At 44.6% G+C, this 72,089-nt stretch overlaps 1 long non-coding RNA gene across 1 annotated transcript; it reads left to right on the plus strand.

Moving 5' to 3' along the window:
• The first annotated feature begins 10,055 nt into the window (after positions 1-10,055).
• On the plus strand, positions 10,056-26,901 carry LOC144807987 (uncharacterized). Its single transcript, XR_013606552.1, has 3 exons — positions 10,056-10,182; positions 15,084-15,202; positions 26,192-26,901. It is a non-coding gene; the product is annotated as an uncharacterized LOC144807987 (long non-coding RNA).
• Positions 26,902-72,089: the final 45,188 nt, after the last annotated feature.

Consider the following 72,089-nt stretch of genomic DNA (forward strand, 5'->3'; position numbering starts at 1 on the left):
GGAATCAGAATTGATTGCAATTTGGTTGGGAGAATTATTTAAGGATTAAACGGCATGCAGGAAGATTTCAAAACAGAAATTAATTGAGATTTTTATGCAGAGGGCTCATTATCTTCACAGGGAAAGGAATTACAGAAAAAAGATGGACCTCGCATATCATTTGATTCCCACTAGGGAACCAGAGGGAAGATATTCCTATCTAGCACAAACCACTACATGCTGGATAGGAACTACTGAGATTTTGTCTGACTCTCCTCCCCTTGATGTTAGGTTATACGGAGAGAAGATTCAAACACCCAGATTTGATCCTGTGCCCCTGCGACAACCATTCCCCCCAAACTGACCTGCACCTAGTCTTGTTTTGTGGGTTTTATAAGACAGGAAGAGAAGACTTTATCCTTTCGATTTTAAAGCGCCACAATTTTAAACAATACCAGGTGGCACGTTACTTCTTTATATCTCTGCCTGATCTCTTTGTCTGTTTTTCGGTAGCCACCTTTTTGTGGCCTGTATGAAAAGTAGAAAGGTGCGAGATTGGTTTTAACTAATAATTATATGTAGCAATGAGTAATTTGATGTAAACTAACTGGATTCAGTCTATGAGACACATGATGCACTTTGTGTGATAGAATGTCCTGTAAAAATTATTATTTGATGTTCTTTTTTGATAATTCTACTTGCTCTAGGATTTTAACTTGTTATGAACTGGGGCTGGTTGTTGATTACTAATTTAAATTGTGCTTTTATGATCTGTATTTAAGAGATCGAATAAAGATTGTTTTGATTGATTGACTTACACGTGTGTCTCAGAGTCTCACCCCTCTGTGCTCCCTCCACCTGCTGCTTCGAGCTGCTGCTGAAGTGTCCCTGTTGTGGCAGTGAGGAGCTCATGGTTGGTGGCACTGCTGCCTTGAATTCAGAGTTGTGCATGTGCCTTTTAAAGACCACCAGTGGCGCTGCTCTTACCATGACCAGACACAAAGTTACCCCAGACAAAAGGGCAGCAGCCTGTGTGTGGAGGTCTGCGAAGGCACTCTGGTTGTCCTAAAATTTAACCAAATTTAAACTCTAATGGGCGGCAGCAATTCCTGAATACATACAGTTGCAATTAATGTATTTAAATTGTACAAAAAATAAAAAAATATTTAAAATGTCTTGCAGATATTCTAATTTCCTTCCTTGTCCCCCAGGATTTGCCACAGTAACAAATTAGACACCTCGTCATTGAAAGAGGGCTGCCAGAATCAAAGTCTGTGGCTTGAATCTTTGTTGGATGACCTACCATTTCTACGCACACACGTAGACTACTTTCTATGCTCACCGGGACAAGCCGGCGGCTTTATGACACAACAGCATTCTTTGCCCGTGATGGTCTAGATGCGTATATCTGAAAAGGGCAAAAGTGTATCTTCATGCGCATTTGGAGTTAATTATCTCTAACGGCAGAAGTGTTCCACTGTACCAAAATGCTAAAAACCGAGTGATGGCTGGCAGACCAATGCAGCATCCGAATAGCGGTGGTCAAGGGGAAGGAGGTGCAGTTGAGTCAGCAATGATGTCTCCCTACTTACAAAACAAGTCCTTAACAACCTTCCCTGGGGAGAGGCAGGCCTGCACAGCCATGCCGGTGTACAGCAACAGTTCAGTCTATATTCCGCTTTTGTAACTGTGGGATATTTTCAATTATTATCGTGATATTCACATTAAAAAACCAACTCCCTTTGTTATACGTTGTTATGTATTCCGCCCTTTAGGCATATTCAGCCAAGGTCCAAATTGTGGGGCTTTCTTTTCGCCCCACTCCAGTGGCGACAGCCTCTTTATTAACTCCGCATTTGCGTCAATTTCTTTGTCTGTAAATTTATACTCTACTTTTTTTAACCATTCTGTGGTGTTCGACATTTCTTCTCATCAATCTTTAAATTCTTTATGTTAATGTTCGTCACATGCAATGTGGGCTTGGCATGTCAAGCAGTGAGCACGCCACATGATAAAGACTGCGGTTATAAATTGAGTTAAAAATTTGGTTGTATGAAAGGTGTGCAACCCGTTTTCATGTTAAAACGTCATATATTCAGCTAAGGGCCATCAGCTTCGCTAAAACCAAAACTGGCGTTTTGTATAAAGCTGTTTTCTTTGCAGCTCTTTTATTGTATTGTGACTAGTGGAGTGGTGTGGCTCACTGGTTAGAGGCAGCAGTCCCGGAAGCAGAGAACGGCCCGGGACCAGGGTTCAATTTCCGACGCGGCAGGGTCTTGGACCAGGGTCAGCGGACTCGATAATTCTCGCCTCGGTGCTTACTCTAATCAGGGATCACACTCTGCAACTCTGGGCATTAAGCTTGCCTCATCTCTACAACGGCCCACCACAGACGCCGGGGATGCCTGGTTTCACCTTGGAGATACCCAGTAGGGACCATCTCACAGGGAAAGCCAGGACGGGTTCCCCAGCGGTCTCCAGCGCCGGGACGCTTACGGGCAGCAGTGTGCTTTACAAGTCCCACACATTTACTAATTCAATGTTGCCGGACTGGGAAGCAAAATCAGCTCGGAAATGTTGCATTTAAGATTAGGGGCCAGATGTATCATACCAACATTTTGCGATTCTGAAATTGCGAATTTTACCAAATCGCTATTTTGGAATCTCAAAATGCAATGTTTTTAGGAATTGCAAATTAGTTTGCGATTCCTTAACATTACCTAATAGCGATTCTATAAATAGCGAATCGCTATTAGGTAATATGACTCCATTCATTCCTTTAGGCCTAAAGACCCATAGTCTTTAATAATTTTCGATTACCAAATTGGTAATCGCAATTAGCGAATGCAAAGCCAAGGGTGCCTAGGGGCCTAAGCTGCACCCCCCCGAATTACTCCCCCCAAAAGAGAAGTGTGTACTTGTAAAGCACACACATGCCGTCTCATGATACTTTGAACAATGCATTTTTGTAAATTTTTCAGTTTGCTTGCACATGGTTACCATCAACTTGAAGTCGTTGTTAATTAGCGTTTCCTAAATGCACAGTTCGCATTTAGGAAAGGCTTCTTTCATTTGCAAAAGGGATACGCAGATTGCGATTACCTAAATTGCAACTGCAAAGCCTTTCATTCATTAGAAAATGCCTTTTTCAGTTCACAAACCGGCTGATTCTGCTAATGGGCCCGTTTGCGAACGGAAAAAGGCTTGATACATCTGACCCTAGCCGTCTCAATTGTCCATGTTTGCGGAAGACACTGTTTGCAAATCCCAATGGGGTCGCAAATTGCATGCCTCATCAATATTCATGAGGCAAGCGCAATTTGCGACCCCATTAAGCCTGGCTAGCACTCACATGGATGATGACGTGAAATCTGGATAGATGGATATATCCATACCTTTGTCCGATAACTTGCCGAGTTCTCTGGCCTTTCGGAGCGCCGCATCTCTGTCTCTGTAACTTAGTAACTTGGCGACAATCGGTCTCGGTCTGGAGCCAGTAGGGGGTTTTTCATTTTTTCAGGAGATTAGTCACCATTTCCTGTACAAATCTTATTAACTGGAAATGGGATAAAAAGCTGCATTGTTCAGCCCAATTTTAACAGCAGTTAAAGTAAAGTGCAAATATGTACATTTTATAAGGATCAGAGAGATTGCATGGGGTGTGAAATCCCTCTGTTATCAAAGAGGAGTCAGTAAATGTAGTTCCAGCTATTTAGCATCTGTAGTTTTTGTCTTAAACTACAGACGTGTTTCCATTTTATATCCTCTGTTCTTATAAGTTAGAAGGTGTTGAAGAGATAGTGCTACGGGTTCTGACCTCTGAGGCCTTTCTTCAGTCTTGTGCAGAGCAGTTGTGGTCATCAGGTTTGTCTGTGGTCAGGAGAAAAGATTCAACTGCCTCTATGCCTTTGTCATGGGGTATAGATGTATATAGTGCTTTCACATCTATGGTACAGAGGATGGTATCGGGAGTAAGTTTGTCCTGGATGGTTTCTAAGATGTTTAAAAAGTCAGTGGTGTCTCTGATGTATTTACTCATGGATTGTACCAAGGGCTGTAAATGTTTGTCCAGATATCTTCCAATCGGTTCATGTAATGAATTGATGGTAGAAACAATCGGTCTAAACGGAGGTATGGTTGCATGTTTGTGAATCTTAGGTATCATGTAAATGTAGGGTATTGCAGGGTTGGATTTGTTGATGGTAACCTTTTCGATGGCAACATTGAGAATGGTTTGTAAGATGTTCATGAAATCCTTGGTAGGGTCAAACGATAAAGGCATGTAAGTGTTGGGATCTTGGATGTGAACATTAAAATTTTTCTCATAAAAGTCGGAGTCCATGATGACCATTGCCCCACCTTTATCCGCTTGATGAATGGTGATTTCTGTTTTTGCTGCTATTTGTAAAAGGGACTGTTGTTCCTTTTGACTGATGTTTGTATTTTTAATTTTTCTTTGGTTGTATATTTTTTCCAATTATTTTAGAGTAATGGTTTCGAAAGCATCTAGAACTTTGTGGCTGGTGGGAGCCATAAATGTACTTTTATTACATAGTCCCATTAACGTGTTATCTCGTGGGCTTTGTGTTGAATCTACCACGTTATGAAAAAAATGTTTTAGCCTTAGTATACGCATGAATTTGAAATAACAAACTTTTATGTCAAGGTGATTGGAGTAATACGTAGGAACAAACGATGTTCCCTTTTGTAAGGTTCTCATTTGGAAGTTCGATAATTTGTGTCTGGAAATATTGATCACTAGGTTCCCTGACTGCGCGTTCCCTTTGCAACAGGTTTTGTTAACAATGTTTTTCCTCCTGCTTCGTCTTGTGGCCTTGGTTATGCTCAGCACTATGTTTTTAATATCTTACATTCCGGCATCTTCCTTTTTACCATTGTCCCAACAGACGCGTGAGTTTATCGTAGTACCCATTCAATCGTGTCACCTCGTTATCTTCAAACGCTATGTTTTTTCCATTCACCGATCTTTTGATTCAATCCATTAACATTGCAGTACTTCAAATACCGCATGAGCACTCGCCGCTTTTTACATTTTCCTTCACTGTTTCTCATCATATCTTGTGTGTACCTTCCATTACGTCCAGCACCATTGGAACTTTAAATACCACAAATTCACTTGTTTCCTTTTTTCAGGGCATCACCTAACAGTTAATACACGTTGACAGGCACTAACCACGCGATCACTTATAATTATGGATTCTCAAATTCACCAGAGTTTTTCACACGTTATCACTATGGCAGTTAATCATACTATTGGTATGGTATTAGGGCTCACAGTTTTATGATACGTAGTTCTTTGACATTTCTGTCTGTATTTATCTATTTTTATTTTTTGCTAATTTTTTCAATATTTTTTTGAGTGCAAAGTGTATAAATGAAACTGCAATGAGAATATGTCCACATTTATTTACTGATAAATATATAATCACATTTGAATGACCAAAAAGGTTCAGCTATTTGCAGTACAATACAGTCATCTGAAAACATCTGCATTGTGTTACAGCATAAGCAGCTGTATATTGGCACTTATTTAACGTACATTATGAATGTGTTGCTTTTTTAACTCTCCTACCTGTCAAACTGTTCACTTACTTTCCTGGCATTTATGATTGACAGTAGTGAGAACTATCCAAACAACATATTTTCCATATTTTTCTGTATCTAAAAAATAAATACAGACAGGAAAATAGATTGTTTTCTGCCTGCATTTATCAATAGAAATGTGTAAAAAAAAGAAAACTGGGAGCCCTAATTTGTATATGGCAGTTTCTTTCATAAAACTATAGAAGTCGACTGTGGTAACTTTGTATAATTTTGGTTCTTTATTTTTCATGGACTAAGGTGAACACTTATCATTTTGGCCAGTTCTTTTTTCCAACAGGTTTAGCATTTGACCTCTACTTTTTGGTGCAACCTGTTGAGCCACTTGTACAGTAGGCGATGTGGCTGGGCTAGTACTAGATTGCTGTAAAGGTTTTGTTTTTGAGCACTTATTGTTGAGAGTAAGTGAGGCAGAGCGCCGACGCGCTCGGAGACAAGTGGCGGAGGGAGTGTCTGTCCTCTGCGCATGCGCAGTTGGTGCTGGAGACCGTGTCCTCTGAGGTTTATTCAAAACCCTCTATATCCCGCGCTCCGCTGTCGGAGCCAGTGTGTGTCCCCGGCGCATGCGCAGTTATTAACCCCAGGCCCCTTTGGACCCGCACTTCGCTACAGGAGGCAGTGGGTGTCCTCAGCGCTTCCGCACTTAACTCAAGGCCTCTTTAACCCCCGATGCGGGAAGCAGTATCTGTACCCAGCGCATGCGCAGCTGTTGGTACAGCTCCTCAGCGCATGCGCAGCTGTTGTTACAAATTCCTCTGCGCATGCGCGGCTGTAAGTGACGGACCTCCTGCGCATGCGCAGCTGCAGATCACCAGCGCGGCTCTTGTCCCGCCCGCGGTTTGTCTGTTTGTTTCTGAGCCGGAGTCACAGTCTCAGGCCGCAGCGCCGCCTCTCACGGCCAACGCACAGCGAAGGGACGAAATGGCCTCGAGTCAGCGGTCGAACAGAAGTACATAACTATAAGAACGGTAGTGGGGGCGGGTCCAGTGAATGCGAGGGCGGGGCCTGCGGGTGGGGGCGGGGCCAGTGAATGAGTGGGGTCTGTGGATGCGGTGGCGGGGCCTGTGGGTGGGGGCGGGGCCAGTGAATGAGGGGGCGGGGCCTGTGGTGGGGGTGGAGGTCTGTGGGTGTGGGGGCGGGGCCTGAGGGTGTGGCTTGTGCTCAGTGGCTGTGGGGGCGGGGTAAAAACAGCAAACCCGCCCTGCCTGGGGGGCGTTGCCTTATAATGGGAGCGGGCGTCCGTATGGTTCTCGTGCACGCCGCCTGTGTGGCCAGAGTTTGGAGCTCGCTTCCTCCGTACCTTCGCACCGCCACCTCTTTCCGCATCTTCCGAAAGGACCTTAAAACTCTTCTCTTCAAATTCACGGCGACCAACAACTCTGACTGTTTCGTGTTCCTCACTGGAGACTAGTTTGTTCTTAAGCTTCAACTGTGAAATGTGGTTTTCTGGAACACGAGTTGCTCCAACTTTAGTTTGCAGCGTGTAATTTATAGCGGATTTATACTCTGTAAATATGTTACCATAATATCTAATCCTATATACTTTGCTCTATTGTAAAGCGCTCTGACACCTCTGGGTAAAGAAGCGCTATCAAAAAATGCCTAAATAAATCCAATGCCCTGCGACCAGGCTTTTGGCGACTCGTCGTGGCCTTGGGGCTCCCAGTCACACGTCCTCAGGTCTGTAGACTAAAGACTGCTGCAGCTTGCAACTCAGAACTGTTCAACTTCTCAGGCCCCGACGGGCTGCTTTTGGAGGCTTCAGGCATGATTCTGAATGCCGCCGTAGGCGCCGAATCTCAAGTTGCACATTCTTACCATTCTCCCGAGCCACTGCAACCACAGACTTTACCCATCTGCTGACCGCATCTATAAATTATGTTTTTGACACAAGTGTGTTCACATGAGCATCTTTTAATTTGGCTGATCTGGGACGTGACCTGGGGCTTGCTGCAAATATTTTTAGGTCTAACCTACACAGCGCGCATGCGCTGCCTATAAGGGACCTCTTGGAATCGCTCAGGACTTTTTGCTTAAACTCGTGCATGTTTTGCACTTGTCTCTAGTGGCACTCGTGCACATTTTGCGATTCCCTTGCGGCAGGGAGCTGCAGCCCCATCTATTTTCAATTATCTTGCTCACACTTTCGAAACAGATGGCACCTTTTCTCACTCCTGCAAGGGAAATTCTGTGTATGTCTGGTCCCTGTTTGAAACCTTATCTGTGTGCTTTGTCCCACATGACAGCCCTATTTATCTCTTTTGCCTTTGGTTTTAGTTGTGCGTTTCCTTAATTGATAACCGCAGCACATTTCGCTGCTGGCAGTTCACTTGGCAGGATGGCATAATCTGCTTGTCGTGCCTGGATGCTTGAATGGTTTGCATGTGGTTGTGTCGTTTTTACATGTTCATGTGCTTTAGCTAAACTATGTTTCTGCTGATTAAAAAACCAAAAAAAAATCGTTTCTTCCGGGTGACAGGTAACTCGTATTCTGGTATTCTGGAGAGGGTCTGAATCTTTGCAATATCATGACATCACCACAGCCTGATATTCCTGGTAAATTATTTAATCTCTAGGTTCCATTCAACTCTTCCCTCTCCGGCTTGATGTGGTACCTGTGCCTCCAGTCACCTCCCCCCTTTCTTGTTTCCCAGTTATAGCCTTCAAAGTAAGAGAACCTGTTAAAAAAGAGCACCTCTTTCCACTAGAAAAACAAATAACCTCAAATTTATGGACAGTTGACGTTTATCTAATTGTAAGCCTGGCATGCGTTCAGATTGTTACACCACTAATCACTGTCGTTTGAGTTATGTGCTAACAACCTGGCTTGAGATGTTTTCATGTACTTGTTCTTTAAAGTCTGTTTTCAAAGTGCCTATGTGCTTCAAAAAGAGCCACAAGTTGGGGTATTTTTGGCTTTGAAAATGATCAGGTTATAAATCTGCCCTGCTCCAAATTCTTTGCCATAATGTGGTGCGTTCCTTGAACAGACTGGAGAGTATGTTTTGATTTAGAGGACTACGTCATAGGAACAAAGTGACTGTGCCTCTGTCTTGTCCAAAGCTCACTATGGCAGTTGTTACAGGTGGGGGTTTAAGGCACACGTGGGAAGTAATGGGAAATGCCCGGATCAAGGACAGTGTTGCAGTGTTGGGGCATTTTCAAGCAGTATGAGTGTATGCTCTACTGTAAAAGTCGGCACAATTGATGTTAATGAGGAAGAATGTCCCCAGAGGGAATAACTTAGTTTTAGAAATTGATTCCATAGTTCGTTTCACCTTCATGCAACAGGTAATGTGTCCCTTGTGTATCTTTCATGCTGATACGGTGTTGTTAAATGGAATGGCGAATTCAGGACAACCCATCAAGATTTTGTGTGATGTAGCCTTTGATAAAACTAGAGTTGTGAGGAACAGCTGACACACCTTAGGTGAGCAGGATATTGATATATACTGGATTACTTTGTTAGTCCGCTGGAATGATTGGGTAAGAAGATTACCTCAAAAATGTATGTAGCCGTCAATGGAAGGTAAGGGATGGAATGACAGAATCAGACTAAGTTGGCTTCGCTATGAGGCCGGGTCCGGATAATGCAGCGGTGTTGAATGACATGCCTGTGTCTAACGTAGATTTTGATACCAATGACATTAAGAATACTTTACCTCATTCTCCTGATGTTTACCGAGTGGGAGCAGTGAATGGTTTGAGCATTGTATCACACTTAAAGCTCAGGCAGTACCTCTCATTCATAGAGTGCGCTTTGTTTTTCTCAAGGTACGGAGTGAGCTTGCTGCCCTTTTACATGATTTATGATGTCACCAATTCTTCTGAATTGTTTTGCCAGTTTTATTGTCCAGAAGAGGTCAGGGGGCAAGCATCTTTTAAAGTTCACAGACCACAGCCCTTTGCTTTGAACCCTTAATGGTGCCAGTCAGGCCCCTGTAAGGCTGCCAATGTTGTTTTTAAAATTACAACTTTGACATCAAATTAGTAAACAGAGACTGAAACTACAGGGCTGGCTGCTTATCTAGAAAGCCATTTTTGGGTAGTTTGGGTGACGAGGATTTGGATTTTCATGAATGTTTGTGGCAGCAGTGTTAGACGTTGTCCATGATGCTGGTTGTGCTGAGCCAGGAGGGTTGCCAGTTAACAAGGACTTCACAGATGGTCTCCCCTGGGACTGGTGCTTAAGTGCTGAGGTGTTTGGGTGTGCTCAAGTGGCGGCAGAGCTAGCGGCAGAGCTAACTGTGTCTCTGGGTATGGTTATGAGACCCGATTCTTTTGTTCTGCTTGGTAAGCCAAGACCGTACTTGTTGAATATTCATCCAATGTGAGTGGTGAGATCCGCATTGCTGGTCTGCCTGAAGTTGTGATGCTGCTGACAGTAGCGCGCCTGCTAAAAGTGATGGCGTGGCTGGTGGAACTATAAAGCCAAATAAGAGAACGTTATCTTCCGACACCACAGTCTTCGTGACTGAGACCAGTAACACTGAAGACTCTGAGACTCACAGCAGTAATTTCTCCTTTCAGAGCATTATTGCTGCGGATGGAGTGGAGCCAAGAAGTAAGCACATTACTAAGGTACCAACAAAGTTTCATATTTTTCATTTATATTAACTGTTTCTCTTTTGCAGCATTTGGAAATGCATTTTCTAGTTTTGATGCTTTTTTTTTTCTTGTAGGTTGTTACCTTTGGTTTAAAGGGTATGATGTTGTAGTGTGTGACCTTAATGCTGCAGTTTGCATTTCAATACCATCATTTGCTTATCCTGGAAAATCTCCAGGGTGTTGGAGGTTTGCTATTCCAGAGTTCTTTCTTCAGCTTCTGGGCAGTTGTTGCTCTGTGGCGATCTGTGGTCCTATTTCTCTGCTTTTCTTGTAGCAGCTCCTATCAGAGCTTCATACTCCCGCCAACGATAATAAAATGCCAGGCATCACCCAGCACAGCCTATGATGGGCTACGTCTATCTGCTCGGCGCAGTTAGAGCGCGTATAAAGTTCTCCGGACCCATCAGGCTGTGAATGTAACCTAAGGGCTTAAGATGAAATGAAGAGCTTACCTCCTTCCTGAGTGGCTCCAGACTGCTGTGTGCAGACCCGATCGCTGGCAGCACCCTGGAGTATGTATGTATAAATCAGATTATGTTGGAAGTAACCTGCAATATAGTGACAGGCAGCACCCTGCCATAGAGTAGGATTTCTCATAGTATTTTATTTCCTGACTCATTAATGGAGATAGTCTTTTAACTGGCAGAAGAATAACACTGACCGTACATTTTCCTGGCACTGTCTTTAAAATGACGTACACATTAGGAATGTCATTTCGTTCTGCTGGAATAATAACATAATAAAGTTATATATATATTTTTTTGTCCTCATTTGCCTCATTTGGGAAACATCAACCACCTTTACGTGTCTGCGTAAGCATGAGCCCAGAAACCTAGGTTCATAACTCTCTCTCCAAGACACAGATACCTTATTGGCGGAAGAAGTTACCAACAATTTGAGGGCTAGCTAAGTGACTCCATCAAGGTGTTTTACCACCTATTGGACCGCAATATTAACCGAAGGGAACCAATCCGAAAGGTCCGTGGAGCAGAACAGGCATAATCATAGGACCCGGGGGGAAAAAACAGGAAAAAAAATAATAGAAACCCCAGAAATCCTAACTCCACTGTACCAACAATTCCCAAAAAGCTACCTTTTATTTACTACATGATCTGGCCATATCCACTAAGGGTGGGCGTAGTTCGCGAAGTAGCGCTACGCGAAGCTACGTGAAGTGCACTTCGCACTACGCGAACTTCACGTAGCACTACGCGAGCTGCGTAGTAGCATGTTCGCACTGTGCAAGATGCGTTTTCAATGATTGCACAGTGCGGACAAGCATCCGGCACTGTGCAAGCATTGAAAACGGCATCTTGCACAGTGCGAGCTGTAGTTTTCTGCTGCTCGAGTAGATTATTACTCGAGCGGCAGCTTTCTCAACGCGAACAGGTAGTTTCTCATTGAGAGCGGTTGCGAGCATGCGCAACCACTCACAATGAGAAACCTGACCTCCTCGCGTTGAGAATCTCGCCAGGATGTCATTTTGCATGCTCGCGGTCGCGAACATGACGTTCAGGACCGCGAACAAGCAAAAAATGACCGCTGCACTACGCTACGCTGCACTACGCATGTTCGCACTGTGCTACGTGCAGCTCGCGTAGTGCGAAGTTGCGAAAACTTCGCAAACTCCGCGAGCGTAGTGTAGTGCTTCGCCCAGGGTTAATATCCACCCTGGAGACTTCATAAAGGGACGTCAGCCAGCCAGAGTGTGTTGGAGCGGCTGAGTCAACCCAAAACTTACAAATTTGTCTCCTTGCCAAAAGGATTGCATAAAAAAGGAAGGATCTTGTATAGCCACGGATATTGTCATCGATTCCAAAAATAATTAATGGGAGGGTGATATTCAAGGAAATTTTGAGGATAGAATCGAAAGAGGCCTTCACTTCCTCCCAGAAAACATTGGGTCTCTACTTGAAGGGATGTTATTTCATCCTCCTCTAATAATATTGTCCGATCGAAGGACCAGGAAGAATGTCCAGGCTGCTGGCCGGAATTTAGGCTGAAAAGAATAGCCGAATGATTGGAGAGATGGGAAGGGAGATATACTATGTCCTCCAACCGGTCCTTGAGACTATAGCTGAACAGTGCATAGTCTATTCTAGACAAATGCTTATATTTTAAGTTCCGGAAAGATGCCCCCAGTTTTTCCCCTGCCCTTTCCCTCCAAATATCTGCGACCCCCAACTGTGCCATAATTGTCACCAGGGCTTGCCTGGATTTTGAAAGGACGCAGGCTCTTGAGTTAGGAGATTTGTCGAGTTTAGGATTTAGAACAACGTTAAAATCCCCAACCCAAATTACAGGGTCTTGAAAAGCTAATAGATGACCATGGATGATTTCTAGATATGTAGGGTCGTCCTGGTTTGGACCATAGTATCCTACCAATGAATACATCCAACCTCCTAACAGGGCCCTCAATAAAAGCCATCTCCCGCTGTGGTCCTCCTTATATTCCACAATTTGGGCCTTTGCTTGTTTTTTAAAAATAAACAGACCCCCTCTAATGTCAGCAGACTGGTCTGTGCACACAAAGGTGTCTATCCATTTCTGTTTCTTTAAAATCGCTGTGGTCTCAGCTTTAAGGAGATCTGTTTCCTGTATGACAATGACTTGTGCTGGGAGTCTCTCAGATATTGGAGTATTTTTTCCCTTCTACCCCTCATGCGCAAGCCATTGACATTCCAGGATAAATATTGAATCATCGTCATCTTACTTTCACCCCCCCCCCCACATAATTCCATCCTTTTCTGTGCCAAACGCCTAGAGCCCTCGCGATGTCCCCAATGTGGCATTAAAGAAAACTGTACTGGCGCTGGCATATGAGGAAATTTTGTGCTTCTACCCCCGCCACCCCGCTTGGCTTCCCCTCCCCCCACCCCCTGGAAAACACATCCCTACTTACACTGGCCTGATGTATGGCCAGTTTTACGTCCTCTAACCGCCCCCTCTCCTCTACCCCCGAATTGTGACTGTGTCAGTGCTTGGAAGTCATGTGTGTCTAAATAGTAGTCTTTCTTTAGAGTGTATATATTAAAAACGTTTTTTCCCCCCTGTTTTTCCTTTTCTTCCCTCTTTCTTCTTCTTTTTTTTCCCCATTATGATATTAGACCACCCCCTTTTTTGTTATTTTTTATTTTTTTTAGATTCTTCGTTTGTTTTCAATTTACCCATAAACGGGTCTAGTGAAGATTTTATAGTTTAGGTTAGATCTAGTACCATGAGGACATCGTGGGAGAGCTTTAATCTACCTACTGGGTAAAGTGCAGTCTCAAACCCTGGTTATCTTCCTTTTCAACTTCCTGTCCCCCCCTCCCCCGTGAAAAGTCCTTTATGCACTCCATCTCGTCAGCCTCAAGTGGGGTCCTAAGATTGTGCATCTTATTATTGAACATAACCCGTAAGAAAGCAGGGAATCTCATTTGTACCGTGGCCCCCAAGGCCCTGAACTTCTCCATCCTCTGGCCTATTTCCCATTGCCTGTCTAGCGTGGTCTTAGAGAGGTCCAAACGAATCTCAAACAGGGGGTCCCTAGGCTTTTTAGTGTTTTAGCTTTCAAGGCCAAGTTTAGAATTTTCTTCTTTTAGCGAGTACGTGAGAAAGTTAACAAGTATCTTCCTTGGTTTTACCCTCCCAGGATTTAAACGGAAAGGGTCCCTGTGGATCCTTTGGATATCTTTCTCCAAGATGTCTGAAGACTCCTCAAGGTTTAAGGCTCCTTTTAATAATACAACCACAAAGGTCTTGATGTCATTCCCTTCTTCCCCTCCAGAACCTTCAGGAGCCTAAGATTATTGCTCCTTGAATAAAGTTATCTTGTACTCTGCTATGATGTTGCACCACAGATCTTTGGCTGCAATGCCTTCCATGTTTCATTCAAACGTGCTTTCTACAGGCCACATACATGATTTGGTGCTGTAGAGAAATAATGCTCCTGTTTACTGTGGCAGCCTCAGAAATAATGAAAAACGTCATGATTTCTCTTTCAGCACTTCGTGTAATGCCTTTCACTTTTTGACTCATACATTTGGCAGAAACATAACTTAGTACCATTAAAATAGTTGTGATGGGGAACATTCATGTGGGGTTAGGACTGGCTCGACCAGAGTGCTTGCTGACTCGGAGGAGTATGGAGTTGACCACCTTGCCTGGTCCGGTGGGGAACCAAGCCAGCGATGCTTTGCTGCAGGCTCATTTGCCCTGATAGCTGGTCGACAGTTTGAGGAGGAGGAGGTGAAGAGCTGGCTAAGTGTGCTATAAGGCTGGCATTTCAGTACATCCCTGAGAAGTGAGCTTTGAGTCGATGTGGTGTTCCTTTTATACCACGTGCAATTCATCCTCTCCAAAGCCTCAAGAATTCCTGGGTGTGAAGGGCGGCTGATTCTGATTGGGTGCTTGATATTTTTCCAGAAACTCATGTTCTTGATTGTTCATGTTTGTCAGTAGTCAATTAAACATGCCCAGGGGTTTTATCTCTTGAGTTGGCACAAGCTGCAATAAAAGTTTCTTTCCCATTGCAAAAAAATATGAACGGCTGACGAGCCTCTTTCTGTCAAAGAATGGAAGGGCTGGGGAACTGTCAGTCATCTCACTGTTAAGCAGAGCAGTGTCATGCTTCACCCTCACTCAGGCCTCTGATTTTAACTAACATCGCTTAGAACACTGGGACTTTAGAACCCATCCTTTTAATGAGAAAAACAAAACTACAAGTCCCATAAGCAATAGTGGTGAAAGGTGTCAGTCATGACCTGGGGCAACATCTAATTCAGCGCATCCAGTTCCATTTCTTAAGTATTTGACACAATATTGAATTTATTACCTTTTTTTTTTATGGTCATGAGTCACCAGAATACTAAAATCATGTCTTTTATTTTCAGGGTCAATTAAGTAATGGTCACCAGCTTGGAAGCTCTGTTAATCTTCAGTATTTGTCATTGATCTCCATGTGTGGCTGGTTTGGGTCTTCTCCCTGCATTGATCCTCATAACTCACACAGGTAAGGAGCTTGTAGCAGCAACATGATAACCCCATACTCGTCTGTAAGAAGTGCGCTCGGAGGCAGGTATCCGATCATTTTTGTGAAACAAGCAAGCACCAATATTTACTATGTACATTTGTTAAAATTAAACACAATCAAATCACAGTATACTGTTCCGGAGGTTTAGTCCCAGAGACATTATATGTAACTGAACGCAGACACCCTAGGAAGCATGTGCTTTTAAGGCAAGTTACGTTCACTCACCTGAAGGTGACATGCTTCATCATTGGGCTATACTCCTCACCAGGCCGGTACTACAATGCCTGGCGGTCACCACCAGAGGGCACTTTGTCGGAGATCTTTTATTAAGTACGCCGGATGAGCATAGTAGGACAGAGGATGTTGTATTGTGACCGTCCTGAATCCTTCAGAAGCGGTCGCTCCCCACGCTCCCTGGCTCCAGCTGGTATCGTAGCGCTTCAACGCAATTGCTTGTGCTCTGCTTGGCCATTTGCTCCCATTACTCAGTGTGCTCCGTTTTGAATATTTAAAATTGCAGCTTTGCCTTATTTTAGCGTAACGCTATTTTATATAGCCCACATCGCGCATATTGCATTGTGTGCATATTGGTCATCGTAGCGCTTGCAGGTAGCATTGTTTAATCATTTATTCTGTGCCTGATTGTGCCTGCGCCTCTGCCCAACCCAATCTCATCCTGTTTGCTTTCGTTTTTGCTGCCTTCTTGTTGTTGTGCCGTCCCAGCCCGCGTCTCCACCCCGCTCCCGCCTCCCAGCTGACCCTCCCTCCCACAGAATAGTTAAGGACTGTCTCGCAGACCACAGCGCTGTGACCGTCCTGACTCCTTCAGAAGCGGTCGCTCCCCACGCTCTCTGGCTCCAGCTGGTATCGTAGCGCTTCAACGCAATTGCTTGTGCTCTGCTTGGCCATTTGCTCCCATTACTCAGTGTGCTCCGTTTTGAATATTTAAAATTGCAGCTTTGCCTGATTTTAGCGTAACGCTATTTTATATAGCCCACATCGCGCATATTGCATTGTGTGCATATTGGTCATCGTAGCGCTTGCAGGTCGCATTGTTTAATCATTTATTCTGTGCCTGATTGTGCCTGCGCCTCTGCCCACCCCAATCTCGTCCTGTATGCTTTCGTTTTTGCTGCCATCTTGTTGTGCCGTCCCAGCCCGCGTCTCCACCCCGCTCCCGCCTCCCAGCTGACCCTCCCTCCCACAGAATAGTTAAGGACTGTCTCGCAGACCACAGCGCTGTGACCGTCCTGACTCCTTCAGAAGCGGTCGCTCCCCACGCTCCCTGGCTCCAGCTGGCATCGTAGCGCTTCAACGCAATTGCTTGTGCTCTGCTTGGCCATTTGCTCCCATTACTCAGTGTGCTCCGTTTTGAATATTTAAAATTGCAGCTTTGCCTGATTTTAGCGTAACGCTATTTTATATAGCCCACATCGCGCATATTGCATTGTGTGCATATTGGTCATTGTAGCGCTTGCAGGTCGCATTGTTTAATCATTTATTCTGTGCCTGATTGTGCCTGCGCCTCTGCCCACCCCAATCTCGTCCTGTTTGCTTTCGTTTTTGCTGCCATCTTGTTGTTGTGCCGTCCCAGCCCGCCTCTCCACCCCGCTCCCGCCTCCCAGCTGACCCTCCCTCGCTCCGGCCCCCTCCACTATCTACATATGTCAGAACAGCTGACGCGCAGCGTTCACGCGCAGCGGTCGCGCCCCATGCGCGCCGAAGGCGTGCCAAAGGTAAGCCCGTCTACGCCCGTCCTCGCCTGGATCGCGCCCAGCGCCAGACCCCCGCAAAACCCTCTCCACCCGCATAACGTACGACGCCGCAACCCTCTTAGCCCTTAACCCCGGCCGACCACCAAACTGCTACCAAGCCGCCCCAGGACACACCCATGGACCCTTCACCTGCCACTCCTGCCAGCTCGACTGCATCAAGACCCACACCAAACCCACAAACTCCAAAAAGATCTCCGACACTAATCACCTGAAGTGCATCCTGCTCAACACCCGCTCGGTCCACAGTCACGCCACTGAACTCTGGAACCTACTCGACACCACATCGCCGGACGTCGCCTTTCTTACAGAAACCTGGATGAACGCCTCATCAACGCCCGACATCGCCATAGCCATCCCTGACGGCTATAAAATTATCCGTGAGGGCCGCATCAACCAAACAGGAGGAGGCATCGCCATTGTTCATAAGAACACCATCCGCATCACGACCAATTCCGGCGATCACCTCGCAGCCGCCGAACACCTCCACTTCCAGATCCACACCGACCCCAAGACCACACTCAGAGGCACCCTCATCTACAGGCCACCAGGACCCCGCACACAATTCAGCGAAGACATCACTGACTTCATCAGCCCACACGCCCTCCCCTCCGAGGACTACATTCTTCTGGGAGACCTCAACTTCCACCTTGAAAAGAACAACGACAGCAACACCACCACCCTTCTGGACAACCTCGCCAATCTCGGACTCAAACAACTTGTTGACACCCCCACCCACTATGCCGGGCACACGCTCGACCCAATCTTCACCTCCAGCAAGCACATCTCCTTCAATCACACCACAGCTCTCCATTGGACTGACCACAGCTGCGTTCACTTCAACTACAAAAAGACTACGACCCACAACCAATTCCCCGCAGAAACTGGAACAAAATTACCACCGACCAGCTCTTCACATCGCTTCACCAAAACCCTCCTGCAAAATCATCGGACCCAAACCTTGCAGCCACCAACCTCACACAATGGATCACCCACAGCGCTGACGAATTAGCACCCTTGAAAAAACATCAAATCAAGCAAGGCAGCAAAAAAGCCCCCTGGTTCAACGATGACCTTGAGAAATCCAAGAAGATCTGTCGCACCCTCAAGAAAGCCTGGAGAAAAAACCCAACCACTGACAACCTGGCCACCTTCAAGAACGCCATCCGCAAACACCACCAACTGATCCGATCCACCAAGAAATCAGCATTCAAGGATCGACTCGACAACAACGCCCACAACAGCAAGGAACTATTCAACATCGTCAAAGAATTTACCAACCCCACCGCCGGCACCAACGACATCACTCCCTCCCAAGACCTCTGCGACTCCTTAGCCTCATTCTTCCACAACAAAATCGCCGACATACATAACAGCTTTGAAAACCAGTCCGGAGACCAGTCCACCCCACCCACCTCCGAACTAAACCCCCCCCCCCAACAACCTTTGCGCCTGGAACCCAATCACCACTGAAGACACCATCCGCCTGATGAACTCCATCCACTCAGGATCGCCAACCGACCCATGTCCCCACCACATTTTCAATAAAGCAGACTCCATTATCGCACCCCATCTCCGAGACGTCATCAACTGCTCCCTCAACTCCGCTACCTTCCCTGAAAGCTGGAAACATGCCGAACTCAGCGCCCTCCTGAAGAAACCCACAGCAGACCCCACTGAACTTAAGAACTATCGCCCCATCTCGCTCCTCCCATTCCCTGCCAAAGTCATTGAGAAAGCCGTCAACAATCAGCTCTCCGCCTCCCTCGAATCCAACAAATCCCTTGACCCTTCACAGTCCGGCTTCCGAGCCAAACACAGCACCGAGACCGCCCTCATCGCAGCAACAGACGACATTCGAACTCTACTGGACAACGGAGAAACAGCTGCCCTCATCCTACTTGACCTCTCCGCAGCCTTCGACACAGTCTGTCATAGCACCCTTATACAACGCCTCAGCAACGCCGGAATACAAGGAAAAGCATTGGACTGGATCATCTCGTTCCTCGCCGGTAGAACCCAGAGAGTCCGCCTTCCCCCTTTTAGATCAGAGGCCACCGAAGTCATCTGCGGCGTACCACAAGGGTCATCACTCAGTCCCACCCTCTTCAACGTATACATGAGTCCCCTTGCATCCATCGCACGCCAACACAACCTCAACATCATATCTTACGCAGACGACACCCAGCTGATCCTCTCCCTCACCAAAGACCCAAACACCGCCAAAACCAACTTACACGAAGGGATGAAAGAAGTAGCCGAATGGATGAAGAACAACCGTTTAAAACTGAACTCGGACAAAACGGAAGTCCTCATCTTAGGATCATCCCCCTCCGCCTGGGACGACTCATGGTGGCCACCGGCCCTAGGAAACGCACCCATACCTACGGACTACGCACGTTACCTGGGCTTCATCCTCGACTCTTCCCTCTCGATGACCAGACAAGTCAACGCCGTCTCATCTTCATGCTTCAACATCCTACGTATGCTCAAAAAAATCTTCCATTGGATCCCCACCGAAACAAGAAAGATGGTCACCCACGCACTGGTCACAAGCCGACTGGACTACGGAAACACCCTTTACGCCGGAACCACAGCCAAACTTCAGAAAAAACTCCAACGCATCCAAAACGCCTCAGCCAGACTCATACTAGACATCCCCCGCCAAGCTCACATTTCCGGTCACCTAAAAGACCTCCACTGGCTCCCCGTCAACAAGAGAATAACGTTCCGTCTCCTCACCCACGCACACAAAGCCCTCTACGACCTTGGACCCGAATGCCTCAACAAGCGCCTGTCCTTTTACACCCCCACCCGCCAACTACGATCATCCAATCAAGCCCTCGCCGCAATTCCACGCATCCATAGATCCACCATGGGGGGAAGATCCTTCTCCTACTTAGCGGCCAAAACCTGGAATTCTCTCCCCACCCACCTCCGCCTTACACAGAACCACCTCTCATTCAGAAAACAACTAAAAACTTGGATATTAGATAAGTAAAGTACCCCCCTCCCTCAAGCGCCTTGAGACCCTCTGGGTGAGTAGTGCGCTATACAAATGATGAACTTGAACTTGAACTTGTCATAAGATGTGAGATTGGTGAAGTCTCAATATAAGATCAACTATCGACCAGTTGCCGCAATATAGTTAATGTGATTTGCCTGCTCCATGTTGAGATTAAAAACAGTGGCAAAAAAATTGAGGAACTCATGGCCCCTATCACTGTGTGAAAGTGTCGATCACCTATGGACCTGTTGGTAAGCTGGGGTCTGTACTTCAGGTCAACTTTTTTCATGCCGTGTGTAGTCATGGAGCAATCTGTTGGCATTTCACCAGGACCAAATATGGGATAATGGGTAATGTGACCTAATCTTCTCCACAGCGTGAGGAGCTCTGTAACTCAAAGCCCTGCACCGTGCGTAGGTGATAAGGTGCCTATTAACATCTTACTACCACAGGTGAGCGCTGCCTAACAGACTGCACTAGATACGGTAACCCTCCTAAAATTCAGGACATACTGACTTATCCAATAGCGAGGACGCCGCATCAGAGGGCAACTGGTTTGAAAAGCACATGCTTCCTAGGGCGATCAGTTAGAGATAATGTCTGTGGGACTGAACCTCCGGAACAGTATACTGTGAGTTGATTTATATGAAGAATGTGTATACTGGACTGTCATTTTCCTCAGCATCTCTTGTGCTATGTAAAATAATACATAACACATCTGGAGGCCAACACATCTATCATACATTTAATGCAAAAATAGCAAAAGGCCAAGCAAACTAACAAGTGACAATTGTCTTTGCAATGGACGAGAGCATCCACCCTAAAGCAAGTTGGAGTATATAATGCTAATGCTACACAATGTATTTTTATACACTTTTCTCCTAATACAAGTCAATGAAACATGAACACGTGATAGAAACAGTTACTGAAACGACACTAATGAGTAGGAGGCAGGATCTTCTCTCGAGAGGAATGTGAGGAGTCCGTGAGGTGCATATAAAAGCTACACAGACAAGCTGCAGAATTCACTGTTTCTGGAAATAACACTTCTGTTTGTCAATATTCAATTTACTACAAGATGCAGGAAAGTGTGCAGATGGACTTCACTAAATAAAATGGTTCTGAGCCCTAATAGAATCATGTAACTTTGTAGGCATCTTAAGGCGAACAGTCACATCAAATTAATATAAGAATATTGTAATTTGGTAATGTAATATATCAATACACGTTGGTGCATTCATGTGTAAACAATTATCGGCATTAAAGAAACCAGTATATCCAGTTATGCTTTCTCAATTCCTTCTTCCTAGAGGCCACCACTGCTGCAAATCCTGCAAATATTCAAATCCAGAGGTTAACTCTACTGCCAACCAGTTCTAGTCAATATTGACATGTATTGTTACCCTGCTTGTAATGAATACCAGAGGCTAGCGTTGTTGCTAGCCAGCTCCTGTCACCAGTGCCCGTCACATATTATCCTCAATAGGATCAATGCCCAAGGCCTGTGCAGCTGCTAACCTGCCCTAGTCAGTAGTGACCTCCCAGACCTGTTATTCTGCATATAATCAGCAAGGCTTCGGCCCTAATAACACTCACCCCACATCCTTATGGTATATTAGCAATGTAATTTATTTACATCATACGGTAGGTACCGCACTATATCACACGATCCCAAAAACAAAGAAATTCAAAATTTGCCTAACCGTTCAGCACGCCACTTTGTCAAAAATGACCAAATCACAGCAAGCACTATAGCCTGCCACATCACATGGCACACTCAGCCACAACATGACAAGATATCACGGCAGGGATTTGGGGCCATTAATCCTCTGTTCGAGGCATGTATGCTGTAGATGCACATGCTTTGCATACTCCTGCCATCTTGTGTTGGGTCCGGATGTTTGCAAGTTGTTTCCTTATTACCCCTAGATTTATATTCCGGCGTAAAAGTTACCTGCACCACTTAACAAATCTCTATTCGTTTCATCCCCTCTTTGCTCTATTTGTTTCCAATTGTGATGGCTTATTTTCCACCTGTTTATTACTTTCCTCCACTTGCAGCATTTCAAAGGACTGAATTTTCCCATTCTCTATCAATTTTATACTATCAGCTTGATTGTTTAGGCATTTATTTTTCATAACTGCTTGTACCTCCGATAGATCTTTATTAAATAGAGGGTAAAAGGGTTTTGTTGGAGACATTTGTTTACCCTCACCTTCACAATATGATATTTGGTCATGATTGTTTCCAGTGTTCAATCTCACTATATCTGATGCATTTGTATTTTTTATACTTTTAGAAGCTTATTTCTTACTTTCCGTTGTTTTTTCCTCTGTCTTTTTGATAGATGAACGTCCGGAGCGGCGTCTGTCATTGTTGATTGTGTCGAGCATAGGTTTATCACTTCTGTTGGACTGATATGTTAAGGCTTCCAGAGTTAATTGCGAGGTTTTGAAGAATTAATCCCAAATTGCTCCCGCGTTCCCACTTCCTGGTACCTGAGTACCTGGGCTATGGTGTTGCCCATTTATGAATGATAGGTCCTTGTACTTCTCTTTTTGTGGTCCTTGAAAATCATGTCCCTTGTCACAAGAATTAATGAATGGTGGACTACTATTCAAAACGTCTTTTTGATACGGAGTACTCCAACGCTGCAGAGTTTCTGGGTTGTTGTTGTATTCGTCCTTATTAATTTGAGATCCGTTATTTTGATTACATTTCGGCTGGTCCTGTTTTTAACTGAATATGATTTTCACCCCACTATTTAGTTCGTTTGGAGCTTCTTGCTCTCGTTGATTTATTTGGCCCAAATTAGATGGTTCCCCTATACCGTTAGCTTTTCTGATATTTACTTGCACTTCTATTGGCATCGGCTGCCTAGTTTGTTGTAAGTGCTGAGTATCTCCCATTGTTAGATTTGTGCATTTTGGGTCCTCTTGTTGTGAATGACCAGTAAGTGGACTAGTTAACATCTCTAGGTCCGTTATTTGACCCCAATGGTTGACTTGGTCCTTAGTTGAATTTGACATTCGTTTGACTTCAGCTTCAGACTCAGGGTGGCCTCGTTCACTTACTCCTTGCTTAGGGGATATAATATTTGTTCTACTCAGTGGTTTAATTGGAGTTTGAAGAACACATGGGTTAGTTAACAATGTTAGCATAGCAACAGTTGGATCTTTCATAAAATCAAACTTGGACAACGACTTTCCCAGTTTCTCAAATGTATAGACCTTAGATGATTTAAAGGACTATATGTCACCTGTCTGTTTTATTTTAAACGTATCTAATATTAGTGTTTGTTGTATTTTTCTTTTCCTTTTGATAGGAGGGAAAGGTGGCCGCTCCTTTCCTGACCTCATAATACACCCTCTAAGGTGAAGAAGTCTTGCTTCTTTCAGAGAATCAAACGGGCCAGTGACCAGAGCAAATGGTGCTTTGATTGGACAAAAACACCTCCAAACACCTCCAAGGGAAAACACCCCCAAAGCACACCTCAGTACAGAATCCGCCGGTGCTGCTGGTTACTTATTTATTTAACTAATTAATTAATCAATTGATTAATATCTGGGCTCCGGGTAGGGCTGTAGTCTAGGCATGCAGAGTAATTCAGGGGTCGAGGGGTACTTCAACAGGGTCAAAGTCTATTGTTACTTTCCCCTTTGCATAATTTCTCAGATTTTGTATTACAGACTTATTACAGACTCCAATGGCTCAGAGACTTACGGACCGATCAACCTTAACTACTCGCCACACGCTACACACCTCTTGCCACTTGTCACTCACCACTCACTGTTCATTGCTTGTTTGTTGCTATTCATCGCTGTCACGAGTACAAGGGGGAATGCTGGCAATCGTTCTGGAGCAAGAGCGGAATCCAGAGCCAGTCCACCTACAGACGGCAAATGTAGGCACTTCCCTCCACTCCTCTGCTCAGCTCTGCTCTGCTCAATGCTTGGTGTATACGTAAAATCAGGCGGCAGTTCCCTGAGTTCTGAGGAATGATTGAAGCGTGCGATGTCGGACCATAGATGCGTCCATTCCTCATCGGAAATAAAACGGTGAATTAAGTCTTCCCACATAGACAAATACCGGGGGCGTGGGGAAAGCACTGTTTTAAGGAGGAAGCTATAGATAAATGAGGTCACCCCTTTCATGTTAGCAGTCTTGGTGAGAAAGGCCTCAAATTTTGTGAGAGGTCGAGTAGCAGCCTCCCGTATCTGAGGTGTGAGGGCCCAGTGCATCATCAAAAGTAAGGGGATCGAAATTGTGGAACAAATGTATTAGAGCTAAGCAGCCTCTACTTCTCCAGGCATCAAAGGGTCCCTCATGTTGGGCCGGGGCGAAAGCTGGATTGGAGTGAATTGGGATGGAAAAGAAGTCCACCTGTCGTCGCCCGAAATTGAGTCCCATACTTTAAAAGTGGTGCGTGTGGGGCAGCTAAGGTCACCCTGGCAGCCGCCTGGAAGAGAAGGGAGGCTCCAGCTATTTCCCTATGGCACTCGCGTCTTTGGAGACTGCTTAGCCTAGAACGTATGGCTGATATTTTCAGGGATAATTATAAGAATTTCAAATTTAAATGGGGCCCCCTTGTCTCCTTCCTCTCCCAGGGCCGCCCGTCTGCGGTGTGTCCCTCCACCATCGAAGCCCGCCATCTCTTCCAGTTTTGATCACAATCCCAGTGTCAACCAACCTCTCGTTAGTATGAACACACCGCCACCACGGGTTGGGTGGGGGGTGGATTTATTTTTGTGTTTTTTTTCTTTGTTCCTTGTTAGATTCATAATTACTTATCCCATGTTAGGATGAATTTGTCCACGCTTTTTGGCTATTCCGCATACAACACCTCGGTGGAGCAACCTGGAGAAATGACCGTTACAGAAGGCCGTTAAGTTTTCTTTAGACCTATCTGCTGGCTTAGCAAAGTTGCATGATCTTCTTTTTTTTCTTTTTTATCTCTCTGTCTCAGCTCCGGGGCACTTAGAAGCTGTATCTTTCGTTTGGCTTATCTAATAAGAGGAGGAGCTGGTTTATATTAATCAATGCACTTTGTCAATCTGTTATAATTCTGTTGAGGCTTTCTGATCCCCTGCGTGGGACCAAGTGATTATGTAATTTTTGCCTGTGGACTGTGGAAAAAAAAAAATGTAATGAACACATTTTTGACATACATCAGGTGGCAGGCCAAGGCTCCTCTGTGCCTTGCAGCAGCCACCACAAGCGACTTAGCACCGCGGTGCCGGCAGCGTCCGTTCCTGCCCCCAAAGCAGATCTGTAGAACTTAAAGCGCCCGTATAACCGGAAGCGGGTGAAGCGGGAACCGGTCACAAAACAAACCCTGGCAGTCGTCCCAGGCTCCGCTCCGCTTGCTCGTCAACTCCTCTTCGGCTCGGCCCCTCGGCTCTAATCGATACGCTCTGCACTCAACGCCGAATCACAGGCCGACAACAACTGTGAACACCAACAGAGGGAAGAATTGTGTGTTTCCCCCAGTTAGTGAAAAAAACCAGCATAAGTCGTGGCTGCTTCTGCTGCACCCAGAGTCTTATGCGTCTTTTTAGTCTAATTTTTCTGTCTGGAAAAAGATTGTGTCCTGGTTTTCTGCACCCAGTAAATCCAGGTGCAGAAAAACCTAACAACTGATAATCAAGTGGAATAAAATGAACACATGAAAGTTCGCCTTAATTTCATTGCCCTTGATTCATACTCTGGACCATAGTTGAGGGATATGTTTAGGCATAGTCCTCGCAGCACACCATAGATTTGCTTGAGGCAGAGGCCAAAACTCAAAAGTCAGGATACCAGATACAAGTAGGTGGTAACTCAGGGCAGGGGAAAACACCTGTTGTCCGTGGGGGAGTCATTCCAGTCCCAGAAATCTGCATTACAAATTAATTAATAGTATATATTTTTATATTAGCTGTTTGGTGCCAGTCCATATGACTTTAATATCTGCTTTTGGGATTCTATGTTGCAACTCCATAGGGTACATGTATCCTTTGTGAGCTTAATAAAATGCTGAAAATTCTACAAATCCTCACTCCTACATCCAAGTACTCTCAGGCTACAATTCTACACTCTGCTCTGTCTGAAAAACAGCTCAACATTTTAAAAATCCTGCATTGATTTGGCTTGTGAATTATTATTTTTGGAAATGTACATGTATTAACTATTTCATTTTAATACTATAGGTGATTGAAATTACGGACGAAGAAAGCAAGATTTAGCACCAGGCAACTGAAGTCTGTGCCATGAGAAGGATTATTTTGAAAAACTGAAGGACATCCAGCATTCTACGTTTAAATAATTTCCAAAAATCTAAGTGTGGCGAGGAAAGTACTCTACCTGTAAGTGAAGTCTCTAATTTTGCATTTCATTAACCCAGAGCAAAGCCATATCTGTGCACACAGCATCAGAAATAATGTAGAAAGACCACTTCAGCATCCTCATCTGAAATATTATCAGAAAGACAAATTGCCTCAGCATGACAGAATAACGTTCATCTAAAGCATCATGTAATTCTAGAGAGGAAGCACACACTGCATAAAAGAAAGTTACAACAAAAGGTTTCTTCTGGATACCATCAAAGAAAAGACGCTCCAAGAAGACTCCGAAGCTGACACGTTAACAACCAAAAGATTGGAAAATCACCTTTGTTCAACAACCATTTTTAACCAGTTACACAAGTTTGAGACTATCTGCCTCTGGATATAACACCTCGACCCACTCTGCTCACTCTGGCGAAAACCTTAAAAATTCACAACTTTATTGTTTTCATGACCATCTCAGATTGTTTCCTTTTTAATGTGTACTGTTCTGTAATTCTATGTAAATCGCCTCAACATTCTGTTGTGCAGGAGTGATATGTAAAACTGTTAAATATAAAAATGGATTAAATGAGCACCGTTGCGCTATAGCTAATGTAAATAAATCCTCGTCTTCAGAACTACACCTTACACCAAACATAGAAAGGGTATAATTAACTGATGTTCTGCGACTGGTGAGCCACAATAGTACTGTGCATGTTCTAATGTTCTCAGTTACTGCCATTACGTCAGTGCAAAAAGGTACTTCTCAGTTTAATCATTAAATGTCAGACTAACACCTTATCACTGCATTGCTAAGAACCTATACAAATAGATTTGAGAAAACCTTCAGTCACAAAATAAGTTGCTGCCGGAGAGGCTATAACCAAAAGACTTTTATCTGCTAGAAACATTTCAACAGGTTTTACAGGGCTGCTTCCAGACATATTTTGCTTAATTCAAATGTTAAGCAGATTACACACAATTTCGTTTAGAGATAAATACTGAACATTATCTAAACAAGCCAGACTCTAAAATCTAGTTCAATCTTACGGTGGCATATAAGCAAGAGAAAACTAAATGTAACTCTAGAAAGACACCTTATAAAAACACAGGCTGTGAGAACAAATTCAGTGTTCAAACCCGCCTCAATCAAAGCAAAATAATCCAAGTTGGGGAAATAAGTTACCTGTACCAAAAAAAATTCAGCCATCAATCTCATCTCACTGAATTTGAGAGAATGGACACTGGGAAAAACCTCTCTCAGTGCTCAGTGTGCCAAAAAAGTTTCATCAGTAAATATTATCTCATTGAGCATATGAGAATCCACACTGGGGAAAAACCTTATCAGTGCTCTGAATGCCAAAAAAGGTTTTGTAACAAACAAAGTCTTTCTCGACATGTATTAACCCACTCTATAGAAAAACCATACCAGTGCTCTGAATGGCAGAAATGTTTCAGTTTAAAAAGTAGGCTCACACATCACATACGAATACACACTGGGGAAAAACCTCATCAGTGCTCTGAATGCCAAAAAAGGTTTAGTGTCAAAGCGAGTCTATATCGACATGCATTAACCCACTCTTTGGAAAAACCTTACCAGTGTGCTGAATGCCAAAAAAGTTTCAGCCGTAAATCTTATCTCACTGAACATATGAGAATCCACTCTGGGGAAAAACCTTACCAGTGCCCTGAATGCCAGAAATGTCTCAGTGACCAAAACAGTCTCACTCGGCATATAAGAACCCACACTGGGGATAAACCTTATCAGTGCACGGATTGCCAGAAATGTTTCATTGAGAAAAGAAGTCTCACTCTTCATATAAGAACCCACACTGGGGAGAAACCTTTTCAGTGCTCTGAATGCCCAAAACATTTCAAACTTCAATCACTTCTAACTGCACATGTGAGATTCCACACTGGGGAAAAACCTTATCAGTGCTCTGAATGCCAGAAATGTTTCAGTTTAAAACGTACTCTCACACGGCATACAAAGATCCACGCTGGGGTAAAGATCCACGCTGGGGTAAAACGTTATCAGTGCTCTGAATGCCAGAAATGTTTCATTGACAAAAACAGTCTCACTCTTCATGTAAGAACCCACACTGGGGAGAAACCTTTTCAGTGCTCTGAATGCCAGAAATGTTTCATTGACAAAAATAGTCTCACTTTTCATGTAAGAACCCACACTGGGGAGAAACCTTTTCAGTGCTCTGAATGCCCAAAACATTTCAAACTTAAATCACTTCTAACTGCACGTGTGAGATTCCACACTGGGGAAAAACCTTATCAGTGCTCTGAATGCCAGAAATGTTTCAGTTTAAAACGTACTCTCACACGGCATACAAAGATCCACACTGGGGAAAAACCTTATCAGTGCTCTGAATGCCAGAAATGTTTCATTGACAAAAGAAGTCTTTCTCAACATGCAATAAGCCACACTGGGGGAAAACCTTATCAGTGCTCTGAATGTCAGAAATGTTTCAGAGACAAACTCAGTCTCACTCAGCATATAAGAACCCACACTGGGGAAAAACCTTATCAGTGCTCTGAATGTCAGAAATGTTTCAGAGGCAAACTCAGTCTCACTCAGCATATAAGAACCCACACTGGGGAAAAACCTTATCAGTGCTCTGAATGTCAGAAATGTTTCAGAGACAAACTCAGTCTCACTCAGCATATAAGAACCCACACTGGGGAAAACCTTATCAGTGCTCTGAATGTCAGAAATGTTTCATATACAAACTCAGTCTCACTCCGCATATAAGAACCCACACTGGGGAAAAACCTTATCAGTGCTCTGAATGCGACAAATGTTTCATTGAAAAAAGCCATCTCACTCAGCATATAAGAACCCACACTGGGGAAAAACCTTATCAGTGCTCTGAATGCCAAAAATGTTTCTGCCAAAAAAAACAGTCTCGATAATCACATAAGAACCCACACTGGGGAAAAACCTTATCGGTGCTCTGAATGCCACAAATGTTTCAGTGAAAAAATCCGTCTCACTCACCATATAAGAACCCACACTGGGGAAAAACCTTATAGGTGCTCTGAATGCCAGATATGTTTCAGTGTAAAAGGCAGACTCACTCAGCATATAAGAACCTACACTGGGGAAAAACCTTAACAGTGCTCCGAATGCCAAATATTTTTCAGCCTTAAATGTAATCTCACTAAACATATGAGAATCCACACTGGGGAAGAAAATTATCAGTTCTCTAAATGTCAGAAAAGATTCAGAGGAAGAGATCATTTCAAGCGCCATAAGAAAACACACCAAAATATTTTAGTGCTCTGAATGCCAGAAAAGCATCAATTTAAAACACAATCTCACTACATGAGCAGACGCACACAAGGAAAAAACATTACCAATGCTGTGAATACCAGAAATTCCGATTTTAATAAGCACAGCCTCACTAACCATAAGCGATTCTCCATACTGATGAAAAACCTTATGAGTGTTCTGAATGCCAGAAAAGCTGCAGAGAAAAACGCTATCTCACCATGAGAAACTCCACACTGGAGATAATCTTTAGGCCAAAAAAGCTTGTATCTGAAAGACAGAATCTGAAAGAAACACGTTAGTGTTAGATTCCTTACCTTAGAATTACCCCCAGGTGTCAGACTGGATCCGGAAAGTTTTTCGTCAGCAGTACCCCTGCACGTCGGTAGGCCTCGTCTGCGGTTCCGTGTCCGTCGTCGGCGTCGTGATCGCCGGAATGATGTCGCTGGAGTACTTAGACGCCACCCTCGCGTATTGACGTCAGTTCTTCTTTTTTCCACGCCAGCTAGCGCAGATCCGGGAAGAGCACGTACCTTTAGTCATTTTTTTACTAACATTTTGGACATTTTTGTCTATCTTTTTCGAGTCAAGTCGACTCCTGGTGCCAGTAGGCAGCCCTTCTGTCCCTAAAATTAATAATTATACAGTCTCCCTTGATAGACATTTTCCGTGGCCCAATCCAATCCACGCGCCTTGCAAACAAAATTTCAGTAGATACCTTAGGGGGAAAAGGCCTGTTGTAATTAAGGCAATGGATACATTTGTTCTTAAGCTCCATATACTCCTCCCTTCTACCCTGGCTCAATGGTGGGACCCCCCGCAAGAACCACACATACGGTGTGGATACCAGGGGAAGATCTATACGCGGTAACCCATTTGTTGATGGAACATGAGAAATATTATTGTTCGCTTGGCGTTGTTCAATTATAGCCCTGCTCCCATCTTCTATCAATGCCCTTCCACTCAACACAATGTGGTTAGTCACTGCAATATCATTAGATGAGATGAAGTAGGATTAGAACAGGGGCACTGATATCAGCTGCATTACTCGTAGGTAGTGGGGTAGAGGGAATTTCAGATTCATTAGTTTGCTTAGATAATCTCTTTTGTTTTTCTGTTATCCCTTTATCCCGGTTCCCACCCCGTGCCTGAGCCGAAGCAAGCGATAATTAGAGACTTGCAAGCCTGTTTTCTATCAAGTTAAGTCTGTCATAAATGGGGAGACATGTCTTTTTAAAAATGTGTTCAAGTTTGGTCCAAAAGTCCAATTCCAACTCAGCGGGAAATACAACACCAGGACTCAATATCGATGTGGGCTCTTCTGTGATGGGCTGGCATGTAGCAGGACTATGCGGAGTTGGTGGTAGGCAGTATATGATGGTCTCAACATAGTGGCCACGAATTCCAACACTGGCCTATTACCCTCGCAATCCCAACCCAGCCCCTGATCACGGACACTAGGGAAGGACCCTCACTCACCCTCCCTGCCTACTCCAGCTTTCCCGCCCTAAAGGAGCCGCAGGTCGCTGATCTTCTCCTACAGATGAAGTCAGGATCTCCTCTATATCCATGTCCCCCGCACATATTACACTCAATCCCAAAAGCGATAACTGGAGTTCTGACCTCCTTATTAAATAAGGCTATCAGCCTGGGCAAATTTCCTTCAACTTGGAAAAAAGCCTGCATCCGCCCGATTCTCAAGAAAGAAACGCTTAATCCCACAGAATCCAAACACTAACGGCCCATATCCTGCCTACCTCTACCAGCTAAAATCCTCGAGAAAGCTATGAATCTAGAATTAATGACTTTTTTAAAGCATAACAACCGTCTAGATTCTACACAACATGGCTTTCGAGCGTGCTATTCAACTGAGTCAGCACTCATTATGGCAACGGAGGACATTAGGAAGACGATGGATGACGGTGGAAGAACGGCCCTTATACTACTCGACTTAACCACGGCGTTCAACACCGTCAACCATTCCGTCTTATTGAGTCGATTGGAAAAACTGGGCATTTCAAATGCCGCTTTGGCCCTACTAGCATCATTTCTAACTGGCAGAATCCAACAAGTACATTGGGATGGACTCATCTGAGGAATTTACTCTCCCTGGAGGTGTCCCGCAAGGGTCGGCATTATCACCAACTCTATTTAATTTGTATGTAACACCTTTGGCCGACCTAATAAAATCCCATGGTTTAAAATTAGTGTCTTACGCCGACGACACGCAAATTATTGTGTCTGTCTCTGAATCTATTGAAGCTACTGCAGGGCGTTTCAGAGACTGCCTTCTCGACGTGAAAAATTGGATGAGTCAAAATTTTCTCAAACTAAATACAGCGAAGACCGAAGTTATAGAATTCGGTCAGAAGCCTTCGATCTGGAGTCACTTATGGTGGCCCCCGGAAGCTGGCTCTTGCCCGACTCCAGCTGAGAAGGTCAGAAACCTCGGGTTTCTGCTGGACAAAAACCTCTCCTGCACGGCACAAGTTAATCAAGTCACCTCAGCATGCTTCCACACTATGAAGGTACTCAAGAAAATCTTACCTTACATTCCCTCCACCTTAAAGAAGACCGTCGTAGCTGCCCTAGTAATGTCTCAGGTCGACTATTGTAATTCTCTCTACCTGGGTACGGGAGAAAAACAAATGACCAAACTGCAGGCTATCCAGAATGCGGCTGCTAGAGCTCTGCTGAACCTGCCAAGGCGCCACCCCACCTCTAAAGCCATACGAGAGTTACACTGGCTCCCAATCAGACGCAGAGTACAGTTCAAAGCCCTCTGCCTGGTCCACAAGTCCATTCATGGCAAAGGTTCAGATGACCTGGCCAAACTCCTCCCACGCTATGTGCCTAACCGAACCCTAAGATCTGCCAATCAAGACCTGATCTGTGTGCCTAGAATTTGGAGAGCGCGCTGGGGCGGAAAATCCTTTTCCAATCAGGCCTCCAAACTTTGGAATACACTACCCTCTGTGCTCCGGTCACAACCTTCTAATTTAAGTTTCAGAAAATCATTGAAAACGTGGCTGTTCTCTCTGCCCTGATCTGTCTCATTCTTGTCTTCTATTCTACAGCGCCAAGACACCGCGGCATTCGAGCGCTTAAAAAAACTTTCAGTCAGTTCAGTCAGTCAGTGGTATTGTACTTCCCCCTACTTTATCAGATTTCTGAATTTTAGCTTTTCTTTTGACACTTAATGTTGGAGGTCCAGGATGCACAGTGTGAAGGTTAGGGGCATTTCTAGTATTTAGCATGGCGGCTTCACATACTGGTTTGCAAGGCAAGCCTCCAGCAATTTGCAATTGTTGGTTGCCCTTTCGCACGTCATTGCCTTCTGGCCTTGTAAGATCAATATTTTGTAGGGGGTTTGGCGAAGATGCCTGGGCCAAACTTCCCATTGATGCCCGTTTGTTGAAAGCAGGGTCAAGTGACAATCTTCTTTCTGTCAGCTCTATTTCGTGGGCCAGAACGGAAGACGCCCTCGCGAGAAACTGGTCCAGGGTACCCACTATTGACCCACCATTAGTTGATTTCCTGCCTCTCCCAGCCTTAGGAGTGGTAATTTCCGATGAGGTTTAAATCAACTACATCTTTGAGTGTGTAAATGATAGCTAGTAATTAGATCATCTACAACAAATGGCAGGGTATAAATCATGCACCGACCTTGTAGTGGAGATATTATTATCATTATTATTATTATTAGCGGGTTTGTAACGCGCTTGAATAAACTCCTGAAGGAGTATCTCCGCTCTCCAGAGACGACAGTAGCCAACCAAAGGGCGATAGTCCAGCACGAAGAATCATATATGACTAAATCATGACCAAGCTAATTCAAACCTGAAATAAAAAAGTTTTCAATTTTTTCCTAAAAACCAAGTAATCCGAACAATGCCTAAGTTGGAGTGGAAGACTATTCCACAGAATTGGGCCCACCACTGACAGAGCCTTGCCACCCTGTGTGGCCCTTTTAATCTTAGGCACCCTCAGAAGCAGCTGATCACTTGACCTAAGGGCACGTGTGGGAACGTAAGGAACAAACTTCTTTGCCAGATAAGAGGGTCCTAGGTCATGCAGTCCCTTGTGTACTATACAGCATGTCTTAAATTTCACTCTTTGGCGAATAGATAGCCAATGAAGTTTTTCTAGCAGAGGTTTTGATGGAGATCTGGGGGGACCGTTGAGGACCAACCTGGCCGCGGTATTCTGTATCACTTGAAGTCGGTCCAATACCTCTTCATTAGCAGATGCCAGGAGGCCATTACAGTAATCAAGTCGGCTGATCACTAAAGCCTGAATCAAAGTCTTTCTGATGGAGTCCGGAAGGAGCGGAATCACCTTACGGATGAGTCTTATCATATGAAAACAGGACCCCACTGTATTTCCATGCTGTTTCAAAGTCAACTCCTGTTCTAAGCAGACCCCAAGGTTCTTAATTACTTGCTTTGGTTCGGGAACTGGCCCCAGATCTAATGGCCACCAATCAGGGGCCCATAATATCTTGGCCTCACCGAAAAGCATAACCTCAGTCTTACCAAGGTTACACTGAAGAAAGTTGTAAGAAATCCACTGGGATACTGCTTTCATCCCCTCGGAGAAAGATTGTTTAACCTCCGGGGTTAAAGATTTAAATGGAAAAAGCAGCTGGTTATCGTCAGCATAGGACACTGGACAAAAACCAAAGGCTCTCATAATGTTTGCCAGGGGGGCCACGTAGATGTTGAAAAGAGTAGGGCTCAAACAAGAGCCCTGTGGCACCCCCTTGGTGATCTTAACCTCATCCGACCGAAACTCACCCTTGGTGACACATTGAGTCTGGTCGGAGAGAAAGCTCTTTAGCCAGGCCAGTGCCATGCCCTCCAGTCCACTCTCAGCCAGTCGTTCGATCAGGATCTTATGGGAAATAGTATCGAACGCTGCCGATAAACCCAGCAGTACCAGGACAGCTGAAATACCTTTGTCCTGGTACATGCGGAGGTCATCAGTTATCGACAGCAAGGCCGTTTCAGTACTATATTTCGGCCTAACACCGGACTGAGAGGGATCTAGGCTGGCTGATTGTTCCAGGAAGTTAGACAAATGCTTATTAACATGCTTTTCGATGATTTTGCCCATGAATGGCAGCAGGGAGATAGGTCTAAGGTTGGACATACCGGTCCATGGAACAGAGGTATTCTTCCAAATAGGTCTTATAAGAGCCTTTTTCCACTCTTGTGGAACACAACCCGTATTAAGCGAGAGGTTCACAAGGTTCTGGATTTCGGGAGCAAGTACCCTGCCCACGACTCCCATTGTTCTCGCAGGTAACTGATCTGAAGGACTCCCACTTTTTATGTTGTCGATCAGCCCCTCTACTTCTAACAGGGTGATATTAGAAAATTAGAGTAATGGGTCAGGATTGACATCCACTCTCGCCTGTATAAAAGTTATGTGATTACTTGTGGATAAGATAGATGCCCTGATTTTTCGGTAGATAATGTCAATCTTATCAGTGAAAAAACCAGAAATGTCGTTGCATAATTGCTGAGACGACATTTCCGTACTTTCACACGCCACTGGTTTTAGGAAGGTGTTTAAAATTTGATATAGCACTTTAGGAGCATTGCCTGCCGCCTCCAGTTGTGAGGTAACATGACTCTTACGTGCAACTCGGATGGCTTTATGGTAGGTGCTTAGTGCCATATAATTGCTGGATTTATCCACCTCCAAGTGCGACTTTCTTCAAGCTTTTTCTAGTTTCCCAGCGGTGCGTTTAAGGACCCGCAGTTCTTCAGAAAACCAGACTTCCTGTTTTTTGGCAGGACGTTTTTTGAAAGTTTTAAGTGGGGCAATCTGTTCCACTGCTGTGTGTATCGCAAGTTCATATTTAAGTAAAGCGGAATCAATATTTTCCGTGGGCGGAAATTTCGGCGCAATATATATCTCCTTAAAAGTTTCGTGAGATATTTTATGCCATTGTCTTCGCTGTTCTGGAATCTGTAAAGAGTGGCTGAGAGGTACATCAATTTTAGGCATTGAAAACTCCAAAATAAAATGATCTATCCAGTTAGTCTGTTTTGGTGCAAAACACTCAATGTCAGGAAAATTGGAAAAGATCAAGTCTAAAGTATGCCCCGCCCGATGGGTAGGCCCACTATTGCACTGCTTTAGCCCTAACAGAGAAACATCATTCAGGAATGACTGGGCATCCATATTATCTTTTAGCTCACTGTGGATATTAAAGTCTCCAAGCAGTAAGAAGTCTTTATCCGTGTTAACATAGGGAGCCAGTGCTTCCACCAAAGAGCTGGAGACTTTTTTCATAGGGCCCGGAGGGCGATAGACTAAAGCTCCCTTCCTGTAATATTTAGCAGACGTACCAATTTTAAAAATCATCATTTCAAAAGCAGAGGTACAACATTGATCTAGAATAGAGACAGGTATGCTGAATTTATGAACAATCGCTATGCTCCCTCCTGCTTTAATAGGCCGATCCAATCTAATAATCTTATACCCTTCTGGGATCCCATAGGTGATAACAGGGACCGAATGGGGTTTGAGCCATGTCTCAGTAAGGAAACAAAGATCAGGTTTGTGCGTAGACATAAGATCCCACACCTCAGTGTAATGTTTGGGCATAGACCTTATGTTACATAACAGGTTTCTCCCTCCCTGAGTTGTTTCGATGACTGTACATGTGGTGTAATTTTGGGAGTAATCCATATTCCTGTAAGAGGGATCGCTTACTGTCTGGAAATGACAGCGCCTACATGAGAACGGCCCCTCGGGAGGGGGTCGCTCTTCTGTCCCACAAGTAATCTGTGGTATTACCCTTAAATGCATCAATGCCTGGGAAGAATAACTCACCGTAACCTTAGAGGGCATACTTCCTCCTGTGGATATTGGCGCCATGGCCCCTGGCCTCATCCGGTCGCGGACGGGCGCAGATGGGCCTCTCTCTGGCTTGTCTCAGGCGCCTCCTGAGGCGCTCCCCTGCGCGCTCCGAGCGACGAGAGGGCTAAATAGCCCCTCCTTGTGTAACACTAGACCGCCACCCGCTTCGTGTTAGCGGAAGTGGAGTCAATGCCTGTCTCTTTCCTGTCAAGCTACACCATCGAGAACAGACTTCCTAGTGTGTGAGTGTAATTTAATACCCCAATAGTCCCAGCAACGTGAGGAATAGCTTATTAAAACGGCGATACTAACTGTGTTTAAAAATATTCAGTGCGCAATATAAAAACCATCTATATACGAATGGACAATATTAAAATATCAATATGCAGGAATTTTCACCGTTTAAATGCTCGGTCCTTTTTTAGAGGTGCTGTGCGAGCTAGCTGGCGTCAAGCGGCTCGGGGAGACACTGCCACTGCCTTCCCTAACTACTGCCTTCCCTATTAGGGGGGAACCCCGTCCCGTCCTCGGTCGTTCATGTACGGGCTCAAACAGGCCCTCCCTTGGCCCGGGCTTCGCCCGGCGCGCACCTGCACGCGTCCCGCGAAGCGGGGGCCTCGAGCCGTAAAGTAGTGCGGTGGGTGGGATTGCGCTTCAGCCCAGGTGAGTGCAGTTAAGGGGATTCTGGTGTCTGTAGTTCCCCAAGCTTCCTTGTAGCAGAGAACACCCAGCAGCAACAAAGTCCGGCTGCAAGCGGCTCCCGCGAAGCGGGGGCCGCGAGCCGTAAAGTAGTGCGGTGAGTGGGATTGCGCTTCAGCCCAGGTGAGTGCAGTTAAGGGTATTCTGGTGTCTGTAGTTCCCCAAGCTTCCTTGTAGCTTAGAACACCCAGCAGCAACAAAGTCCGGCTGCGAGCAAGCATTTGTTGTACACACTCAGTCAGCAAAAGGTTTCATACACTCAAGGACTGAACTCCAGGCTAATTGTTTTATATCCACAGTTATAGTTGTTTTATTTTTAGAACTCTCATGTAATTACTTTGCAAAGGAGCAATAAAGGTTGTGCACACAATGGATACAGTATTAGAAGTAAGCAACACAAACCTAAAACACACTATATCATTGACTTCAATGGGTTTTCCACATATAAGTACAGTTGATTACTTTATAGATTACTTTGGTAGTTCCAGGACTAGATCCTAGATTCAGTTCTGGGGTCTAAGCTGAAACCAGATTAGCAAAAAAGTTACTGTAGTGAATTTTCATGAATATAAAGCTGTTTTAAAAGTTAACACTTAGAAACTTTTCAATGAAAATCTGACTATGTTATTCAATGGGAGAAAATTCAGGTTGCAAGTAAATTACGATTGCGTTACTTTTATAATCCAGCACTGGTCTCCTAGGGCCAGCACTGGGGTCTTGACTTAAAACAGGTAGGTAATTGCGTTTCAGTATTTCGTGTGATTTTTAAAGAATATTTCAAGTTTTCAAAAGTAGACACTTAAAAGAAATTTCATAGAAAAGCAGACAATGGGTTCCTATGGAGATAATACTGATTAATAGTAAACCCGGAAAGGATTAATTTTACGGTTCACTACTGGGCTGAAAGGTACAGTACTGACTTCTCCCCTGGTCACAGTTGAGTACTTTGGAATTCGGACTTTGGCTGATTTTATGTGAATATTTTCAGTTTTCAAAACTTCAAAATTGGTCAATGTTATCCAATGGCAGGTAAGTGAGCTACCGGTTCCCAGGTGATTACGTGGTTGGTGAAGTTAAGGTTCTGGGCATAGACTCAGGGGTCCCCCAGGGTCAGGTAAGTACTGTTAGTTCAATCCCAGCAGCACAGGGGCGGCCGGGTGCAGAGGTAGGTAGGCCCAATGATATCCAATGAGGGAAAGGGAGCCTTCGGTTGGTGGCTGCTGGCTAGCAGGCCACGCGGCTGTGGGAGCTGGGCTCCTGGTCACTTGCTCAGGGCAAGGGGGAAGTAGGCTAGGACAAAGGTGGCACAGCCAGCGGCTCTCGGGCGGCTGGGTACAGGGTGCTTTTGAGCCGTTGGCGCCCAATGTTATTCAATGGGAAAGGTCAAAAAGGAAAAAAGGCTGCAGGCTCGGGGACGGAGACTCTCCAGGGGCGACCAGCCCTTCGAGAGGTAAGTTGGGGTCTTGGAGCCCAGGTAGGTACCCCAAAGGGGGGCACAGGGAGCCGCAGGGTGCCGGGTGCAGGGGTGTCTTTGGGTGTCGGAAAAGCTTACCCTCGTGGTGGCCCCTGGTTCTGAGTCTGCAGGCGTCGTCTGGGTCGTCGAGGAGGGTCTTTTGGCACTGGACTTCGGGTCCCAGTCGTGGGGGGGGCGTTCTCGTGGTCTTGGTTCGGTTGGGCACGGCCTGGGCTCGGCGGGTGCAGAGTGGGCTGGTCCGGAGCTTCCTGGTTGGCACCAGGGCGGTTGTTGCAGCAGACCCTCTGCTGAAGGGAGTCCCAATCTTCAAGAGGGTCAAGGCAGGCAGGTCCTTTGGATGTCCCAAGGTTGCTGTCCACAGGAGTCGACAGGGTTAGGCAGGATCAGGTTCCAGGATCAACAGGCCGGTAGGACTGGGGCCAAGTCAGTTGTTGTTGTCCTGTTGTTAGCAGCTGCACGGCGGGTCTTCTTCTTCTTGATCTTCTTTCTTCTTTGGTTATCGAAATCTGTTCAGGGTGCCCCTACTAAATTTAGGGGCGTTACAGGTAGGACAAAGACAGGGACCAATGCGTCCCTGTCCTGGGGTGAGTACACCCCGTAGCCTGCTCCTCTCCTGGGGGAGGGGGGCAGGAGCCTAGCTGTGATTGTGCAGGGCCCCCCATCTACAAGATGGCCGGAGCCCGGGGTTGTGCTTCACCTCGCCTCCTCCACCTGAGGGGTGGAGTTGGCAAGGCTGGCACCCCCCCCCCTTCCTGACGTAGTTTTTCCCGCCAGTCTTGTTATGTTATGTTATGTTAATCTTTATTTGAGAGCGGACGCACACCAGGTTGGTTTCTTGGCGCTGATCTAGAGGTAATAAACTGGGGTGTTAATAGTATGCCTGCTTGAATAACCACATTTCTGATAGATACATCTGCCAGTGGATTCTCAACTTGTGAATATCCCCTTGCGTCAGCAACATCCGGAAATTCTTTTTGTAGCTTTGCGCCGACGACGTCACCGAGGCAAGGCACCGCGCGAGACTCCGCTGACGTCACCGACACCATAATAGGCCCACGCCGGCATGATGACATCAGTTCCCTTTTTTCTGCGTCGTCGACGCTAACGGTTTCTGGGAATCTCTGTAGGTGTAGTAACTTTGTTACTGTTTTCTCTGTTTTCTTGCTTCTTTGTCTCGCTGAAAGATGTCGACTAAGAAGACCAGGTTCAAGCCATGTGGGGAGTGCGCAAAAAGATGTCGATCACGGACCCGCACGATGACTGTATCTGGTGTCTGAGTTCGGACCACGATGTCGAAAGCTGTTCTTCGTGCAAGAAGATGAACCCAAAGGCACTCCGAGAGAGAGAAGCTAAACTTCTGGTGGCGAAATTGAAAGGTAGAAAGGAAAAGTAGACTTCGAGATCGCATTCGAGAAAGTCGAGGTCGAAGTCAAAGGCGCTGTCGAAGTCCAGGTCGAGATCCCGTACGGCGTCGCCTGCGAGGTCTTCTTCCGATCATGCTTTGAAGTCAAGAAAGATGCATAAGAAGCGGAGGCATGGATCTCGCCATCATTCCGGTAAGGAGTCGGACTCGAGGCCGAAGTCGCCTAAGAGGAGACATGGAGAGGATGTAGTGTCTCTGTTGCCCGAGGTCTTGGATCCAGAAGGTGAGGCTCCGGTTTCGAATCCATCTCAGGCGCCGTCTCCGGCTCGAGAGGATGAGGAGGTTCCATTGGCAGAGGGCTCGATGACTCCGACCCAGCCACCTGTGGAAGAAGAGGCGAATCCGGTACCTCCCGAGGTTCAGGCAGCGGGTTCTTACCCACCCTTCCCAGCTCCTGGACAAGACCCTACTGCCTTTTTAAACGCTATGTATGGAGTCTATTCGAGAGCTTGGTACCCCTCTGGTGCGCCTTCGGGTCCCATGGGTCCTATGGCATATAATTTAATAGTTCCCCATTCCTATGCTCCAGCTCCTTTCATGCCATTTATGCCGGCGTCGAATCCGCCTTGGCCTTTTTCTGCGCCGCCGAGGTCGTCGACGCTGATGCCGTCGTCGCCGGCTCCGATTCGACCTCGAGAGCAGCGCATTGTTCCTCCGGATTCGATCTCAACACCGATACCGGCTCCGTCGGAGTCGTTCACGGATCCGACGGCGAGGCTTGTTCAGGAGAGATCCAGAAGGGATGCTCAGCGCCTTGTTGTGGAGCAAATATATAGGGAAGCTGAGGCTGATATGGAAGAAGGTGAGCTTCAGGAGGACTATTTTGATGATTTAAGAGAAGCAAGTGGGCTAGAGCTTTCTCCGGAATGGGAACTGCCATCTGTGTCTGACGCCTCTTCAAAAGACAATGTGCCATACCATGTGGTTATTAAGAAGGCTGCGGAACTTTTAAATTTAACCTTGCCTACAGTGGAATATAAATCCAATCTCTTGACTGAGGTCCTTCATTCTCCGAGTTCTGTTGTCGAACCGTTGCTCCATTTTAATGATGCGTTAACTCAGCCTATATTGGAGGTTTGGGGCAAGCCTCTTACAGCTCCTGCAGTGCCAAAGGTGTTGCAAGGAGGTATAGAGTTGCACCTGGGGATCCTGAATTTTTATCCTCGCATCCTTTGCCTAAAAGTCTGGTTATTCAGACAGCCTGTTCAAAAAAGACTGTGGGTGCATTTCCTCAGGTGCCTGGGGATAAGGAATCCAAGAAACAGGATCAGACTGCTAAGAAGGTTTTCTCTTCAGCAAGCATGGCATTGAAATCGACCAATGCCACTTGTCTTTTGGGGAGGTATATACATGCCCTGATGGACTCAGTACGCCAGTTGGCTCCTAGAATTCCTGAGGACAGCAGGAAGGATTTTAATGAGGTATTGGCCGATACGCAAGCGGCTGCACGCCAAGTGATTCAGAGTGGGCTTGACACTGCTGATTCAGTTGCTTGTATTATGGGTACTTCTGTTGCCTCTAGAAGGGCTGCCTGGCTGAAGTCATCTGACTTTTCTGCGGATGTTCAGGCTGCGTTGTTGGATTTGCCCTTTGATGGTGTTGGGTTATTTAGTAAAAAGGCTGATGCGGCTTTGGAAAGATTTAAGGACTGTAGGGCTACTACCAGATCTTTAGGGCTGCAGACCAGAGGTTCAACGACTAAAAGGGATAGAGGTTTTGGATGTGCTTCCTTTCGTCCCTACCGTCAAGTTCAACAGCAGCAGCAGCAACAGCAAAATACGCTGTATAAGTCATACAGGGGCAGTCAAAGAGCTCGTCCTCGAGGGCGTCAAGCCTCCTCCTCCCCCCTCTTCCTCTTCTAACCCCCCTCCAACCACAGCAAAGCAGCCCTAGATCTGCCATTCCGGATCATGCGGGTCCTGTGGGGGGTTGGCTTACCAATTTTCTACAAGATTGGGAATCAGTTACATCAGATCTTTGGGTTCTCAATCTTGTAGAAAATTGGTATGCTCTTCCTTTTCAGGAGTTTCCACCGAATTACCCTCCTTGCCAAGGTTTTTGCACGGAGGAACACCTGTTGCTCTTGCCGTAAGTAGTCCTGGCACTGTTAAGAAAGGGTGCGATGGAGGTGGTTTGGAGCAGGAAAGGGGTCAGGGATGCTACTCCCAGTATTTCCTGATTCCCAAGAAGTATGGCAGACTTCGTCCAATCCTGGATCTCAGGATCTTGAACCTTTACGTGAAGCAGGAAAAGTTCAAGATGCTCACCCTTGTGCAGGTTCTACAACGCTAAGGATGCCTGGCCTCCACCTTGGGGGTGCCCAGGAGTGGACACCTCACAGGGAAAGCCAGGATGGGTTCCACAGCGGTATTCGTACAAGCGCCTTGAGACCCTTGCGGGTGAGTAGTGCGCTATACAAGTATCAATTTACAAGGAGACTGGATGGTGTCAATAGATTTGCAGGATGCATATTTTCACATCCCTATCCTGCAGTCTCACAGGAAGTATCTCCGTTTTACGGGAAGTATCTCCGTTTTACGGTGGGATCTCAGCATTACCAGTTTATGGTCCATCCGTTTGGTCTTACTACTGCGCCTCGAGTCTTCACCAAGGTGATGGCTGTGGTGGCAGCACATCTCAGAAGGTCGGGGATTCCGGCATTCCCTTATCTGGATGACTGGCTGATCAAAGCAGAGTCGCCAGAGATAGTGCTCCATCATCTGCAAGAGACAACTCAATTGTTGCACAGATTGGGTTTTTCGATAAATGTACCCAAATCTCACCTGGAGCCCTCCCAGCGCAACCTGTTCATAGGTGCGGTACCGGACACAACTGTTTGTCATGCATTCCCTCCACCTCAAAGGATTCAGGAAATGATTCCTTTATTTTACAATGGAGCGGTTGTTCCAGTCCTGAAGGTCCTTCGTCTGCTCGGTCTGATGGCTTCTTGCATTCTGTTGGTCAACCATGCACGCTGGCACATGAGGGCGCTCCAGTGGTGCCTCCGCAGGCAGTGGTATCAACATCAAGGGGATCTCAGGGAGTCTGTGAGGATCTCCAGAGAAGCTGCAGCGGATCTGTCTTGGTGAGGCGTGGAAGGCAATCTGTCACAAGGAAAGCCTTTTCAACTGCCTCCATCGGTGGCCACAGTAATAGCAGATGCATCCACTCTAGGGTGGGGTGCTCATCTGGGGGATCTGGAGGTCAAAGGTCTTTGGTCTCCGGAGGAAAGGTTGCTTCACATTAACCTTCTAGAGTTGCGGGCAATACATCTAGCACTCAAGGCCTTCCTCCCTTCCCTTTGCGGTCGGTTCAAGTCCTGACGGACAACACCACCGCGATGTGGTATATCAACAAACAGGGAGGTGTGGGGTCGCAGTGTCTCTGCAGAGATACACTGCGTCTCTGGTCCTGGGTTAAGAACCATTAGATTTGTCTGATGGCAAATCACCTGGCCGGAGTACTGAACGTGCGTGCAGACAGTCTCAGTCGGCAGTTCTCGGCCGACCACGAGTGGAGGCTTCACCCAGAGGTGGTTCGTTACATTTTTCGGATGTGGGGGACTCCTCAGGTGGACCTGTTCGCTACTCTCGAGAATGCTCACTGCCCATCATTCTGTAGTCTCCAGTTTCTGATACAGGGAGCCTTGGGGGACGCGTTTCAGTTGAGTTGGGACTCAAAACTACTTTACGCGTTTCCTCCCATACCCTTGATTCCTCGGGTTCTGAGGAAGATTCGCCAAGACCGGGCCCAAGTCATATTGGTCGCCCCGGATTGGCCAAGAAGGGTGTGGTACACAAATCTTCTCCGCCTCTCCTCTTGCTCGCCGCTCTGTCTCCCTCTCAGGGCAGATCTCCTCTCTCAGATGGAGGGGCAGGTTCTACACCCCCCCTCCAGACCTTACACCTTCATGCCTGGAGATTGAATGGGGCAACCTAAATTCCTTTTCTCTCCCACCTAATGTAGTGGATGTCATCTTATCAGCCAGGCGTGACTCCACCAAGTCTATCTACTCTTATAGGTGGTCCAAATTTGTTTCCTGGTGTGGAGAGAGATCTATTGACCCCTTGAGGGCTCGTTTTGTCCAACATACTTCAGTTTGCTCTTTATTTGGCCCAGCAGGGCTTTGCTGTTTCAACTGTAAAAGTTTATTTATCGGCCTTGTCGGCATTCCTTTGTTTGCCGGACCAGCCGTCTTTATTTAAATCACCTATTGTGTTACGTTTTATAAAAGTTCTGACTAACAAATTCCCTCCTACTCCATTTATTGTGCCTCAATGGGAATTGAATCTTGTTTTGACCTATTTGATGGGTTCACCTTTTGAACCATTACACAGGTGTCCCATGAGGCTTCTGTCTTTTAAGACTGTTTTTCTTGTAGCAATCACCTCGGCAAGGAGGGTAAGTGAGCTTCAAGCTCTTAGTTCTAAGCCCCCATTCTTGACTATTCACGCTGAACGAATGGTACTCAGGACCAGGGCTGCTTTTCTGCCTAAGGTGGTAACTCCCTTCCATCTAGGACAGTCCATTACCCTTCCTACCTTCTATCCTCCCCCTCACCCTTCCAAGGAGGAGGAGAGACTACACCGTCTGGACCCTAAGAGGGCGGTGAGCTTTTATCTCGATAGGACTAAAGACTATCGTGTGGATGACCAGCTCTTTGTTGGTTTTGCTGGCTGCAAGAAAGGAAGTTTATTGAATAGAACAAGGGAACCCAAACAGTTTGCTGAGGACCGTGGGTAGTTACTGTTATTAGAGACAAGGGTCCTTAGCTTTCAGAATTTACAAAGAAATAAAATATAGACCATGATAGGCGACTATATGCATCACTGTCCAGCCGGACAGGATATTTATTTTCAATAATGTAAGAATTGTAGTTCATCAAAGTAGTTCAACAGGCACAATCCTGTACCAAAGAAATTCAGAGAACATACAAGAAGTTCAAAAGTTTAGAGCAGGCAAAAGAAATGAGCAAAATTGGCCACTTTTAAGTCAGTGTTAAATTAAAGTAGTGCCAAAAAGGCGCCAGACACAACTGAATTTGACATAATAGTTTGGTTGTGAAGGCACTTTACAAAGTCGACGTTTCGATCCCTTATGCTCAATTGTGTGGGATCATCATCAGGACTGACATATTTTACAGCGTTTGCCTGACAGATTAAAATACAATTGATTTACCGCCTGTAAGAAGGGGAGAGAAAGAGAGGTAGGTAGCTTTAGAAAATTATTCTGAATAGGGTACATTCAATTGGTAACTCAAACCTAAAGAAAAAGAGAAAGATAATATTCCTGATAGTCCGAGTATTTTGGAGGACCATCACAATTAATCGGATTCGACTTATTTGTGCATAATACATTGTGTTTCACTCGTGAGTGGCGGGCAGGAGCCGGTCGGTGTACCTGTGACTTGTGAATACTAATGGGTAAAAAAATCTCTTAACCGGATATGCAATTTTGAACCGTAAATGTCTCACATTCGGCCTCGGAAGTTCAAAGTATTTATAAAAAGCCTTTTTACGTTTAAACTGTGTTCCAGATCATGCACATAAAACCGTGATACTGTCATGCATCGTGAGTCGGCTAGCGCGTGGTGTGTTGTTGGCGGGGGCTTAGGCGGAAGGCCTTACTGGTGGAGCACTTACCCAGATTGGGGTTAGGATGACCCTATTCAATCGGAATGCGTGTTTTGGGCGCCCACCTGGAATAGAAGAGGGACCTGGTCAGTGGAAACCCCGGGCGGGAGAGAGACAGGGGTGCAGGGCGTGATGGAGTTTCGGGATTACCTGCGCGAAGTCCTTGGGTTGTGCGGAAGTCCACACTTCTTTTTGGATAGCGCGGGACAGGTTTTAGGTTAACCGGATACTTTCCTGTAGGAAAGAGAAGGAATGAGTATGCTATTCTGTCATACGGACAGAGGGTTTTAATTATCTAGAGGGATCCTGGATGGGACAAGTCTTACCGTGCGGCGGGGCGCCCTCGTGTTGCATCGATCTGCAAAACCGGAGCTGAAGGAGCAGTGTCCCTCTGTCAGCTAACGTCTCTGTTGAATGACTCGTGCTATATGCGCGAGTGCGGTTGGGTCGTCGAAAGAGAAGATGGGTCGGTGACGGCCGCCATCTTGGTGGGGGACTACGCGGGCAGTAGTATACGCCATGTTGGGGAGGTCAATTCGCGAGTATTGTGACTGTTTGTGCAATATTTACATTTTAGGTGGTGAATTAATGTGATGGTTATTTAGTGAATTTCGTGCGGGCGGCGCTTAGGTGGGTGACTTAAATAAAAACATATTTACATTTGATTATACTAAGGCAGCGAGCAGGTCATTTTTCAAGGCATCGGGTGATTTACATAAAAACCATTTTTCCATTTGGATATTCTGAAACAGCGAGCAGTTTACATGTCCATGTAACCACATGTGGTATGCGCAGGGCAAGTGTCAATGTTATTCAGTTTGGTGCGCTCATAGAAGACTGGTCCAATCTTCCAGGCGATTGAGGCCATTCTGGATGGTGTCGAATTGTATCATAGTTCGCAGTTCCTCCCTGTTCAACAATTGACCAATGTTACCACCTCTTGGGGGGAGTTTTATTACCTTGAGAATGGACCATTTGATGTCATTTTCATTGTGTCCAGAGTTGATGTAGTGGTACACTAGGGGAGCATTTGCCGTCCTGCAGCGAATTCGACTCCTATGCTGGCAGATTCTGGTCTTTGCTTTCTGTGTCGTCTGTCCCACGTAGAGTTTGGGACAGGGGCATTCAATCACATAAATAACATTTGATGTGTTACAATTAGAGAATGATCGTCTTTCATACGTGGTGTTTTGGTGAGTGAACTTCTTACCCTCCACCGTGAATTCGCACACACTGCAACCTCCGCATTTGGCATGACCGATAACAGGGGGTAAGCCCCATGCTGATTCGAGTGTGTTGTCTGGCGTTGTGATTGGTAAGGCTGCCCTTACTAGGTGATCTTTTAAAAAATTTTTTTTGCGAAATGCAAAGAGTGGTTTATCAATTTTGATATTACCAACATTTATGGTGGGCCAATGTTTTAGGATGGATTTCCTAATTTTGTTGGATATCGGAGAAAAGGTGGTCACGCAAGCTATTCTTTCTCCTTTGGTCTTGTCCTTTGGGGACAGCAGGATTTCGCGAGGGCAGTACCAAGCCCGCTTAGAAGCTTGTTTCACTATTCTTTTTGGGTATCCTCTCTCCTTGAGTTTATTCGAGAGTATCGCTGCCTCCCTGAAGTAATCATTTTTACAGGAGCAGTAGCGCCTTATCCTCAGAAACTGAGAATAAGGTAGCGAATCTCGGAGGGTCCTGGGATGATTGCTTTTGTAATTCAGTAGCGTGTTGCGCTCTGTGGGTTTCCTGAAAAGTTTGGTTAGGAGTTCACCTTCAGCATGATATATTGTGAGATCTAGGAAGGCTATTGATGATTTGTCGTGAGTCAAAGTAAAGGTCAAACCACAGCAGTTATTATTCAGCCAATGGAGAAACTGTTGTAGAGTTTCAATGCTCTGGCTCCAAATGAGGAAAATGTCGTCTATATAACGACGCCACAGTTTGATTCCCGGGAGAAAAGGATTAGAGGGCATCAGAATAGAACCTACCTCCAACTGGTCCATAAAGAGTATGGCCAGGTTGGGAGCAAAAATAGCCCCCATAGAGGTGCCCTTGATCTGCTGATAGTAGATGTTGTCGAAGCAGAAAAAATTCCTAGTCAGGCAGAGTTCTAGCAGTTGAAGGATAAACAGAGAGGGGACCCTGTGTGGTCGTGGCCTTGTGTCTAGGATCTTTTGGATAACTAGCAGGGCTGTAGTCTGTGGAATATTTGTATACAAAGATTCCACATCTAATGTGCAGAGTGTTTCATGCATGGGATTGAAGTCTAGATGTTCAACCATGTTGATCATAGACATGGTGTCTCTGATGTAACAAGTCGTGGAAGGCACAAAGTCCTTGATAAAAAAGTCGACATAGGCTCCTAGTGGTTCTAGGACAGAGCCGCAGGCTGAAACAATTGGTCGTCCTGGTGGGCTAGTGAGGCTTTTGTGTATTTTTGGGAGAGTGTATATTACTGGAACCCGTGGAGACTTGGTGTTGAGAAAGTTGTATTCCTTTTTACTCAGGTATCCATCTTTACAGGCTTGGGTAGTTATCCCCATAATGGCCTCTTGTATTTGTCTAGTGGGATTACCCGGGAGCCTTTGGTAGTGCTCAGCGTTATTCAATTGGCGTAAGATTTCGGCCTTGTATGTCTCAATTTCTTGAATAACAATACCGCCTCCCTTGTCTGCACTTTTGATAATTATGCTATTGTTACATTTTAGTGTCTCAATGGCATTTTTTTCTTGAAGCGATATATTGTAGGGAATGAAAAGTTTCTGATTCTGCAATGAAGTTAAGTCATTGAGTACTAGTTTTTCAAACGTCACGATCTCAGGGGGTATCATGGTTGACGTTGGTGAAAAAGTGGAGGGAGGTCTAAAGGGGGTATATGAGTCCTGCATAGGGCTTGGGTGTAGTTGGAAAAATGCTTTTAAGCGAATTGTTCTGAAAAATCTCAGCAATTCTGTTTGCAATTCCATGTAGTCGGGGCGGGTAGTGGGCACAAAGGAGAGGCCTTTTTTGAGAAGGTCTAGTTCTGTATTGAGTAGGGTATGTTTTGAGAGGTTAAATATGTGAATCATCTCTCGGGGCGGGCTTGTTACCATTGATAAAAGTTGTTCCTGGTTTTGCGCTCTCCAGGGGGGTTGTACCATCGTTGCGGTTTCTTTACCCGACCACGTTGTGGGGTGTTGGGCTGGCCTCTGGATAAAAAATTAGATTGACCCCCTCCTCGTTTATTTGTAGTGCTAGACCCTTCACCTGGGTCAGAGCTATCTGAGGACTCAGCTGATGTGTCCGAAAAGCCAACCAGGTTTTGACGACGGTTATATCGTCCCCAAGGTTTGTTTCCACGCGGGTTGGAGTAGGTTTTGTTGGTATAGAAATCTTTTTGAAGATATGGGTAAGTATTTTCAGTATTATAGGCTTTAATATCTTTTTTTACTTTGTTAGCCTTTTTGTTCTGTTCAATTCTATGGAAATCAGCTATAGTTTTTTCTAGCTGTTCCAAGAGTTTATTCACTTCAGTGGTGGGATTGGCATCCTTTAGTTGTTTTTCTAGATCGGCAATTTCAGCCTCAAGGGATACAAGTGTCTCGGTTGCTATATCAATACCCAAACATAACCAATGTCTGGAGCAGGTGGTCCCAATGTAACTAAAATTATTTATATATTTGGGATTGTCTGTAAAGATGCCGGGAATATTACGAACTTGAAGGCCCATTGGGATTACATTTGCCTTGAGGTAGTCAGTTAACATTAAGACCATCAGTTGAAGACGGACTTGTTTTTTTCTGAGTTTTTCTAGTTGTTCCGGTAATGAACTAGTGGCTGCAGTTGGAGTTTCAGAGTTGTCTGAGAGAAGGGAAGGTCTCTCACAAATTCGTTTAATATAATCATCTGTGTATAATGGTGCGTGATCGGACATATCAGGTTTTTAAGAAGGAATTAAAGGGAATATTTTAAAGAAATATTTTAGTACTAGGGTGGCCTACCCTCGGCTGAGGGTGAGTGGATTTCCAGACGAAAACCCTTGCAATCTAGTGATTGCGCTACAGTTTATTGAATAGAACAAGGGAACCCAAACAGTTTGCTGAGGACCGTGGGTAGTTACTGTTATTAGAGACAAGGGTCCTTAGCTTTCAGAATTTACAAAGAAATAAAATATAGACCATGATAGGCGACTATATGCGTCACTGTCCAGCCGGACAGGATATTTATTTTCAATAATGTAAGAATTGTAGTTCATCAAAGTAGTTCAACAGGCACAATCCTGTACCAAAGAAATTCAGAGAACATACAAGAAGTTCAAAAGTTTAGAGCAGGCAAAAGAAATGAGCAAAATTGGCCACTTTTAAGTCAGTGTTAAATTAAAGTAGTGCCAAAAAGGCGCCAGACACAACTGAATTTGACATAATAGTTTGGTTGTGAAGGCACTTTACAAAGTCGACGTTTCGATCCCTTATGCTCAATTGTGTGGGATCATCATCAGGACTGACATATTTTACAGCGTTTGCCTGACAGATTAAAATACAATTGATTTACCGCCTGTAAGAAGGGGAGAGAAAGAGAGGTAGGTAGCTTTAGAAAATTATTCTGAATAGGGTACATTCAATTGGTAACTCAAACCTAAAGAAAAAGAGAAAGATAATATTCCTGATAGTCCGAGTATTTTGGAGGACCATCACAATTAATCGGATTCGACTTATTTGTGCATAATACATTGTGTTTCACTCGTGAGTGGCGGGCAGGAGCCGGTCGGTGTACCTGTGACTTGTGAATACTAATGGGTAAAAAAATCTCTTAACCGGATATGCAATTTTGAAACGTAAATGTCTCACATTCGGCCTCGGAAGTTCAAAGTATTTATAAAAAGCCTTTTTACGTTTAAACTGTGTTCCAGATCATGCACATAAAACCGTGATACTGTCATGCATCGTGAGTCGGCTAGCGCGTGGTGTGTTGTTGGCGGGGGCTTAGGCGGAAGGCCTTACTGGTGGAGCACTTACCCAGATTGGGGTTAGGATGACCCTATTCAATCGGAATGCGTGTTTTGGGCGCCCACCTGGAATAGAAGAGGGACCTGGTCAGTGGAAACCCCGGGCGGGAGAGAGACAGGGGTGCAGGGCGTGATGGAGTTTCGGGATTACCTGCGCGAAGTCCTTGGGTTGTGCGGAAGTCCACACTTCTTTTTGGATAGCGCGGGACAGGTTTTAGGTTAACCGGATACTTTCCTGTAGGAAAGAGAAGGAATGAGTATGCTATTCTGTCATACGGACAGAGGGTTTTAATTATCTAGAGGGATCCTGGATGGGACAAGTCTTACCGTGCGGCGGCAGTTTAAACGTAAAAAGGCTTTTTATAAATACTTTGAACTTCCGAGGCCGAATGTGAGACATTTACGTTTCAAAATTGCATATCCGGTTAAGAGATTTTTTTACCCATTAGTATTCACAAGTCACAGGTACACCGACCGGCTCCTGCCCGCCACTCACGAGTGAAACACAATGTATTATGCACAAATAAGTCGAATCCGATTAATTGTGATGGTCCTCCAAAATACTCGGACTATCAGGAATATTATCTTTCTCTTTTTCTTTAGGTTTGAGTTACCAATTGAATGTACCCTATTCAGAATAATTTTCTAAAGCTACCTACCTCTCTTTCTCTCCCCTTCTTACAGGCGGTAAATCAATTGTATTTTAATCTGTCAGGCAAACGCTGTAAAATATGTCAGTCCTGATGATGATCCTACACAATTGAGCATAAGGGATCGAAACGTCGACTTTGTAAAGTGCCTTCACAACCAAACTATTATGTCAAATTCAGTTGTGTCTGGCGCCTTTTTGGCACTACTTTAATTTAACACTGACTTAAAAGTGGCCAATTTTGCTCATTTCTTTTGCCTGCTCTAAACTTTTGAACTTCTTGTATGTTCTCTGAATTTCTTTGGTACAGGATTGTGCTTGTTGAACTACTTTGATGAACTACAATTCTTACATTATTGAAAATAAATATCCTGTCCGGCTGGACAGTGACGCATATAGTCGCCTATCATGGTCTATATTTTATTTCTTTGTAAATTCTGAAAGCTAAGGACCCTTGTCTCTAATAACTGCAAGAAAGGAAGGGCACGCTATCAAGATGGATTATCCTGTGCATTAAGATATGCTACGCTCTTGCTGGTAAGGAACCTCCAGAAGGCATAAGAGCTCACTCTACTAGAGCAAAGTCATCAACATCTGCTTTGTCTAGAGGTGTACCTGTTGAGGACATTAGTAGGGCGGCAACTTGGACCTCCCTCCACACTTTTACGAAGCATTACTGCTTGGATGCTGAGGTGAGGAGGGACGCCCACTTTCCTCGCTCTGTCCTGCAGGATTTTCTGGTATAAGAGAGTGGACACCCTCCTCCAGGAGTGGGGACTGGTGTGGGACTCTATTCACAAGGTGAGGAATCCACTGGCAGATGTATCTATCAGAAGAACAAGTTACTTACCTTCGGTAACGCTTTTTCTGGTAGATACAGTTTCTGCCTGTGGATTCCTCACTGACCCACCCGCCTCCCCGTTGTCCACTCTTCTATACCTGAGTTACTGTAATGTAAATATTTTTTATTGTCCAAGGAAATGTTTTATTTCAATTGCTTTCCTGCATTGGCTTCACACTGTTTGTGTTATCTTGACATTTGTGTACTGTGTATTCTGTGTATATATCTACTGTCATCGCTCCGTCCGTGTGCCTCGAAAGCACGGAAAAAGGGCGGAACTGATGTCATCACGCCGGCGTGGGCCTATTATGGTGTCGGTGACGTCAGCGGAGTCACGCGCGATGCCGTGCCTGTGACGTCGTCCACGTCGGCGCGAAGCTACAAAAAGAATTTACGTATGTTGCTGACGCAAGGGGATATTCACAAGGTGAGGAATCCACAGGCAGATACTGTATCTACCAGAAAAAGTGTTACCGAAGGTAAGTAACTTGTTCTTTTAGTAGTTTCCGGAATCTCATGAGGTCTGTGCACGCTCTAGCTTCCAGAGTTAAGGAGTTCCACAATTTTGGGCCTAGGGTGGCGAATCTTGACCCTCCAGCGCGTTTTAGCCTGAAGGGGGGTATGGCCAGAAGGTGCAGATGGGCAGATCGCAGGTTGCGAGTGGGAATGTATCTGTTGATCAAATTATCGATGAATTTAGGATTTTTATTATTCAAGGATTTGAAAATGATACATCCCACTTTGAAGGCGCATCTCTGGGTTATAGGGAGCCAGTGTAGCTTCTTTAGCAGTGGGGTGGTGTGTTGGCTCCTATTTGCTTGAAGGACCAGCCTGGCCGCCTGATTTTGAACCATTTGAAGGCGGTTGATGAGGTAGGTCGGGATGCCGAAATAAAGGGAGTTGGCGTAGTCGATGTGGGATATTACCATCGCAAGGACTGCCTGAATCTATGCTTCCTGGCTAAGGAATCTACTATTTTTTCTTATTTTTCTTAGCTGGAAACAGCAAGTAGAGACCACAGCTCCAATTTGTTTGTTCATGGTAAGATCGCTGTTGATTATTACCCCCAGGGTTTTAGCAGAGGTAGAGGGGGTGGGGGATTGTCCCTGATCTTTAGGCCAAAAAAGGGGGCTCTAGGGGTTCGTTAGGCCACCTGTGAGGATGACTTCCGTTTTGTCCGGATTCAAGCTTAAGGTGATTGCTGTTCATCCAGTCACGGATGAACAGCATTGTTGTCTGGAATTCGTGGACAGTAGTGGGGGAGTTATTGATTGGGAAGATTAACTGAAAATCATCCGCGTAGTTAAAGGTTTGAATTTTTCCTTCCTTAAGTGCATGAATGAGTGGGAGAAGGTATAGATTGAATAAGTGGGGTGATAGGGAGGATCCCTGGGGGACATTGCATGTATTTTTAATCTTGGAGGTTGTGAAGTTTCCGAGACGGACCGCTTGGTAGCGGTTGTATAGGAAGGAGCTTATCCATTTGAGGGCTAGTCCTTGGATTCCAGCCAATGACCCGATCGACCAAGGTGTTGTGGTCGACCGTGTCAAACGCGGCGGAGAGATCCAGAAGCACAAGTGCTTGGGGGGATCCTCCATCCGCTTTTGCTCGTAATTGGTCCAAGACTGATAATATAACTGCTTCTGTAGAGTGTGCAGGGCGGAACCCTGCTTGGTGAGTGTCCAGGTAGTCTGACTGCTCCAAAAAGGCCGACAAGTTTTTGGCTACATGAGCTTCAAGTAGTTTGGCCATGTAAGGGATCAAAGAGATGGGACGGTAATTTGTGAGAGACCCGGGGTCTGCTCCTGGTTTTTTCAGGAGAGGGATGACTGACGCCTCTTCTAAAGTGTTGGGAACATAGTCCTGAGATAGTGAGATGTTTAATAAGGCCATGGGTGGATCTGGGCAAGCCGTAAAGGCTTCCTTTAGGATCCTCGGGGGCAGCAATCTTCAGGGGAGCCAGATTTGACCTTCATCATAAGGTCCCTGAAAGCTTCTTGGTCAAAATCAAAGATTTCCACCGGTAAAGAAAGCAGAGGCTCCATCAGTGGAAACATGACGATTAGCCCAACTTTAGGCATAGCACTCAACTCCAAAGTGGTGGATTTCCCTGCCTGCAAAGTACGTAATTTCTGAATATTCATTGCGAGCAAGCCCATGAACACCCCTATATGACAGGTGGCTTTATTTAAAATAATAACTGGTTCTTTAATATAGCACTTGATATCAAAGTTTTCCTTTTTAAGATGGTGATGCTAATGTTAACCAACTTAAAAGTATTCAGTATATCAACCTCGTAAGGATGAAAATCTAAATTGACCTATTCAGCATTTAAACACATGACCTGCAGGTGACACAGATTCATTTTCATGGCTTTAAAGTCCACTTTCCCTCATGTGCTAATTAAACCTACTCCCAGACTGGCCTGTTAAACGTGAAGTGTAACACAAATAGAGGGGCGGACCTGTTCACACTTTACTCTTCTAATAAACAGGCAGAATCAAAGCTTGTGCCTCGCCTATGCTGTCTATATACGTTACTAGGCGTCTGCTCAGGAACTGAAGTGAGGAGTGAATGTTACGACAAATTGTCACTTTGCTCAGGGCAGCAAAATCTTACTGTCACTCCCAGTTCTTGTCAAAACGTTTTTGCACAAAGTATCGGAGAGAAGCTGACTGGGAAAATAAATGTGCACAGTTCACCAGGATTCCGGTCCATTTTGCTGCCAAAAAGGCCTGGATGGCCAGTAAGGAACGTCCGGCGAGTTAGCGGTAAAGAAAGGTCGTCTGGGGTTTACAAATGTGATTCAGCACCACCATCTGCTGGTCGTTTGTTTTTCCTCCGGTTCCTACTTCAAAATGCATCAGAGAGCTTTTTAACAGTCTGTCTATTGAGAAATGTGTTGATTCTTACGGGCACAAAGGCTAGGCTACGGAGCTATTCTCATACTAATCCTGTCCAATTAAAAGGTCTCGTCAGATAAGTGTTACTCAAAATAACGCGAATAGAGTGAGGACTCCATGAGACTCCCACAGATAGCGTAACTGCTTGACATTAAACCATCCTCCTCTGACTAAAAAAGAATCGAGCATTGGTAAAAATAATAAATCGGTCCTTGGAAAGCTGGTGCGATATTTATTTATTTTATATTTTGAAAGCATATTCCACTGAATAAAAAAGAAGAAAAGAAAACGCAGTGCCTGCTAAAGTGTCAGCCTTATGTTTGCAATAATAAAACAATTTAAAACAAGCTCTTGGCATTGCTGAGGGGGGAGGAGAATTGTGAGACGCGGCCTGGCGGCCGTGAAAGTGAAAATACCGCTGGCCGGCCGTGGGCAGGGAATAATTAGGGGAGGAGAAATGCCTGAGGCCGAGCGCACGCTGGGGGAAGCTTCAGATGCCTTTGATGTGGACGCGCTTTCTGCTTGACTGCTCCACAGGCACTGTACGAAATCCACCGATGGTTTAGCCCTGGTTTAGCCCCTATATCTCTCGCCAGCAATGCGCAAGCGCATTGGCAGGCGAGACCTAAAAAGGAGTTGTTATATACTAAACCTCCAGAAACATTTTATTAACCAGTTATAAAGTCTTCTTTTTTTTAATAGAAATTATTTCACATTGTTACTGGATCTGCATTGCTAAACACTTATAAGGTCCCAAAGGCGAGACCTATTGGCTATGCCAATGCTTGTTATTGATTGAGTACAATGAGCAGCAGCACTTTTGATTAGGTCCTGAAGAAAGTCGCAAACACTTCTTTGAAGGGTTAATAGGCTGAAACATGTTGACCTCCTATTAACACTAACAGTGCATATATTTTTCTACCACAGTGCCCTGTTTTTAATCGTGGCCCAAGGGAGTACAAATAATGGAAACCATATACCCTTTACCAAGTTTTAACTTTCATTCTGCTGCCTCCACTACCCTGAGCTCATTATTGTGGTATTTAGTATACCTTTCTCTATAACAAAACATGCCTGAACTCCTCCCTCTCAGTGAGGGGGTTGTACCCCGTACCGTGACTAGGTATAACTGAGCGAGGAGCTTCCGAATGAGGAAGCATGCCAACTATGGTGGGTGAGGGAAATCTTCCTTTTAAAGGGATATTTCATTTTAGCTAGGTCTTAATTTGCAACAGTAATCCTCATAGACCCAAGGGTTTCTTGATTGTGGTAGAAATACATTTTTACCCCTTCATTGTACGTTTAAGCACATACCATTGCTTGAAATGTTGTGATCAATGTAGGAAAAATACTCTGTGCACTGAGAAAATTTGTTAAAATAACGGAAAGTTGATAATCGCAGTTAATACCTTCTCATACCTGGATTTATCTAGAAGAGAAGTCTGTTAATTCTAGCAGATTTTTGATACCACAAGGTATAAGAAATTATCTGAAATTATTTAACAAATGTTTGCAAGTATTATTTCTAAAGATAAAGGAAGGACTATATTTGTCTTTTTAAAATGAACCCCAGTGCGTATGACTACAATAACCACCGCTCTCAAATCAAAATTGTGCTTGGTTTAGTGAGAAAGCTAAGTGATCCAGGAGAAACTAGGACTGCGCGTCAGTATTTTTCATAGGAAGCTTTAAGTTAGAGTGAAAACATTTTTTAGAATGCCCCAAAAATTGTGATAAAGATATTTCAATATGTTTGACAAAAAAATAGGTACATTTCATGACAATATTGAAATGGGCAATAAAATAACACAAACAAATATTTACACCACATGACAAAAATATTAGAGAGTAAATTTCAGCAATATAGGAAATACTGAGGTTCACGTATTAATAATCCATTTGGTGAAAGTGGTTGTTTGTGGAGTCAGCACACTACTGTGTCTGTGATTGCTTTTGAATAAAGGCATTTTAATGCACCCCATTTTACTTTCAGATTCACAAATGTCCCCTTGGGTTACTACCTCCTGTTACTCTTTTTCAGCCCACATACGGTTTCAAAGCTTAAAACATACCTTAAGGATGTATAACATATTCAGAAAGGACACTATTAACATTCCCCTTCCAAATTATGGATTGTTAAATGGGCTTAGTACATTTCAAAAAGGGGTTTAGCATTTGCAAACTTTGTGAATTACTGAACCAGTGGATTTTTGAACAATAAAACCCTTGGTACATTAGGCAATTCTTCTCAATTCCCTCCAAATTAAGTTTGCTAATAATGTTAGTTGAATGATAACCTGTGCACATACCTATTTAGTGATAGTGTTGCTTCAGATCAAATAATAATCATCACACAAAACTCTTACACAATACTTTAAGACAGAATTTCTGACATCCAGCTTTAATGTTTAGTTAAGTATATTTGCAAATGTTGTTACTTAAACAGGAAAGCATGTAAAGCGGTCTCTGGACATAAATTGGATGTAATCATAATCTTTAGATACATTTTCTGAGTTTTAGGACCAAAGTGTGTCTTCTGGGTTTACTCTAAACCACTATAATAAACATATTCAATGCTTTTAGATTTGATCTGTTTGTATTGGTTTCTATTGCCGACAATAATCTAGATTTAGACCAAGGATCAATTCTATCCATGGCTTTTAAAATCTATTTATCATTGATCTCTTTTAGTGTTATCGCAAATAAAACTGTAATAGAACTGATCTGAGAGATGGACTTTCAAGTATTATGCCTAGTCAATTTATTGAACAAACTATGGAGTTAAAATCTGAATAGATTAGATCCACAAGCATTGCCTGACCACTGCATTTTACATCAATAGATTACTAATCAGCACATTTTCTCTAAGTACAATTCACTCATCTTCAGTTTTTCGCGGAGCTCGTGCTGGGTCTGTTTGAGCTCTTTTAAAATGACATTTAAATGTCCAAAAGTTCATGAACTCTAGTTTCAAGCCTGGTCAAACCTTAATGAATGATATACCTAAAGACGCCCTTCTGTGCCTACATTTTATTGTGCACCATGATTCAGAAATGGCATGTTTTTCCTTTCGGAGGTAAAATTCTAAACATATTTATTGTTGTTGCCATCTGAAACATTATCACTAATTGGGAAGATAACAACAAGTGGTCCTGTGATGCTTTCTGGAATGGGAACTGTTTAATCAAAAGGTGGATTGAATTCAAGTTTAGGTGACAATTTTACAAAAGTGTATGGATTTTGTATATATTTAAAATTGCTGATCTCCAAAAAGGCCTAAATCAATTAATTGAATTGAAATTCAAGTTTATCATTTGAATCCTATTGTTGGAAAAGATGTGCTTTTGAACCCCATGAGGCGGTTCCTTTCCAGAAAGCATTCAGGTTGTAATCATGAGTCAAATAATGCTGAGGAGGTTAAAATATTCAAATTGAATTCAAATTACACAATAATTAATTTTGTTTTTCTATATGTAAAAGCATTACATTAATGACATTTCTGTATCCTACCACCTTTCTTTCCTGTTCTTTATGAACGTTTCTATAGTTGAACTTTAAAGATTGCCCGAAATTAGGAATTGTGCTCTACATAACCTTGCTGTGTCACAGTATGTTGATTTTTATGTTCAATTTTTGTCTCTTATGTGTATGGCAACTGATGTTCTGTTTTGCTTTAATAATCAGATTATGTTTATTAGGTTTTACTATTCAATAAAATGTTTCAAACACAACAAATGGTAGTTGATATGTATTTACAACTGCAGCATTTTTATTGTATGGGCACTTTCAAAGGGGCCAAAAATATGGTCTGTGGGTTGTCGTAGGACCACATTGGCATCATCAGGGGGCGGTTTGGGCAGGTGATTAGGGGTATATGTAAGGTTGGAAGTAGGGGGAACAAAGCATGTACATTGTGTGAACTGTGACTCCTGAAGTTATTGTGAGGGATACTATGCTACCCTGTAAATGAATACCTAGTGATTATTATCAACAAATTTTATTCGGTTTTATAAAGGAAAACCATAAAAGTCATGTATAAAATGATAAAACATCTTCCAAGTTGCAGATTGACAAATATAATATGTCCAAGTTAATCAAAACATAAAATACAAATTCATGAATTACAGTACAGAAGTTAATCGCAGCTTGACCTGAGTCTAACAGCGACCCGTAAAAAGTATAGCATATGCAAAACAGTATCATAAGAGAGGAGTTGTAAAAAGATAAGAGCTGGTCTCACATGCCTAAAACCCGCTTTTTAGGGCTCGGCCTAGCGTACACTGCGCGGCAGTGTCGCACAGCCGAGATCTTGATTAACTAGTACTGGGGCTTGAACCCGCCTTCTCTTCATAAATGAAGGCTAGCCATTGGAAGAGATGTGTTTCACTTAGTTCTGTCCCCAGCTTGAGCAGATTCGTGGGCGTTTCTTGCTTTTTTTTAAGCCCGCCCCTTTTTTTCGTCATTCAGAGGTGGGCGTTTACTTGTTTGTTTTTTTTGGCGGCGCTTTTGTTTTGCCATTTCCCCCGACCGCCGCCGGAAGAAATCGTCCTCAGGTGAGTGCTTGCTGTCCTGCCCCCCCCTCGTTGTTCGTGCTTGCTGTCCTGCCCCCCTTTGTTCGTGCTTGCTGTCCTGCCCCCCCCCCGTGTTCGTCGTGCTTGTTTTTTTTTGTTGTTGTGAGGAACAGCTCCGATGTTAAGGTTCGGTCCTGTTATTCCTCCTCTCCGACTTTTTACTTGTGGATTTATTGGAACCGCTTCATTCCGTCTGAAGACACCCAGCCCGGCGCTGCTCCTCTGCCCTTTTACCTCAGCGCTCTTACCACCGCCCCATCATCTGACCTGGCCCTTTGAACTGTCCGTTTGTTCCAGCACACGCGCTAAACCAGAATCTGCCATTTTACCCCGGGACCTGCCTTCTCGCCCCCCGGATCTGCACCCTGAGCGCTGCCGGGATCGCCCCGTGTGCTGCCGGTGGTGTCTCTGCCTGGGCCCCCTCACCGCTGGATTTTGGATTTGACCCGCAGCTGTCCGTCTCCTGCAGCTCCCCCCCAGCCCAGCGTGCGGCACCCACCCTGCACCTGCCCCCGGTGAGTCCAGACTGCCCCTTGTTTCTTTTGCCTCCAGTTTTTCTTAAACGTCCGCTCAAAAAAGGAGCCACAAAAGAGGAGCTCTTTTTAGTGGAGCTTTCATTTTGCCACATTCTTTCTTTGCAGTAATGCCTCCTTGCTAAATGAATACATTGACTCAGAGTTTGTCTAATTAGTTTCATTCATGGACTTTCCTTTCCTTCTCCTGTTTTCTTCAAACATAATGTTATCTCAGTGAGCATACTGTGGCACCTGGCAGTTAGGTGAGGCATAGTGAAGTAAAAGATGCAAATGCAGGAAAAGCACACAGTTGAGGAAATTGCACCTTTTTATGGAATTAAAAGATAAAGAGTGGCGGATTGAAGATGAATGAAGGAGTGAAGATGAATCTTAAATTTGTTTCTTTTCTGTTTTCCCTGTGGTCTACATTCCTTTCAGCTTGAATTCATTGCTTTGGGTTTTTATCATTCAACTTTACCAATTGCCACTTCACTCCTTTTGGGTGAGAGCTTTTCTGTGGAGGTTTGCGAGTCCCCTCTGAGCTTTCTCATTAGTCAATTTCACTCTTACGTCTCTACGAATTTTCTGATTTAGCTGGAAGCCAAGTTAAAAGTGCTGGCTTTTTCAGTATTGTTACTGTAGACATGTGACGAACCCTTTAAGAAGTGATGGGGAAGATATTTCAGGGAAGTGGTTTGGCGACAGGGAATGAGAGCCCGCTTTTTGATGACTTTGTAGCCTTTTGTGATTCTAATGTGAGATGATGAGGATAACCTTAAGCTTGCTATGGCTGGCTCAGGGTCTTCATTATTAAGGCAGTGTGATTACTTGCCATTCGTGCACTTGTACTTTCTTATTTGATCATTATCACTATTTGTTTTCATTTATATCTCCTTCTTTTAAATCCTTAACAAGTATAGGTGTCTCTACTCTTTTTGTAGAGCATGATTGATGTACTGCAATGATTATTCGGAAGAGATTATCATTAATGTACGAGTGACCTTGTATTTAACACACCACAGAAAAGAAGAAAAGTAGTGCTGTTTACTGAATGAAAAAATAAATTAATGTTGATGAGGGTGTAAAGTGAAACTCATTTTTGAGGCTGTTCCTCACATCTGCCCCCCTGATTGTGCTGTTTTTTTCTTGCCTTCTGCCTCCTGATTGTGCCGTTTTTCTTGCCTTCCGCCCCCTGATTGTGCCGCTTTTCTTGCCTTCTGCCCCCTGATTGTGCTGCTTTTCTTGCCTTCTGCCCCCTGATTGTGCCGTTTTTCTTGACACTGTTCCCCTGATTGTGCCGTTTTTCTTGCCTTCTGCCCCCTGATTGTGCCACTTTTCTTGCCTTCTGCCCCCTGATTGTGCCTTTTTCTTGCCTATGTTCCCCTGATTGTGCCGTTTTTCTTGCCTTCTGCCCCTGATTGTGCCGTTTTTCTTGCCTTGTGTGTGTGGCTCTGTGTGTATGTGGCTCTGTCTTTGTGTGTGTGTGGCTCTGTCTGTGTGTGTGGGGCTCTGTCTGTGTGGCTCTGTGTGTTGGGGCTCTGTCTGTGTTGGGGCTCTGTCTGTGTTGGGGCTCTGTCTGTGTTGGGCTCTGTCTGTGTTGGGCTCTGTCTGTGTGGCTAGCTTTTTTGTAGGTGGCTCTATGTGTGGGTGGCTCTGTGTGTGTGGGTGGCTCTGTGTGTGTGTGGGTGGCTCTGTGTGTGTGGGTGGCTCTGTGTGTGTGTGGGTTGCTCTGTGTGTGTGTGGGTGGCTCTATGTGAATGACTGTGTGGGTGGCTCTGTATGTGTGTGTGGGTGGCTTTTTTGTGTATGGGTGCAAAAGCAATAGGTCTTGCATTGCGCGCGATTAAGCTATTGGCATTGTAAATGACAATGCCATTTATTTATGTTTTAAAAACAAAAACATAAATACAAATAATGTCACGAGCAATGTCAATAGCTCTAACTTTAACAATGCCGAGACCATTGCATTGTAAATGCTTGTTTGAGAATGGGAATAATAAATAACTTTCTAGGGACAGCATAAAAACTATAAAAACATTATAAAGTGCATCATGTCCTGAGGAGACTCGCTGTTGCAGCCACAGGGCAGGAGGCACTGGCCTCTGTGGAAGCCGCGAGTGTGTGCCATGAGGTAATGGATGAGGTTGAGCCGAAACCTGGTCAATAGAAAATGACTGGCTGCTTTTAAGCCCTAGAAGATGCGGTTTACTGGTTGGTACAGTTTTTAACACGGTGTACTTACGCACACTAGGCTTACACCGCTCATTTCCCTCTATCACAGTGGCTCATTCTTAAAAACACTCTTTGACCAGAGAAAGGTCCCTCTTACATCTGCACTCAGGGTAAGCGAATAGTTCCTACTTACCCTGGAGAGGCCAACTCTTATATACTGGAGCCATCGGATGCGTAAGACACGGTCAAGTGAAAGGCATTCCCGTAGGATGTCTTTGCTGAGTGTATTTTCTTGCTTAGCCCAAATATTAAGCCACAAAGCCAGGGGACGGAAAGCTAGTACATCTGAGAGGAAAGGCATTCTTCATGCACGACATAAAACAAAATACTTTGTGGGACAGAAAGGGCCCTTCGGAGGAAAGAGTTTTCAGCACTTTGCACTGCTCCTACCCCAATGTGGCCCAACGTCTCACTCCCATAACTAACCTTTGAGGTATATTTGTCTTCATATGTCTTCAAAAGAGCCCCTATTGGCTTCCCTCACACTCTGCTGGCAAAGTTAAAAACAGCTGCAAAAGCTTTCACTAGATCCCCTTTCTTCCAAGTAAGCAAAGGGCACCAACTCAAGGAATCGTCAAAAACAACTCCCAAATAGTAGAAAACATTGGTCTTCGGTATTGATGAAAGTCAGAGTTTAAAAGTGAACTGCTTAGCTTTACGAGGTCCCACCTGCATAATGAACGACTTCGCATGATGAAACAAAAGGTCCAAGTCCTCCATAAAAAGGGCAAAATAATTCAGAGGAAGTTGTAGGCCCCTAGCTGTCCTCGCCAAGAGGACTGCGTTGTCTGTGTATAGGAGGACTGGCAGGCTAAGCTTGCCTACCTGGGGACAATCCGCATTTGTGGCCAAAAGGGCCTTCTCTAAGGAATTAATATATAGGTTAAAAAGAAATGGTGCTAAAATGCACCCCTCTCTTGATGTCAAGCTGACTGGACACTTTCAGGTCCTTTGAATAGCGGACAACCGCAGTTGAATCACGGTGAAGATCCCTCAGAAATAAAATGATGTTACTGTCAATGCCAATGGAGGACATCAACTGCCACAGCTTGGACCTATTAACACAGTTTTTAATTTATTTTATTTATTGCCATTTCCAACAAAACAATTCCGTTACATTCCAACAAGCCAGTACGAAATGGATTGAAAAGGAGCGTCTACAGTCTGACTTTTCAGTACAAAATACTAATAATAGCTCCCATCGTACCCACCTACAACAAATCTCAGGCATGATAATAATCAAGCTAGGAATATTGCACACATTTCAACAATTATTAACACAAATGTAATGATGTTACATATATCTTCCCAGATACGGCCTTTGCTAGAGTTGTACATTGTGACCTCTGTCCGGAGCTATCTCTTCATGTGCTCTAGCATTGAAATTGGGTGTGGATATATCACGTCTGGGGAGCAGTTTGTGTGCCCTCCGCGTCTGTCACTTCAGTCGTTATTTGTAAGCCAGCATTCCACATTAAGAACGGCTCCCATATATTGCGGGGTCTGGATGAGGGTGGCATCAATTCCCAAAATGTGCTCAATTGTACGTGCCCATATGTGACGTTTCTAACCCAATCTTTAAGGGAAGGCACTCGCTGTCTGCCCCAATTAACTACAACCTGTCTCTTAGTAAACAGTAGGAGGAGTGCGTGCAGTTGACGCAACTTTGGCGGAGTGTCCTTTACGTACCCTAATAGGCTAAGGATGGGAGACGGAGCTAGCGACACCCCCAATATGCTGTTCACCGACTCAAAAATCTGCACCCAGAAGTCGGCTATCTTGGAACATTGCCATGCAACATGTAAGAACGTAGCTGAAGCACAGCCACATCTCCTACAGGTATCCTCATCGCGAATGCCCATCTGGTGAAGGCCCACTGGGATCCTGCAGTATCTATGCAAATATTTAAAGTAGATCAGCCTCAATTCATAATTCGGGGAAAGCTCAGACAGCTGCCACAGCAATAGTCCCACTGGGCTTCAGTCAATGGCGTTTCTAGTTTGTCGGTCCAATGCTTAAAAGAGTTTGGCGTTACTATCGGAGCAGTGTCTTGCATGCGGACATAGAGGTGTGTAATAAGTGTATGGGGAGACGGGAATTTCAGCAGATTTTCAAATGCAGGCAGGGTCGGCGGCACCCTCAGGAATTCCTCACAGAGGGCACTACATGCTGTGCGTATTCTATGATACAAAAAGATCTCAGTAAACGGGACCAGTTGACCCTCGGGTGCCACAGGGGAGGTCAGAATTCATCTCCAGGGTATATGTCTTCGAATGTCTGAAGAATCATTTTCTGAGCTAAAGCCTTACTCATACTGTCCCTTATGCAAGGCATCATTGGGTTCTGAGATAATGGGATGAAAGGGGCAAATAGCAACGGGATCCCTGCTCGTTTGCGCTGTTCATCCCATGACCTGCACAGGGTCCCAGCAGAGTCTATGTCACCACGAGAGCGGCATGCCGTCCAAAAGAATACATCTTCATTGAAAGACTGAACACAGTAGTAGAAGTCACTCACAATTAAAGTAGTCACAGGAGGGTCAGCAAACTCCAGTGCAAGCACTACAGCACGTAGCTCTGCCAACTGGGCGGTTCAGTCACCTATGGGGTCACTGACCCCATAACCTACAACAAACAGGCCCTATGGAACCTGTGCCCGACAATAAATGAATGCTGCAGGCACAAAATGGAGGCCATTTCCTCTATCAAATGCCAACACTGCCCTTTTCAAACGCGTATACAGTTAGGCAACAAAGAACGGACCAAGTGCCTCAGAGGAGGTCTGTTAAACTGTCGTTCCCTCCAGAGACACGCCTTGCAAATTTGGAACATGCTCCTAGAAGAGGACCTCGATCTACTCTTTCTGACGGAGACATGGTTAGGGGTTGATTCTGACCCTGAGATAATCGAATCCCTTCCACCAGACTTTAGCATAGCCAGGGTAGATCGACCGTTAGGCCGAGGAGGTGGCATTGCGATTATCAGCAAGGCCCCCCTGGTTTGCTCCCTTGAACCTCTTGGTATAGAAAACTGCAAAGCCAGCAAATTTGCACTGAAACTTGGCCCTCAGGATCATATCTCGGGTGTCCTCCTTTATAGACCTCCTGGGACCCTGGGAAATTTTAGACCAAGTTTACAAGAATATCTTGCCCATTTAGCGCTGAGACACAGGAAGGTCCTCCTCCTGGGCGATCTAAATATTCACTTTGATGATATCCAGTTAAAGGAAGTCACCGATATGAAGCAAGAATTACAAAATACGAATCTGTTTCTAAAAAACCTAACACCCACTCATATTCATGGCCATCTATTGGATCCGGTGTTCGCCAACTGGGAGGGCATAACCACGAATACTCCTAATCCACTTCCCTGGACAGACCATTTTCTAGTCCCTTTTGAAATTAATACGGTAAGCAAGCGTGCCCCCCAATTGAGTGGCAATAATAGCTATCCTTACCGCAAATGGAGAAAATTTTCTCAACCCATTTTTAACGAGACGCTAAGCTTAGGTGGGATGCCGGGAGGCTCAGATAGTGAAAGTGCAAATCTAAACTTAGATACCCGAATCCTTGACGCCCTGAACAAGGTAGCCCCTTTATCTATGGCCAAAAAAGGAAACAGAGCTAAGAGATCGGCACCATGGTACAATATAGATCTGTAGTCGGTCAGATCAGAGTGCAAAAAGCTAGAAAGATTTTGGCGCAAGGATAAGAATGATTGCACTAAACTTCAATACAGAACAGCCCAGAGAACCTATCAAAAACAGGTCAGAGCTGCTAAAGCAACCTTCTACGGCAACAGAATTAGCGAGGCAGACTGCTCATCTAGAGAACTCTTCAAAATCTATAAAGAAATCTCAGTAGTCTCACTCTCCAATTCTCCGGAAGCTGATTCTGTCATGGAATGTAACAAGGTGGCAGAATATTTTGCCAACAAAGTTAAGAAAATATACAGCTCTTTCTCCACACATCCTGTGGCTGGAGAAACCTTCACTGAACTGAAGGAACTAGAGTTGGCAAATTCTAAACCAAGGTTAGAATGCTTTACCGTACCACCCAGTAAAGTACTTGCAACCATCTGTACTAGCATAAAATCGGGCTCTCCACGTGACCCCGCTCCTCCAAATGTTCTGGGCGCAAGTATAGCTACTTTAGAACCATACATCCGCCATGTCCTTGCAACATCCTTTGACTCCCAGACTCTGCCAAGAAACTGGAAAAAGGCAATTGTACTACCTATTAGGAAAAACCCCAATGTTAGTCATAATGTCCTGGAGAACCTACGACCTATTTCTCTGCTACCCTATACCGCTAAAATTGCAGAGAAAATTGCAAATGTGCAATTGATGGCATTTGCGGAGAAGAACAATCTCCTACACCCCTCACAATCGGGGTTCCGAAGAGGCTTCTCTACTGAGACGGCCCTATTAAGAGCCACCGAAACTCTACGTCAAGGAGCTGACGCAGGCCTAACCATGGCACTGGTCATGCTAGACCTTAGCGCAGCGTTCGACACTGTAGCACATATCACCTTGCTACAGTGTCTGAACAGAGGAGGTGTGACTGATGGAGCACTCGGTTGGCTTAAATCGTTTCTGACAGGCAGAAGCTTTCAGGTTCAACGTGGCTCTTTCCAGTCTGAAGAGTGGGCATTGGAACAGGGGGTGCCACAGGGCTCTGCCTTAAGTCCTACCCTTTTTAATCTATATATGGCCCTCCTGGCTGAGTTAGTTCAACCGTTCGGCGTAGAGATTGTATCCTACGCCGACGATACACAGCTCTTACTCACCCTCACCCAAACGCCGGCTGCTGAAGCCAATAACTTCAGAGCCTGTATGCAAGCACTGGCCACTTGGATGGACACACACTGCCTTAATCTAAACGGATCCAAGACAGAAGTCCTGGTGGTTGGTGGTGATCAACGGCTTTAGACATGTGATTGGTGGCCAAGCTGTTTAGGCGATATGCCTACACCATGTACTGAAGCCAAAAATGTAGGGATATGGATGGATCCCACACTCTCTTATGAGACACACATTAACCGTCTAGTAGGCAAGTGTTTTGGAGTCCTAAAGACTCTCAACAAAACCCTAGATCTCCTTCTTTTGGAGGCCCGGCGCACTATGACCCAGGCACTGATAACGTCACGCCTCGATTATGGAAATGTCCTTTTCCTGGGAGCTTCTTGTAAAAGCATTGGTAGACTCCAAATACTGCAAAATGCTGCAGCCCGCCTAGTGCTGAGACTCCCTCGAAGAGCCAACTCTAAAGCCACTCTGGAGGCCCTCCACTGGCTCCCAGTGAAAAAAAGAATACAGTACAAAGTACTCCTAATATGTCATCAGATCATCTGGAATAAAGCCCCCAGATATCTGACAGGTCTGGTTACCAGTTATGAACCACGCAGATCACTCAGATCTAGCGGTATGGGCATGCTTATGACCCACCGCTATAGGAGAGAAAAAATGGGAGGTCGGTCTTTCAGAGTGGCGGCTGCAACAGCATGGAATAAACTTCCCAGCCATCTCCGCCTGGAGCCTTCAGAAACCATTTTCCGACGGCAACTAAAAACTCATCTGTTCTCCTTATAGCCTATTTAATGCCCCTTGCCTTGTACTGTCTTCCCCCCCCTTATGAGTTTATCGCCTCTTCTTTTAGCGTGGGGACACGCCGAGATGGCGTACTATTTTCCATGCCCTCTATAAATGTCTTTAAAAAAAAAAAAATCTGCATGTGCACGACATCGGACTTTAATTCACCATTCAATATGGTACCAGCCACTATTGTGCAGGCCGCTGAATAAGAATGCTTAGAGGCTATCGCCGATTGCGAAGAACCGTCAGTGTAAAAGATACAATGGTAATCATCAGCGGGTTCATGGACAGAGGAAGCAGAATGAACAAACTCATACTGTAAGAACTCCTGAGTCTGCATTGAGGGGTCTAAGATAAATGTGACATCCCGAAATGTCAGCGCGGTGGCACATTGTATCCAACGAGGATGTAAAGCTTTAGAATTTGGTACACTGACTGCTTCAAGTGCAGGAAAGGTGTAACAACCAACATGCGTTTTCCTTGTGAGAGAGCTCTCTCTTTTAAAATCTCCATCTGCACAGCCGTCAAGACTTTTTCAACAGAATAAAATCGCATTTCAGCCGGTGTACAAGTGCAACTTGTATGCAATAGGCACTGTGTCTCCTTCATTAAACGTCAAGTACGTGAAACCCACGGCACCTGGCACAATTCTTATTACCAGGTAAGTGTGGTTATCACGAGTCAATAAGTACTTAGATTCAAGAAGATATGACTGAAAAGATTGCAGAATAGCTGAATGTTCAGGAAGCCAGCATGACTTGGTAAATGTTGTTTTTATCAAAGCTTATAGCGACTTGATACGCTGGGCATAATCGGGGATGTAAGTACGCCCCCAAATTCAAAAATCCCAACAAGGATTGTAGCTTTTTCAGTGTTGTAGGAGATTGCAAACGTGCACATTTCTCCAGGAAGTGAGGTGCAAGACCCCTACCTTCATTGTTGAGCTCATAGCCCAAGAACAACACTGTGTACTCTGCAATATGTGATTTTTGCAAAGTTAAATTTATAACCGAAGTCCGCGAACATAACTATGATGCGGTCCACACGACACAGATGCGGCCATAATTCGTCATCCGTGAGATAAATATCATCAACATATGAGTATGTATCAGGGTCAATGCCATCTAACATACAGAAGACACACACAGCAAAGATGCCTGGGCTATTTTTATAGCCCATGGCCAATCTTTTAAATTGTTTGTGTTTGCCGCCACAAGTGAACGCTGTCCATTGACTACTAACAGAGGACAGGTTATTACTAAAAAGGCAGTTGGAAATGTCTAGTGTGGTCTTAAATCTTTTTTGCACCAGACTGTCAACGAGAGCTGAACTGTGGGTGTTCTGTACCGCACATGTACGACACTGTGAATCTAAATGTCGATAATCCAAAACCAGGCGGTATGACCCATCAGGTTTAGTAACAGTGAAAAGAGGATTATTCATGTGTGACTATCACACGTTGGTATTCTAATTGTTCAAGGATTTCTGCAACAGGAGCTTTAGCCTCTCACCCGCATGGGATATTCGGGTTGTGGTTGTGGCATAGACCGCAATGGAATCTCGTGGCTGGGAGAAAGTTTATCCCACCCGACCTGAGTACAATACAATTTTTACAAATTGGGACGATATAGGGTACAAACAGATGGCGCTCAAGAGGGAAAATTACTGAACCTATACGGTTATCAAGGATCGCACTCTACCAGTAATAGGGTATCGTCCTACACCTATGCTGGCCAAAATTTAATCAAAAAGAAACACTGGGAGTGCTAAAAGTCTTCTTGTAGCTCTTATTTAATTTCACAAATTAACATACAAAGACCCAAATTTGCTTCCAAACAAATAAACTTTACAACAATATACAAGATTAATTTTCTCCTTGTCCTTTTCTCTTCTGTTACAGCCAGTTGCCGACGCGTTTCGTCCTATAGGAAGGACTTCATCAGGGCTGTAAATTTTGAAAACAAACAAAACAATATATAAATTCTTAATATACAATCTTGTCCTCAACTTACAATTCAGTATCAAATGACAATTTTGTCCTCAGACAACAATACTGGTACCCAGGTAACTAGTGTTCACTGTGCACTTCATTCTGTGTTTATTCACCACACGGCTGTACCTCTTAAAAAACATTATCAAATCACACTTATAAAAGTTCCCAATTAACATAAGTACATTTGTTACTTGAACTATCAACCTTAGATATGCTGGGTTCAGCGAAGGGCAACGATGTTGAAAGATATAAGTGATCTCAATAGAGTAGGTTCACTGGATATGTCACTAGATATGTCTGGTAAGTTCTCAAATATGTGATTACAGTAATAAGTCCGATATGCTCACCTAACTTCTTCCAAAGATATCTGGTCTTTGCTTCGCAGATTTATGACAAACTCTCTCTATCTTCTCCTTCTCGTGAACGAACTGAGTTCAAATAAAAGAGCAATGATTAATGCTCCATACATTGTATTGTGATAGAAAGAGTGTCTATATCGTCATAACCTTTATTGCAGTGTTACCTTAAATTGCAACAAAATATCCCCGGCTGGTGATATCCCACCTGTCACCCCCGAACAGACTTCTTCCAATACTCTTTTAATGTTCTACGCTAGGTTGAATCTGCAAAGAGATTAAGAGACCTTATCTATCATAAAAACAAATGTATCCAAGTTCTTCACTGATCTCTATAAAACTTGTTCCTAACTTGGTAGCGTTAAATGACTTACCCTCAAATTTAAAACATTAGCATTTGTCTTCTTTAAGTCACAGTTTCTTACACAACCTGTGGATATACAAACAGCGCACCTAGTCAGTAAGTTAGGTCCCTAATCCTTCCAGAGTACTATCTTAACCAATAGCAACTATTTCAAGGGTTTACCTCAGAAAATGTGGTTCACTTGGAAATCCTGGTCAGTAACAGGTAGTATCGCCCACTTATATCTTCAAAAAAAGGCCATTCAATCACAAATCAATCTAAAGGCAATGATAAAATCACACCAATTGTTACTTAGGACCACTTATCCCGTCCTTAACTTAGAACCTACAGCTACTGATATTGTCAAAAATAAAAACTCACCCCAATAATCTTGTTCCTTCGTCTACCTTTCTTTTCTCATGGAGGACCTCCTATTTATAATGGAGCCTACAATGAGAACTTAATATAAATAAATATGGCCCAATAGTCAATCCTCTAATTCCTATTTCAAGTTAGCACATTCTACTCACCATGAGCAAAATCTCGTGATCGTCTCCTGTGTCCGGGTGCGATAAATCCCGCCACAAGGCAGACTTCTATGCTAGTCGTTTTTAAGTCGAGCGCTAGCCAATAAGCGCTCAACAAACGACGCTGCACTCCAACTTGAACTGCATCACCTGCGCGATGCAGTTCTCTTTCACGTCCTCCTCGCATAGCCTGTTTTAGTTGGTTCTTTCTTAATACTCGTACGCATACTTCTCAAAATGTAAACAAAGTTCACCGCTCGACTGCATTGGTCTGACTAAGTATATCCGGTCACATGGTTGAATTTTCACTCCCCCATTGGCCGAACTAAGTCTTTCCGGTCCTGTCATCATACGACTGTATCTGCGGCAAGAAAAATGCCTGAGTTCGTGTCTTCGAAATATTACCTTTAATTTCCTATTGCGCAACTTTGAATAGCTCATCAGTGAGACGCATTACTACAGGGATTGGAATGTTTGATCAATAAAACCTATAGTCAAAAAACGTGTTTTGTGATCAAGTACAACCGATCACGTGGTTATATGTGCCACTTCTTAAGATGTAAACAAGGTTCACCGCTCGACCGCATTGGTCTGACCAAGTATATCCGGTCACATGGTTTAATTCGCACTCCCCCATTGGCCGAACAAAGTATTTCCGGTCCTCTCATCATACAACTGTTTATATGGCAAGAAAAATGCCTAAATTTGTGTCTTCAAAATATTTCATTAGATATTATGTTGCACAAATTTGAATAGCTCATAGTTGAGACTTATTATTACAGGGATTGACAGGGATTGAAACATTAGATCAGTACAACCAGTAGTCAAAAACCGCATATTGTGGTCAAGTACTACCAATCACGTGGTTATATATGCCATCCCTGAATTGGAT

The sequence above is a fragment of the Lissotriton helveticus genome, chromosome 1_2, assembly GCF_964261635.1.
Source record: "Lissotriton helveticus chromosome 1_2, aLisHel1.1, whole genome shotgun sequence".
NCBI lineage: Eukaryota > Metazoa > Chordata > Amphibia > Caudata > Salamandridae > Lissotriton > Lissotriton helveticus.